At 41.9% G+C, this 72,089-nt stretch overlaps 1 long non-coding RNA gene across 1 annotated transcript; it reads left to right on the top strand.

Annotated features, from left to right (window-relative positions):
* The first annotated feature begins 15,318 nt into the window (after positions 1–15,318).
* LOC141980873 (uncharacterized) lies at positions 15,319–58,512 on the top strand. The gene is made up of 3 exons (XR_012637620.1): positions 15,319–15,491; positions 16,490–16,549; positions 58,398–58,512. It is a non-coding gene; the product is annotated as an uncharacterized LOC141980873 (long non-coding RNA).
* Positions 58,513–72,089: the final 13,577 nt, after the last annotated feature.

Here is a 72,089-nt window from a genome sequence, read left to right as displayed (position 1 = left end):
ATAGCACATGATCTAGTTGCTCTCTGGGTCTCACCCTCTGTCTATATTGGCACCCACTACATGACACCTGAGTGCCTTTTGTCCTCAGATCCACCTGCAAAACCCAGCAGCACCCTGGGCCCAGAGAGTTACACCTGAGGGCCATTTGTGGGCTCCAAAGGGAATGGAAAGCATTTAGCAACCCACATCTTTTCCACATCCTGTGACAGGGCTCCACAGCTCATGGTTTCCCTGAGCATAGATATGGACAGACTCATTTCCTGAGTAAATTAACTGGAAATACTAGAGAAGGGAAAGGCCACATTTAATAGGAGTTCCCTCAACAGCAAAGGCACTTACTGTACTGGAGAAGTAGGTCTGCAGTTCAAGTGTGTGGTTTTCAAATAAGAATGAAATAGGAACAGTAACAGTTATCAAAACAGTTAAGTGAGAAAACAAAGGTTGCATTCTTGTTTCATTTCTTTTATTCTCTGAAATATGATTTATGGCAACATTTCATGCGTTTCAGCTTGTAAAAACCAAAAGTCATTTATTTTACTAGAAAGCGCTTTATCCCTTCAAAACCCTGCATCCACTAACTCCCACAGCTCCTTTTCATTGCAATGTACCATTGCCCCAATAATGCGTACCACATAATAAGTTGCAGGAAACTGTCAGACTGTATCCTCCAACTTTTATGTTAAAACCACAAACATTTAGAATCAAAATCTGCATATGGATGTGAGGTTTCATTCCTGAGACATAGCTGAAGGCTGCTGGCAAGTACAACTTACAGCAGCCAGCCTTACAACCTGAGCATTTGGATCCAGCTCTTATGGATGACCATCCCTTAAATAGCCAAATGGAGGAGTGTATTTTTTCCCAGTAAGATGGGGAAATATGCATGCCACGTCTATGTGACAAGAAATACTGCATCAGCTTCTAAATGCCCACTGAAATAATCAACAAGTCCATTCCTCTTAATGATAATTTCTGAATTAATAAACTTTAGAATGCGGTCATTCACTATTCTGCCAGGAACATAAATCATGTGTGTGCATGTTTCTGTCAAGTGACTGAAGCTCTTGGTCAAGTGACCCATTAAGTTGGGTGTCTCACGAAGAAAAAGATTTTCAAAAATAGGAGCCTAAAATTAGGCTCCTAAATCTCTAGTCTGAATTTTAAAAGTGCTGAGCATCTTTGAAAGTAAGGCCATTTCTTTGGGTAGCTAAGAATGGAATTTAGAAGTCCGGCTTAAGGCTCCTATTTTTAAAATCTTAAAGCCTAAGTTAGAAATGTGACTGAAAATATGACTGCGATATTAAACAGACATCCTGAGCATACTTTTTTTACTGGAAACTTGCTTATAATAATAGGGATATAATTTTCAAAAGTGCCTAAGTACCATTTCCAAAAGTGACTTAGGAATCTATATCTCATTAAGTCATCTCAATGGTATTTAGACTTAAGTGCATGCTCACTTTTGAAAATGAGATTTAGGCTCCTAAATCAGCTAGGGGCAGATTTACTAAGGTATTAAATGTGCCTACAGATGTAGATAGGCGGTTCCCAGTATTATTTGCAAAAGCACTTAAGCAACTTAGGCACCTATCTCACTTAGGTGCTTTTGAAAATCCCACTAGGAACCTATCTGCATCTATAGACACCTAAATCTTTTTGCAAATCTAGCCTTTAAGTACTTTTGAAAATTTCACACCTACGTGCCCTTCTTTCATATCTTTAAAGTTCCTAGAACACTATTAGTATAATATAAATAAAGTAGTAATATTAACATTTCTTCATCACCCCATGTCATAGAATCATAGAATATCAGGGTTGGAAGGGACCTCAGGAGGTCATCTAGTCCAACCCCCTGCTCAAAGCAGGACCAATCCCCAACTAAATCATCCCAGCCAGGGCTTTGTCAAGCCTGACCTTAAAAATATCTAAGGAAGGGGGCACGGGTCACTTGCTGGAGGATTCTCTGCTCCTTGAAGTCTTAAAACTACGATTTGAGGACTTCAATAGCACAGATATAGGTGAGAGGTTTTTTGCAGGAGTGGTGGGTGAAATTCTGTGGCCTGCGTTGTGCAGGAGGTCAGACTAGATGATCATAATGGTCCCTTCTGACCTAAATATCTATGAATCTATGAAGGAGATTCCACCACCTCCCTAGGTAACGCATTCCAGCGTTTCACCACCCTCCTAGTGAAAAAGGTTTTCCTAATATCCAACCTAAACCTCCCCCACTGCAACTTGAGACCATTACTCCTTGTTCTGTCATCAGCTACCACTGAGAACAGTCTAGATCCATCCCCTTTGGAACCCCCTTTCAGGTAGCTGAAAGCAGCTATCAAATCCCCCCTCATTCTTCTCTTCTGTAGACTAAACATCCCCAATTCCCTCAGCCTCTCCTCATAAGTCATGTGTTCCAGTCCCCTAATCATTTTTGTTGCCCTCCGCTGGACTCTTTCCAATTTTTCCACATCCTTCTTGTAGTGTGGGGCCCAAAACTGGACACAGTACTCCAGATGAGGCCTCACCAATGTCGAATAGAGGGGAATGATCACGTCCCTCGATCTGCTGACAATGCCCCGACCTATACATCCCAAAATGCCACTGGCCTTCTTGGCAACAAAGGCACACTGTTGACTCATATCCAGCTTCTCATCCACTGTAACCCGTAGGTCCTTTTCTGCAGAACTGCTGCCGAGCCATTCGGTCCTAGTCTGTAGCGGTGCATGGGATTCTTCCGTCCTAAGTGCAGGACTCTGCACTTGTCCTTGTTGAACCTCATCAGATTTCTTTTGGCCCAATCCTCTAATTTGTCTAGGGCCCTCTGTATCCTATCCCTTCCCTCCAGCGTATCTACCTCTCCTCCCAGTTTAGTGTCATCTGCAAACTTGCTTAGGGTGCAATCCACACCATCCTCCAGATCATTAATGAAGATATTGAACAAAACCGGCCCCAGGACCGACCCTTGGGGCACTCCACTTGATACCGGCTGCCAACTAGACATGGAGCCATTGATCACTACCCGTTGAGCCCGACAATCTAGCCAGCTTTCTATCCACCTTATAGTCCATTCATCCAGCCCATACTTCTTTAACTTGCTGGCAAGTCTGAGAAGGCATTGTTGGGAAACGAGAAGTCTTTCTTCTTCCAGCCCAGCCCCACATCCATATAGAGTTCCAGTCCAGAAAGACCAAATTTTAGATGGTATGAAAGGCTTCACTTGGAAAAAGAACATGCTTATAGTGGGTAAAATTCACCCAATGCAGAGGATCTATGTAAAGCCTATGCATCATTTAAATCCCAGAAATGAAACTCCCATTGACTTCAATAGGAGCAGAGTTATGCCAAGGCTGAATATTTTTGAAAACTCCACCTTAGGACTCCTAGGTCATCTGCCCTTGACTTGCTAGCCTTCCGTATGTCACTTAACCTCTCTGTGAGACTTTTTACCCAAAGTATATATAACCTGTGAAACCTGTACATAACATTTCTCTACTTCACAGGGATGTTGTGAGGCTTAATTAATGTTTGCAAAGCCCTCCTGAGATCCTCAGATGAGAAGTACAATAGCACCGTATAGGATTGTTCGAACACCTGTGATGTCAAGCAGCAACATCAGAACTGACCTCCAATGCCAGGCAATGTCTAGTGTCTGCCACAATATCTGTGTTGTGTTAGTTTTGATAGCATAATTGGGCCCAGAGAGTCCAAGGTGTTAATATGACCCTGTCACTGTCCAACATTAAACAGTTAAACAAGGTCAGGGGGTTGAATACAGAGACCTGGGCCTGCTTAGTTCCTTGGTGACAACCACCACAAAAATCCTTCTAGCCTTTTATTAAAGATTCAGAAAACAGAGAAAACAGGTACAATATTTAAAATGTAAAGTATTAAGATAGGCTTTCAATTTAACAGTATTTCTTAATCCCTTTCCCTTTGACCGGAGAGAGGTTTTTGGGGGGATTTTTTGTTTTTTTAAGGAAACCCCGCTGATAATCTTTTTAGATGGCTTTAAATATCATAACAACAACTGTCCTTTTTAGGGAAAAGAGAAAAAGATAGTTGAGATGGGCTGCTGCGGTTGTTAGAGTCCAACCCTGCTTCCTTTAATACAAATCAAGAAACACACAAAACGGGAGAGAAAGGAACAGCAAAGATTGAAAATTAATTTCCAGTGTCTGGAGTCTAACTGGCATCCTCACTGCTGGAAAGACATGGACATAGCACATTCTCTGATCATTCACTCTGAGACTTGTCAAGCTTGTACCAGCATCGAGCTGTTTAGGGCATTGTTTTTAGCTGCCTCTCTGGTCATGGACCCACAGTAGTGTTGCAAAAGATGCATCCTTAAACATCTAAGGCAGACTCTTATTAAACAGAAGGAAAAAAGAGAGATAGAAAAGAGAAGAAATAACCTGGGGAAGCAAAAAGACACACAAGGGGGGGGGAATACAAGCAGGTAACCAAATCTCACATTCCAGGTGCTGTTCGGGATTTGCCCAACTCAAATTAGCTTTGGCTATGTCACTGGTTCCCTCTCTCTGATCTGGTCTAGCCAGTACACCTTTCAGGATCAGGACAAAGATCTAAAAGTGTCATGGTGGGATCCAAGATATTGTGGGGGTCGCAGCCAGGATGATTGAAGTTCACTTCTGCTAGTCCACGGGCCTCCAGACTGCATCACGCTTCCCCCCTCCAGGCTCTGATCCCAAAGGGAGTGATGGGTGGAATGGCCCCTCCTTATCTTGCCCAGCAATTTGGCCTAATATTCTTACACAACAATTTTGTTTTAATAAATTCCATTCTCATCTGTTTATCAGGCATGATCATAACATGGTCTTTAGGTGGTATCAGTACATCTTATTCTTGGATTAATATAGTCTATAAAAGTCAGCAAAATGTAGACCATTTTATGTACCAGGCTGAGTTGGACTTTTGTTACTTTGGTCAATGTAGAGTACGGGCGTTTTATTTATATTCCTTCTGTCTCCCTCTTCTGATTTGGAAAACCAATGTGTCAAAAGGGGAAAAGAAAAAAAAAACAAGTAGCATTTTAATATCAAGGAACACACCTTTCTCCAGAGTGAAAGTTTAGAAGCCAATAGGAAAATATTTTTGTGGAAGAGTTCTTAGAAAGTAATATTCCCATAGGAGATTTTGTTTTGTTATGTGTCTGTCCCTCAGTATTAAAAAAAAAAAAAAAAAGGCTAAAACCAGTGCATCACAGCAGGAATAGCACCAGTTAATGGTGGTGCAATAATATTCCTTCTTAACATATGGAAACAACATATTAAGCCAACTTTTTTTAATTGTAAAAAATGATTGAATCCCTTCCACCTCAATCTAATAGTCATTTTCCTTAACAGCGAGTATTAATGACTTCCCCGCCTAATGAAAATTAATTGCTAGCCCGCCTTGACAATTACATTGTGATCGATCAAGTTTAAAGGAGCTGCAAGGGTCATTTGCTGTAATTCTAATGCAATCCATTAAATCTGCAGCAGATGATAACCTTTAACTTAGTCGCATATTAGGGAATACTAATGGCAACTCTAGATGTCACTGTTTATACAAGAAGTGATACATCATATTGTCTCTTTTCCCTAAACTCTTTTACGGGGTTGTTGTTACTTTGCTGATATGGAATTTCCTCTACACATGGACCATGATATCTTCATAGTCCTGCTGCATTGCTATTAAAGTCTGATCGTACAAAGCCTCCTGCCAACGAGGTGAAAGTGCTGAGCACATAGCAGGATTGGACACTTAGTCCTTTTAAGCAAAAGAGCGTAAAATGAGAGTCAAATTTGCTCCGAGCTGATACAAAGAGCAGCAAAACGAAGTCATTTGCAGTGCACACCAAGTTTTTTTTGTTTTTACAAAACCCAGTAACTGTACTACATACTCTTGTGCACCATGAACTGGCACATAACCTATTAATTATTAACATATATACAAATATACTCGTGTAACGTCTCTCCTATACTTGAAAAGAGTCATTTCAATTTATTATATAGTCTGTTCAAATAGCTAGGTGACTTCACAACTATTTCACTTCACATGGTTCCATCTTCAGGAGATTTCTGTGCTGCTAAATATTCTGTCATCACCTTTGACAATTCCTGAGGGTCACCAGTAGATGAACTCTTTTACTCTGACATCATGTTGACAGACAATGTAAAGAGCAGACAGAGGAAGCAATTCATATTGTGCAACAGTCTGTTGGTCCTACAAACCCTAGCAACTCTGCTCCATATATTGAGAACCACCTACAAGCACCTTATCTGTTCATGAGCTATTTACATATACACAAATACAGAGCACTCCTGTAATGAAATTCACCCCACATGAGAAAAGGGATGTGCAATGTGCACCCTGTGTCAATGCGGTTAGTGGTATGAGAGAGGGGATGCACTCTCAGAGGAGGGCAACTTATAAATCCGTCAGAGCTCCCTAGGAGCAACACTAATGAAAACTGCCCAGAAGAGGTGCTGAATTGTCAAAGGAGGTAGGCACTGAAATCCCACTGGATTTCAAAAACTTGACAAGCCTAGCCTCAATGGATTTCCCAGCCTGCTTGCCCTAGCTATAGCCTGTAGCGTAGATGTAGCCTATGTAGATGAGAGGGGAGTTTCTACTGGGAAAGGGTGATGGGGAGTTTTTTAAGCTGTCACTGGTCACATGATCAAATGCTGTGTCAAAGGAGGACGAGCAGCTGCTTTGATCAGATACTGTCTCTCTCTGTACTCTTATGCTTTAAAATGTGTGGCAAGGATGCCTAGAGTTTTGGATTAGTGCCCTTCATTGGGGAGTCTGTACAACACCTAGGCAGTCTTAATCTAAATAAATACATGTATATGGTCTGTACCACTGTGCCATCTAAACACCTCTCTTTCCGAGGTGTCTAGTTGGTGGGTCTTCCCACATGCTCAGGGTCTAACTGATCACTATATTTGGAGTTGGGAATGAATTTTCCACCAGGTCAGATTGGCAGAGACTGTGGGGATGTTTTGCCTTCCTCTGCAGCATGGGTCTCTTGGACGTTTAAGCTAGTGTAAATGGTGGATTCTCTGTAACCTGAAGTCTTTATATCATGATTTGAGGACTTCAGTAACTCAGTCAGAGGTTAGGGGTCTATTACAGGAATGGGTAGGTGAGGTTCAGTGGCCTGCAATGTGCAGGAGGTCAGACTAGATGATCATGATGGTCCCTTTTGATGTTAAAGTCTATGCTGTAGGATCTCAGACTCAAAGACAAGACTTGCATCCAAATCTATAATAAATTATCCAAAGATTTATTAACTACGAATGCGAAATAAGAGAGTGATTTACCAGGTTAAAGCAGGTAAACAGACACACACAAATGACACACACAGCCTTAGGGCAAGTCTACACTTAAAACGCAGTATTGGCGCATCTGTGCCGCTGTAGCACTTTAACAGAGATTGCTCTAAACTGATGGGAGAGAGCTCCCCCCTTGGCACAGTTAATCCACCTCCCCAGGAGGCTATAGCTATGTCTGCGGGCGAAGCTCTCCCACCGACAAAACGCTGTCTACATCGGAGATTAGGTCAGTACTACTATGTCACTCATGGGTGTGAAAAATCCACAACCCTGAAACAGTTATACACATTCAAGTTGCTGACAGTTCTGATTTATACCCTTCCTCACTTATTTTAACCCAAACTCAACCTCTAAACATTAAGAGTTAGCCATCAGTTAAAAGGATTCACTGATTGAATCTAAACAAATAAGAGAATGAGATATTTGATTATTCAATTTTAAAATGGTAAATCAAGTGTTATATAACATGCAGTGTTTCTGTGGTATCTATTAAGGCAGCTTAAAGTGGTTTTTCATGTTCCTTTTAGAAATGCTAAATTAAACACTTCGAGGAAAACCCACACTTTGGAGAGGAAGAGAGAACACGTGAGAAGAGTGAAATATTACAGCTTTTCCCAGACCATTCAGAACAATAATAACTCTGCACAGATATAATACTTTTCCACAGAATATCTCAAAGTGCTTTGCAAAAGATACTGTTTCCTTAATTTTCCCGATGGAGAAATTGAGACACAAAGGCCAGATCCTCAGCTGGTGTAAACTAGCATAGCTCCATGGATGTCAGTGGAACTAAGCTTATTTACAGTAATTGAGTGTCTGGTAACAGAGTTTAAGTTACTTGTCTAATTCCCCACTAAAAGCCAGTGGTAAAAAACAGAATTCAGCTCTCTCTGTCATACAGTTTTAATGAATAAACAGGCTGTACTTATACCTTGCTCACACGGTGGATGAAAAATAGTTAACTGTGTTTAAGTAGACTGGCCGTTACAAGGGGTCCAGATTATGCTCTCAGTCACACCAGTATAAATCTGCAATAACTCCACTGACATCAGTTAAGTTACTGTGAATTTATAGGGGTATAACTGAGATTAGATGCTGACCCACGAGTAGAGATGTACCTGAAAGGGGGCGGTGGGGGGAACCATGAACATCTCCTGACTTTCAGAGATTCAACTATTAAAACAACAACAAAAGGGGAGGGTAAAGAGAGGGAAGAAATGAGCACCCATTTAGCACAAAATCAAGAAACCAAAGGACATGAAGAGAAGGAAGCCATTTTGAAGCACTTGGAGGAGAGGAAGGTGATCGGAAACAGTCAACATGGATTCACCAAGGGCAAGTCATGCCTGACCAACCTGATTGCCTTCTATGATGAGATAACTGGCTCTGTGGATATGGGGAAAGCAGTGGACATGATATATCTTGACTTTAGAAAAGCTTTTCATGCGGTCTCCCATGGTATTCTTGCCAGTAACTTAAAAAAGTATGGATTGGGTGAATGGACTATAAGGTGGATAGAAAGATGGCTAGATTGTCAGGCTCAATGGGTAGTGATCAACGGCTCGATATCTAGTCGGCAACCGGTATCAAGCGGAGTACCCCAAGGGTCAGTCCTGTGGCCGGTTTTGTTCAACATCTTTATGAATAATCTGGACGATGGGATGCGTTGCACCCTCAGCAAGTTTGCAGATGACACTAAACTGGGGGGAAAGGTAGATATGCTGGAGGGTAGGGATAGGGTCCAGAGTGACTTAGACAAATTGGAAGATCTGATGCGGTTCAACAAGGACAAGTGCAGAGTCCTGCACTTGGGAAGAAAGACTCCCATGCACCGCTACAGGCTGGGGACCGACTGCCTAAGCAGCTGTTCTGCAGAAAAGGACCTGTGGATTACAGTGGATGAGAATCTGGATATGAGTCAACAGTATGCCCCTGTTGCCAAGAAGGCTAACGGCATATTGGGCTGCATTAGTAGGAATATTGCCAGCAGATTGGGGGAAGTGATTATTCCCCTCTATTCGGCACTGGTGAAGCCAAATCTGGAGTATTGCATCCAGTTTGGGGGCCCCCCACGACAGAAAGGATGTGGGCAAATTGGGGAGAGTCCAGTGGAAGACAACGAAAAGGATCAGGGGGCTGGGCACATGACTTACGAGGAGAGGCTGAAGGAACTGGGCTTGTTTAGTCTGCAGAAGAGAAGAGTGAGGAGGGATTTGATAGCAGCCTTCAACTACCTGAAGGGGGGTTCCAAAGAGAATGGAGCTGGGCTGTTCTCAGTGGTGGCAGATGACAGAACAAGGAGCTATGGTCTCAAGTTGCAGTGGGGGAGGTCTAGGTTGGATATTAGGAAACACTATTTCACTAGGAGGTTGGTGAAGCACTGGAATGCGTTACCTAGGGAGGTAGTGGTGTCTCCATTCTTATAAGTTTTTAAGGCTCAGCTTGACAAAGCCCTGGCTGAGATGATTTAATTGGTGTTGGTCCTGCTTTGAGCAGGGGGTTAGTCTAGATGACCTCCTGTGGTCTCTTCCAACCCTAATCTTCTATGATTCTATAAGAATATCTTGAACTACTTATAACCGTGTAAGTAGCCTGAGTAATAAACAAGAGGAATTGGGTCTGCTCATTTATTAATATAAATTCAATCTAGTTGGTATTACTGAAACATGGTGGGGTGATTTGCACTACTGGAATGTTAAAATAAATGGTTATAACCTATTTAAGAAGGACCCAGTGGACAAAAGAGGAGGGAGAGTGGCACTACCTGTTTCAAGTCACAGATAATTCAAAAGAAAACAAACAAACAATCTTGACTGCTGAGTCATCAATGTTCTAACAAGTAAAGCAAAATAGGGTATTAATTGGTGTCTCCTACAGACCACCAAATCACACTAGGGAACTAGATGGCCACCTTCTTATCCACCTATCCATAACATGGGCGAGGGCGGGGGGAAGCTGCATGATCATGGGGGACTTCAGTTTTAGTGACACATGCTGGTGGTCTCATGCTGACAGTACTAAAACATCCTTGGAACTTCTAAACATTATAGATGACAATTTCCTAACTCAACGAAGTGTTGTAGCCAACAGAGAGGAATTCTTTATTTGACCTTGTCTTCATCACAGAGCTAAAAATTAATGGTAGCTTAGGTACAAGGAATCATGACTTGATCACATTTATAATGTGCAAGCAGAATAACGTCCAGACCAGTAACACACACACACACACACAGATGGATGCACAAATCAGCTAGGTGGAAGAATTTAACAGGAAAAAATGTGCATGATGATTGGGAATCATTTTAGAACATTTTATTAGATACCCCCAAAGCCACAATCAAGGAACGTCAACCTGATTCATAGGGGAAGTGAAGGAAGCTGTATATAACTGATAAGGGAAGCAAAGGGATACAAGGAGAAATCTGTGGCAAGCACCAATAAGGACAATAAGGAGTTTTAAAAAATATTAAGTACCAAAAGAATATTGACAATTATATTGGTCCATGACTGGATGGAAACAGAAGAATTATCAATAATAATGCAGAAAAGACAGAAATGTTCAATAAATTGTTCTGTTTTATATCTGGGAGGAAAAAAATACATGATGTAGTTTCATTATATGTTGATGTCAACAGCCAGAGACAGGACACTAGATGGGGAGGGCTCTGAGTTACTACAGTGAATTTTTCCCCAGATGTTTGACTGGTGGGTCTTGCCCTCATGCTCAGGGTCAAGCTGATCACCATATTTGGGGTGAGGAAGGTATTTTTACCTGGGTCAGACTGGCAGAGACCCTGAGGATTTTTCATCTTCCACCGAAGCATGGGACATGAGTCACTTGCTGGTTTAAACTAGAGTAAATGGTAGATTCTATGTAACTTGAAGTATTTATATCATGATTTGAGGACTTCAGAAACTCAGCCACTGTGGCTTGAGATGTGCAGGATGTCAGACTAGATGATCACAATAGTCCCTTCTGGCCTTAAAGTCTAGGAGTCACTCTTTCCATTCCACCAGTATCTCAAAGTCATTAAACAGTGGCTAATAAAGTTAGACATTTTCAAATCAGCAATTCCAGATAACTGGTACCCAAGAGTTTTAAAAGAGCTGGCTAACGATCTTTCTGGACTGTTAATATTGATTTTTCAATACGTCTTGGTACCTGGGGAAGTACCAGAAAACTGGAAAAAGCACTAATATTGTGTCAATTCTTAAAAAGGATAAACGGGATGATCTGGGTAATTATAGGCCTGTTAGACTGACATCTATCCAAGAAAAAGTAATGGAGCAGTTGATATGGGACTCGATTAATTAAGAATTAAAGAAGGGTAATGTAATTAATGAAAATCAACATGGGTTTATGGAAAATAGATCCTGTCAAGCTAACGTGATCTCTGAGATTACAAGTATAGTTGATAAAGGTAAGAGTGCTGATGTAATAGACTTCTGTAAGGCATTTGACTTAGTGCTGCAATGAAGTGCTATTTTGAATCAGACCTTAGTGTCTGTCCCTCAGCCAGGATATTTTTTCTCTTTTAATCACATTTCAGCTCAAGCCTCAACATATGCTCTGACATCTTAAACTAGATGATACTTAAAAATTAAACCTCTGAAATGTTATGGTTCTGAGGCATATTAGAAGCTGTGGCATGTAATGTAAATAGTCTAGCTTCATTCAATAAAGGTAAAAATCACACTGCTATCAAGTGTCACACTGCTGATGTGGAAAAAAATTTAGCATTGCAAAAAGTTATTAAATTGTTAATGGCCACATTCTATTCTTGGGTTTGTGGTTTGATGCATCCTGGGCACAATGTCAAACTGCATCAACATTGACAGCCTCTAACAAGCTCAGGGGAAAATAAAAGAAGGCTGAATGAATACACTGTTCTGTAAATAAAGAGACATTGTAACCATTTAAAGTGAGACGGGATTTAATTTAGAAAATTAACAGATTTCTGAGATGGCAAAATGCTGTAATTTTCTAAATCTCATCCTTGTTGGTCAGGGGAAGGTTATGTTCCTTGCTAATGAGAAACACTAAATGCCCCCTCCCTGGAGGAAAGCTCAGGATATCAACTGGATAAGGAGGGGAAGGGGAAGGGGGGAGAATGTCAAAATATTTTTTTACACAGGGGTTATTTCTTTATTTTTCATTTATAAAATTAAAACATACATTTCCCATCTCAGCAATTTATAAGAGAAAAGACAATGTTACACGGTGATATTTTCTTTTAACAACGTAGAAATAACAAACAAACAATAATAATAATTAATAATAAGCAGCAACATAAGATTTGGGCAAAACATTTTCAACAACTAGTTTTTTTCCTTAAAAAGGGTTTTTTTTTTATTTATTGAGGGGGGGTCCTGAAATCTATTTGTTGAATTCAGATTAGATTTGGTAAAAGGTTCTGGTTGAAAAAAAGCCCTTTTTGAATGAGTCAAAATGTTTCACTTCAACCATTTTCAAACTTTTCCTTTTGACTTTTCAATTCAAAACAGTGTTTCAAATTGACATTTGTTCAATTTAAAACCAATCAAATTGTATTTTTTTTTCAGTTTGCCCCCCAAAATTTAAAAATCCATTTTTTGCTCAACCCTACCAGGACATATTTCCTGTGCATCACCCCTTTTCTCCCCCTCACCAACTCCCAAACAATAGTCACTATTAAAATGGCATTAGTTCCCAATAGTTACCATGGTTATTTCCTAGTCTTTGTATAAGGAAAAGCTGTAGGATCTCATCTCACTAGGTGGTAACTGTTGTTAAATGCAGGAGGCGTGGGGGAGGGATGTAATTGCAGCCAGTATGCAGACTTCATTCTGCAATCGTTTATCAGGTACAACTTTCTTTATAGCTTCTGATATTAAATTCAATAGTTTTGCTGAGGACGAGGCCCACATACTGGGCACCATGACAAAAAATTAATTCTGTAGAAAAAGTTCCTATTTTTTTAATATAGACAGATTAGATGTGATTTTTAAAAGTGTAGCTTGTTTATTTGTTTCTATGAACAATTAATACATTCCCATTGTCGGGAGGATTCTTCCTGGTATTAAGTATCATCAACTTCAGTCTCCTAAAATGTTCTACACTATAGACAAGAAAAGGAGTACTTGTGGTTAGTCTCTAAGGTGCCACAAGTACTCCTTTTCTTTTTGCGAATACAGACTAACACGGCTGCTACTCTGACTACAGACAAGGTCTACAGTCAAATTAAAGAAAAAACGCTGCCAAGGAGACAGAGAAGGCAGACTTGGGGGAAAACTGCACAAGGTAGACTTCAAGCAAAGCAAAACAATGGTGTTCAAAAGAGATAATTATTTTTATCATTCTAATTCATAAAATGTACTCTGAAAATGGACAGAGATTTATGGTATTCACCAGGCAATAGGGAATGTATACGAATTCAACTGACTGCATGGGACTTCCATTTTTGTAGCAACACGATCTAGAAAGATAAGCTCAGTCAGTCAGTTCCAGAAAGAGTTCTTAGGGGCATTAAATAGGTTTAGCAAATGTTCCCCCACTCTGGAACCAGCCATTATTTATGTGCCACTACATGTACACAATTCTTTACAGCAAGCATACCCACAAATACACAATAACTACAGAGCCATAAACTACAACGCCTTTTTAAAACCAAGCCACAATATCTGACTATTGCTACCGGTGGTAGTGTATTCCATATAGTAGTAATATGATGTGGGAAACATGCAGAGGCCTGGATACAGACATAAGGGACATGGAAGCCTTATGTGACAACATAAACAAGCATGACCAATATTAAAGAGTATCGGACCCAGTACATTCAGGGAGGTGAGACACCTGCTCTGAGGACAGATGTACAGTCACTGGTGCAGTGAGCTGGGCAGCAATCTCACTTAAATGTTCCCTCCCCACCTTGAGAAAATTCATAGCGATCCTGCCCCCACTTTCTTCACCATATTGTGCCCATTATGTTAACTGCCATTCTGGGGTTTCCAATGTCTTCTGATAAAACAAAAAGATTAACATTAGAGGGGAGGTTCTCCATAAAGCCTGCTTCCCCATGACTGCCATGTGGATTTTCACCTTAGTAAGTACTGCTCAGCTCTCTAGGTGACATTTCTTTGTTTCAGAGCTGTCAGTCATGGGTGCTGGCTCCAGCCCAGGCTGATCAGCCTCCCTTCTCTGCTGAAAGACAGCTGGGGAGGAATCCCCATCTACCCAGTGAGAGTGTTAATGTAACGCCAACAGACCCCAGTCATCTGCGAGCAGGATCGAACCTGGGACCTCTGGAACTTAGTGCATGAGCCTCTGCTGCATGAGCTTAAAGCCAACTGGTGGTTAGCTAAGGCTGTAGAGCAGACCCATTTTATCTCTCTCTTTAAGTGGTCTCGTGCCACTAGATGGGACAGAACACCACACCCAGAAGGCATGTGGGCTACACTAACTGCCACCCAAATCTTCATCTCCTAATGCTTGAATCTCACATATGGCATTACCAGAGAAAAGTCTCCAGTCTCTACTTTGTATTTCTGATCTCCATTCTGAATAAGCAAAAAATCATTCCACCCTGAGATGGAGGCTGCGGACCTTGAGCATGCTCAGTAAGAACTAAGGATTTCTTAAGAAAAAATAGGGGAGGTGCCCTGGCAAAGAGCCAAGTGTGTGTGGGTATGGCTCGGCAGAATCACAGCTCTGAGATAAATGACAACAGTGAGCATGTGCAAGATTGGCAACTACTGAGCACGTGCAGTAAGGAGTGATAGAGAGGTCAGTCAGTTAAGCAGCTAGCTGGCCAGAACCCACTCATACCAGTCACAACTTGTTTTAAAGGTCAGAGCTGTCAATCAGAACTCTGAGGTAACGGTCAAGACTGAGCATGTGTGAGTGAGGTAACTGTTGCTACGATCAGGAAGGTATATAAAGAAACAGCTACGATGGACCATAAAAGGCCACCTGCCAGCAACAGTTTCAGAGTCTGGAGGCTGCGTCTGAGAAGGAGAGAAGCCTGCAGGAAGAGCCGGGGAGCCAGCAAGAGAAGCCAAAAGGAAAACTGCTGCAAAGAGAGAAAAGAAAGCTGGAGCAGAGCAGAGCAGAACTGACGGGGAGCTGAACAAGCAGTAGTAGTGATTTTTAAAAGAAAGCAGCAATGGATTTATAGAGTAAGCTTAGTATTCTTTTAATTATAGTTTAGTATATAGTTTAGGCTAATTTATAGTATTTAATGTGTGTGTTTGAAATGTGTGCATGTTTAATTATATTTTACTTTTGTAAAAACTTTAAAGCAATTTAGACTCTGCTGTCAGCAATTTATTGCAAACTGACCGCTTGCAACAAATTGCTTCACTTAGAATTATTTGAACTATATGCTATTACAGTTTAAGTGCTCTTTAACTTGCAATCAGGGCTGTGTGTCTCAGGATTTTGTGCCTGGTTTAGGATTTTTAGATCATATTGTAGTAGGGATTATTAGTTACTTTAATAAGAACAACAGTTTGTTTTGGAAAGAATACTGTCTGTGTCAATTACTTTATCGGAAGGTTATATCCAAGTCCTCTAGTGTTTCCTTAACAACCCTGGGAACTTTTCCCTTGGGAAGAACAGACTAAAGGGGCAATAGGCAAGTTATTGTAGTAGCACCCCAACATCTATTTCAGGGTAACAGTGGCAGCCACCAGAGACTGCAGACACGAGATCCACCTACGGAGGGAATCACATTTCGACTTCCAGTTAAGCTATGTGCAACCACCTCAGAGAAGTAGATCGTCCCTCATGATAGGTGCAGGTCTGTGTGTTTGTGAGGGAAGACTGATCTCCAAACCACAAGCTTGCTCGTCACCATGAAGCAGGAAAGGGTTAATGCTTGGCCCAGAGCAAAACAATAATACCTCTTATTCCTCCTAAATCCACCTGCCATTAGTTTCAGCATCTGACCATTTTCTCATTACAATGTAGTGTACAGATTAGTATGTTTAAGTTTGCATCTGCATGTCTCACACAAAAATAACAGCCTCCGTTAGTGTCTAATATGTGAATGTCCTTGTGTGCTAACTTCTCGAGAGTATATTGAACCTAAAGCCTTAATATAGACCATTTGTTATAGCCTTACACTCTGCTGCATGCAGAGATAGAACTTCTATGGAATTTTGTATCCTACCAGGTTTGTCAGAGTTATTTATTTGGGATCCAATCCTGCAAGATCGTAGTCATTTCCTGCAAGGTGAGTGCGTTCTCAACTCACTTTGATTGTGAGACCCCCCCCCCCCAGCACACTCTGCACGATCAAGTCAGATATGCAGCTGTGCTTTGAACTTTTTGACTTTTTGCACAGTCATATTTATGGCAGTTGTAAAATGCTTTGAGTCAGCTGAAACCTGGGCCAGCATACTTTCCAAGGAAGTAGTGTCTCAACAGCACCAAAGAAATTTGAGGACTGCAGATTTTCACTTCCTGTCATGAGTGCGGAGTTTATTTTTTGGATGATTGCTCTGAAAGATAATTTAGGCATGCCATTTGTTTCTTGACATTTTATAAGCAAAAAATATCTTTTTACTGGAAGCTCAAGCTTAGTCTGTGTGTTCAATTTGGCTGCAAAATTTCTGGCAGAAGGAACATCAGTATTTGTTTGCACTCAATCACTGCACTCATGATAAAAAACTTCTCAACCCCACTGGCATGCATTCAGAAATGCCACCAAACATATACAATTGAAAGAAAAGAAATGCCACTTATCCTTGACTCTAAAGCTGTGGAAAAATCATGGAAGTAGAACTTTAGGCATGAGGCATCATTTTAGTGCTTTTAATATACATTTAAAACATTAAAATGATGCCTCAAAGTTCCACTTTCATGATTTATTTATATATAGAGAGAGAGAGAGAGAGAGAACTACTTTCTTTTTGCTAAATCAGTGATCCTGTCAATACCAGAATGTTCACAAGATTAGAAGTCACTGGAGAGAAATGGCACTTTAAAGCATGCCTTGCATGTGTGAAATCAAGACACATGTTCTAGATTTTCTTGCAAACACTTGAACATGTCACCAAATTTAAGAGGCAGCGTTTTCCCTGTTTCATTTCTGAGAGAGAGAGAGACTGACTGAGACTTTAGCACACAGTTAGCAAGGGCCAAATCCTGATATCAGTGCACAGCCTCAGTAGGCAGGCTGTGCACTGATGAATTACATGAAGACAGATCTAGAAGAACTCCTCTTTCCCTCCCCAGCCACAGCATGGCAACAAGAGAGCTGTAAGTGTTTTTATTACACCTTCAGAGCTGAAGTAGCCCGAAGTGCATTTCTGGAAGAAGGTAAACTTACCAATATTTGAACATCTGCCAAGTGGTAGCAGATGTCAGAATGCAACAGTTGTTTTCCCACTAGAGGAGAAATCAGGGACTGGGTATTTTCCTTAGGGAAACTTGTTTATTTACATACATCAGTCCTGGAACAGAAGTGATCACTAATGGCATGCAAGCAACCCAGTCTTTTAGCACAAACACTGAGGAGCATCTCTGCCTCACAAACTAATTCTAGTTACAGGGACTAAGCAGAGAGTAAACTCCCTTGCTGTTTGCCACAGCTCCCACAAATGATCAGACACCAAATGATACAGCTCCTCTGATTTTGGCAAGTATTTAAATTACATTTGCAAAACTTCAGCAAGCCCCAGGCAAACAAGGATTGTTGTCACCTATGAAAACAAAGATGGATCTCCACAGCCGACTGATCCTACTCTCTTCCATCTCCTAATCCCCCCTGTGGCTCAACAACAACGTATTTAGCATAGATAGGGTAAAGAAAGGAGAAGCAAGATGGTCTGGATACCACCCGGAAACCCACATTAGTATTATCCCAGGACTGGAATATCAAATGAATGGCTTTAAATTAGTAGTCCATTTTGGATTCTGAGGTTCGATGCCTCTTCTCCACCTTTGTCAGAGATCATGAGACTCTTTCATTGCAACACTGTCCCCACACCAGGTCTAAAGGTTCATCCACCTAGACCTGCTCATCAGTGACTTCAGCTCTAGTGGTAATGGAGCAGAAACAAGGACCCTAAAGGTACACGTACAGTTGTGGTGACGTGTGAAGTACAGACACTGCAGGCCCAACTAGCATGGGTATAAACAGCATTGCAGATGGTGAGGCACAGCTTAGGAGAGTAGAGTGCCCTTCATGCATACAATATATGGCATTTACCCTACATAGCTCCTTACGTGCCCATGCAGTGCCTCCCACATCTATACAGCTGCTTTTAACGGTGTAGTATCCTGCTCCCTCACTCTTGCCGGAGCCTTTCAATGCCACATGCATCTACACACTGAAGTGACAAGTTGACACAGCCTGTGTTCACTGTGGCGCAAACCTATACGTGTAGTGCGTGTACTCTACATGCTGCCGTAAGTGTAGGCAAGGCATAAAGTGAGTATGATCAGTTCTGTATTTAAACACTAAAGCAAGAAGGTCAAATGGTATCTAAGATTCTTAACACTACTAGGTAGGAACACCTGTCCCCACTTACTCTGACTCTCACTTGGATTTGGCATCACTGCCTAGCTAGTGAAGTTACATTTCAGGTGACCCTTTCAGTTATGTCACATTGGTTACAGTTCCGCTGCCCTTTAGTCATACAATAATAAGGATAACATTTTAGTACCCCTGTGTTCAAAACTAAAGTGAATTTTAACCCAAAACTGCCAAAATTGCTCACTTTGGCAAAGCAGGTTTATCTACTGATCACCTAGGCAAAATAGGTGTGCCTATGCAAATACACTCTGCTCCTGAGGTCTTTTCTACTATTTCATCAATAGGTGGCAGGGAAAAGCTCATTCGGAGCTTGGCTTAAATATGGAAGGTAGTCTGTAGCTAGTTTTTGACTCAGCCAAAATCCTTTTGTTTGAAAGCCAGTCACCAAATTCCTCCAAATTCTAATTAACATTATTTGGCTCCCACTCCAGGACAGACCCACTGTTGTGAAATACGCTGATTTTTGTGTTGGTGCATGAGAAACATGGAAAAGTTGTCCCTCAGTTGCATACAAAAGATACCCCTTAACTGTTCCTATTCCAAGTAAATGCAAATACAGTAAAAACAGGTGATAATTCATATAAGTCAAAAGCTATTTAAACAATTTACTCATCTCTGCATGTAAGGCCAAAATGATACTGCAGTGCAAGTTTTCCATGCCCAACATCAATTAACAAATTTAGGAAATGTACAGGTATGGTGACTTCTCATTCATTATGATGAAATTTCAGCCCCAATTCTTGGATACACATTATCATCAAAAAATGCCACCCTAACTAAACAACAAAGTAAAAGAAGCAGGAACAGGCAAAAAGGCATCCTTTAAAAAGTGGAAGTTAAATCCTATTGAGGAAAATAGAAAGGAGCATAAACTCTGGCAAGTGAAGTGAAAGCATCCACTCAGTGTGTAGTGGCAGTCAACAAAGAGAACAGAATGTTGGGAATCATTCATAAAGGGATGATAATAAGACAGAAAATATCATATTGCCTCTATATAAATCTATGGTACGCCAACATCTCGAGTACTGCGTGCAGATGTGGTCACCCCATCTCAAAAAAGATATATTGAAATTGGAAAAGGTTCAGAAAAGGGCAAAAAAAATTATTAGGGGTATGGAACAACTTCCATATAAGGAGAGATTAATAAGAGTGGGACTTTTCAGTTTGGAAAAGACGACTAAGGGGGGATATGATAGGGGTCTATAAAATTATGACTGGTGTGGATAAAGTAAATAAAGTAGTAATTTACTCCTCATAACATGAGAACTAGGGTCACTCAAATAATTTAATAGACAATAGGTTTAAAACAAAGAAAAGAAAGTATTTCTTAACACAATGCACAGTCAACCTGTGGAACTCATTGCCACAGGTTGACTGTTGTGAAGACTAAGACTATAACAGGGTTCAAAAAAAGAACTAGATAAATTCATGGAGGATAGGTACATCAATGGCTATTAGTCAGGATGAGAAGAGATGGTGTCCCTCGCCTTTGTTTGCCAGAAGTTGGGAATGGGTAACAAGGGATGGCTAACTTGATGATTACCTGTTCTTTTCATTCCCTCTGGGGCACCTCGTATTGGCCACTGTCGGAAGACAGGATACTGGGCTAGATGGATCTTTGGTCTGACCCAGTATAGCTGTTCTTATGTTCTTAACTGGATCTCTTTGTGAGTGCTTTGGGAATACATTTTTGTCATAGTCACCGTTCTTCAAAAGATGTAAGGCCGGCAACAAACCAAAATAATTCTTGGACTACTTTGCTTTAAAGTGAGAATCAAGCATGTGATTGTTTTTCTAACTGGTCTTCATTACTGCCTGAATTATTTTGTTCACAAACCAATTAATCCTTTTACTTCAATAAATCTCTATGTGTGAACTGAAATTATTTGTCAGTGCTCTAAAAGAATGAGGGCCAGATATTGATTCCACTTACATGGTCGTAAATGAGGAGTAACTCCTCTGAGGTCAATGGACTTGCACTGATGCAAGTCAGATTTGAATGAAACCTAAAGAACATAAAACTATTTTGAACTTTAATGGCCCATTATACAGTTAGGTCCATCTGTTTAGAATAATCTACTCTTTATGGTCTAAAGAAAGGTTCTGATATCCCTGAAACCAAGAGAACTTGTCAGACATTGAGAGGTCAGCAACATATCGAGAAAACTATCAGGATGTCAACCTCTTCTTTAATGATCTTGAAGACCGTGGCATATTTGAAATGTGCTTTGCCAAATAAAAGGATGGCTTTCTACATCATGACAGCTATCAAGAAGAATGTTGAATGCTTAAGAGGCTCGCTGAGGCATGAATTTTCAACTATGCAATCTTAATACATAGGAAATGGGAGTGAGCTAACCATTCCAGCTCAAAAAATTTCCCAGACACACAATGATTTATTTGCCATAACTAGTGAAAAAACAATGATAAAGGATACACCTGAGAAAGTTAATAGGTAGGGCCCTAATAGTGAAATACAGCTTTCAGCACAGTTTAAATTTAAAGGGATTGTCAGAGCTTCAGATATGCTGTATTCCTAAATTTCACGCTGGCAATAAACATTTGCTCTGGTGTCTTGGTTGGAATTTTTTATCTTCAGGAGTATCTGAGTAATAGATCTACCCATAAATCAAATGGACAATTTTTGTTGAGAGTTATTTTAAAAGCCAAAAGACTGATGGGCCAAATCTTCAGTTGGTGCATATTAGGTGGTATAGATCCCTTTAAGGTGTTGAGGACCTGGCCAGGAGTTTTCAACAGTGGAAAGTTTCTAAAAGCTTCCTTGTTATAAACAATTTGGAGGGCTCACAATAATCAGGTCTTCTGGGGGTTCCTAAAAACAAATAATAAATGTGAGCAGGATTCTTTCCTGACTCACACATCATCAACAGCTGACTTCGTTTTAATTGCAGAAACTTTATTACTGCATATGACACAAGAAACAGAAAGACCACAACTTGACTTGCACATACCAGATTGTTGTTTTTATTTTAAGCTGCCAATGCAAAAACTCCCAGGCCATCCTTTTACTTGTAATCTGAGCAAATTTGATTTGGAGCCATTGAGAAACAATGAGCATGGAACCTCATGAGGTCATTGACAGAGAGGAACAATTTTCAAGCCTGCTTTCTATTCCTTTTGCACTTGCTAAGCAGTGCAAAGAAAGTAGGCATTCACCTTAAATTTCCTACTTAGGATATTACCAATGAGGGGTTCCCAGCAGGTATAGAGCTGCCATAGCCTGCTCCTAAACTTTCTTTCCCAGTGGCCTCCAGCCACAATGCACCCTGGCTATGTTGAGCTGTCAAACTGTACTTAGGACCATTACCAGATGGTAGAAATTAGAGGAGCCCCCGGCCACTCTAACCCTTCCTGGAGCTGGGGCAGCAGCAGAGAATCAGAGAGCTGTAACACTGACAGCTCCTCTGAACACAGCAGAGAAGCTGACCTAAAGTAACATTAATTAAGCATGTTGATAAAGTGACTAATTCCCACATATGTACGTTCAAACTGACATTCCAGTACCCAGATACTCATTCGAGGTTCCTAAATGCTTATCTAAGCATTCATAAATGGTATTAGACATCTCTTAAAATGCCTGTGTTTGGAAATTGAGCTTTCAATTCGCCAAGACAACAAAAAAAATGCACTCTCATTCTTTTGTATGAAATTTGCTGTCAATCGAGCTCACACGCATTTTACATTATTAGCCCCGAGTAGCTACAACTAGCCATTGTAACCTACCACTCCACATGTGCAATACTATCAATTCTATTATTTTGCTTTGGATACTATTATAACTGGAAATTAGACTGTATTACTGAACGATTAGTACAATAATGGAAAATAAACCTAATACTCCTACTGGAGCGATGTTTGTTGACGAATATTCAGTCCCATCTTGGCTCCATGCATCAGTATTTGGACAACACCATCTGTAAAGTGTCAGTCACAAATACAAAACAGTCATCAACAGGAAGATAAGAACATAATTGGTTACAAACCTTTTGCTACTCGGCCAGAATCTTTGGGAACACCTTTGATTTCAGGTTGAAGCAACACCAAACCTTTTAAACACAGAGCACACCTAAGCAAGAGGCATCTGTGAATGATTTGCTCTACCCCGACCATAAAACCCAACATGATGTGCCAAGAATCTGAATTATGAGACTGGGGGGGGGGGAGAGAAAAGAAGCAGACTTCAAGTAATGAAGTGTCACCCACAAAAGGTGGGGGGGGGGATAATGGAAAAAACTATGGTTATCTCAAGCCTGGGATAATTTGCAGTAACCTAGGATGACAATTATTAGTACATGAACCCCATACAAAACCATGTGTTTATTCTCGCTTCAGCATTGCAAAATGAAACCCATTTTAAAGTAGAAAGCATCCTGCTGAAACAGAAAAGTCACTTCATTTCTAAAGTTCTGTTATTTTGCATTTTATATAAATCACATTTTCTCACTAATGTAATAATATCTCTCACTTGATGAAAAATAGCCCAGTTATATGGACAGTAGTTTCCCCTCATGCTGTTCCTAGAAACAGCCATAAAAGGTTTAAGCTGCAATATTTGGGGAGTGAGGAAGAATGAATTAGTTAAGGGGCACAATTAGTTAAGAATAAAAACTAGATTTTCAAAAAGAAATGTGTTTTGTTTTTGCATGTCCTCCTAAAGCCATCGATTTGGCAGTTTGATGATCCTATAATAATAATAATAATAAAACACCCCCATTTTGGCTCCAATGCTGAGCTAACCAGGAGAATCATTTTAAGACCAATTGACTTTATTGTCTCCATACAGATTTCATATGATTGCTTAGGTAATGAAGCAGAAGAGGACTGCTGAGAAAGCACAGTAGGGCTCGAACCATAAAGAAATTAAGGTGAACTGAATTCTGTCACCTTGCGAAATGGGAGCTCAGGAGGAGGAACAACAGTGACAGGGGATACTTACCATTTCTGTAGGAAGCTCACTAGGATGTAGAGCAAAACATCATTGAATTTACTGTGTTGTTTGTATTACAATAGTACCTAGCAATGCCAGTCAAGATCAGGGCTTCATTGTCCCAGGAGATATATAAACAAAGGGTAACAGACAGTCCCTGTTCTGAAGAATTTACAATGTAAACAGACAAGACTGACAAAGGATAAGAGAAAGGAATTATTATTTAGAGCTGATTGGGAATTTTTTTTACTTTTGGGGGGTGAGGGTATTTCTTAAATTAAAATTTTTTAGTTGCTGAAAACTTGATTTCCAGTTTGGGGTTTTTATTGATGAAAACCTAATTTACTTTTTTGTCTTGTCAGAACAGGTATTTCCCGTTTTTTTAAAAAAAATGGAAAAATTTTGACCATCTCTCTTAGAATATTCCAAAGGAAGTATTATTATTCCCATTTCACATATCAGCAACTGAGTCACAGAGAGACTACGGTTATTTCTGCAGCACAGCTATAGCATCATAGAGTAGACCAGGGGTCTCAAACATGCAGCCCGCAGGGTTATTTTCTGCGGCCTGCCAGCTCTCCGCGGCCCTCCCCCCGCGTCCCTCCCCCCAGCATTTACCTAGAACGGCAGGGAGGGTGCGGAGTTGGGGTGGGGATTTCAGGGAAGGGGCGGGGCCTCACAGGAGGAGTGGAGTGGGGGTGGGGCCAGGGCAGCGGGGGGGGGGGTGGTCAGTGGTGCGGCCCTCGGCCAATGCACTAGTCCTCATGTGGCCCTCATGGTCACTTGAGTTTGAGGCCCCTGGAGTAGATGCTTCCTACATTGACAGAAGGGCTTTTGCCATTGATGTAGTTAATCCAGTTCTCTGAGAGGCAGTAGCTAGGTCAATGGAAGAATTGTTCTATCAACCTAGCCATGTCTAAAGTGGGGGTTAGTTTGACTTAATTATGGCACAGAAAGCGTGAAATTTTTCATAGCCCTGAGCAGTGTGACTAGACCTAACTAATTTGGGGACAATGTATACCTTCAAATCAGCGGCACTGCTATGGGTACCCGCATGGCCCCCCGGTATGCCAACATTTTTATGGCTGACTTAGAACAACACTTCCTCAGCTCTCGTCCCCTAATGCCTCTACTCTACTTGCGCTACATTGATGACATCTTCATCATCTGGACCCATAGAAAAGAAGCCCTTGAGGAATTCCACCATGATTTCAACAATTTCCATCCCACCATCAACCTCAGCCTGGACCAGTCCACACAAGAGATGTTAAGAATAACAAGAAGGGTTTCTTCGAGTATGTTAGCAACAAGAAGAAAGTCAAGGAAAGTGTGGGCCCCTTACTGAATGAGGGAGGCAACCTGGTGACAGAGGATGTGGAAAAAGCTAATGTACTCAATGCTTTTGTTGCCTCTGTCTTCACAAACAAGGTCAGCTCCCAGACTACTGCACTGGGCAGCACAGCATGGGGAGGAGGTGACCAGCCCTCTGTGGAGAAAGAAGTGGTTCGGGACTATTTAGAAAAGCAGGACGAGCACAAGTCCATGGGGCCGGATGCGCTGCATCCGAGAGTTCAAAAGTAGTTGGCGGATGTGATTGCAGAGCCATTGGCCATTATCTTTGAAAACTCATGGCGATTGGGGGGAAGTCCCGGAGGACTGGAAAAAGGCTAATGTAGTTCCCATCTTTAAAAACGGGAAGAAGGAGGATCCTGGGAACTACAGGTCAGTCAGCCTCACCTCAGTCCCTGGAAAAATCTTGGAGCAGGTCCTCAAGGAATCAATTCTGAAGCACTTAGAGGAGAGGAAAGTGATCAGGAACAGTCAGCATGGATTCACCCAGGGCAAGTCATGCCTGACTAATCTAATTGCCTTCCGTGATGAGATAACTGGCTCTGTGGATGAGGGGACAGCGGTGGACGTGTTGTTCCTTGACTTTAGCAAAGCTTTTGACCCGGTCTCCCACAATATTCTTGCCAGCAAGTTAAAGAAGTATGGGCTGGATGAATGGATTATAAGGTGGATAGAAAGCTGGCTAGATTGTCAGGCTCAACAGGTAGTGATCAATGGCTTCATGTCTAATTGGCAGCCGGTATCAAGTGGAGTGTCCCAAGGGTCGGTCCTCGGGCCGGTTTTGTTCAATAATCATTAATGATCTGAAGGATGGTGTGCATTGCACCCTAAGCAAGTTTGCAGATGACACTAAACTGGGAGGAGAGGTAGATACGCTGGAGGGTAGGGATAGGACACAAAGGGCCCTAGACAAATTAGAGGATTGGGCCAAAAGAAATCTGATGAGGTTCAACAAGGACAAGTGCAGAGTCCTGTACTTAGGACGGAAGAATCCAATGCACCGCTACAGACTAGGGACCGAATGGCTCGGCAGCAGTTCTGCAGAGAAGGACCTAGGGGTTACAGTGGACGAGCAGCTGGATATGAGTCAACAGCATGCCCTTGTTGCCAAGAAGGCCAATGGCATTTTGGGATGTATATGTAGGGGCACTGCCAGCAGATTGACGGACGTGATCGTTCCCCTCTATTCGACATTGGTGAGGCCTCATCTGGAGTACTGTGTCCAGTTTTGGGCCCCACACTAAAAAAAGGATGTGGAAAAATTGGAAAACGTCCAGCGGAGGGCAACGGAACACATGACTTATGAGGAGAGGCTGAGGGAACTGGGATTGTTTAGTCTGAGGAAGAGAAGAATGAGGGGGGATTTGATAGCTGCTTTCAACTACCTGAAAGGGGTTTCCAAAGAGGATGGATCTAGACTGTTCTCAGTGGTAGCAGATGACAGAACAAGGAGTAATGGTCTCAAGTTGCAGTGGGGGAGGTTTACGTTGGATATTAGGAAAAGCTTTTTCACTAGGAGGGTGGTGAAACACTGGAATGCGTTACCTAGGGAGGTGGTGGAATCTCCTTCCTTAGAAATTTTTAAGGTCAGGCTTGACAAAGCCCTGGCTGGGATGATTTAGTTGGGGATTGGTCCTGCTTTGAGCAGGGGGTTGGACTAGATGACCTCCTGAGGTCCCTTCCAACCCTGATATTCTATGATTCTATGAAGAGATCCACTTCCTGGACACTACGGTGCTAATAAACGATGGTCACATAAACACCACCCTATATCGGAAACCTACTGACCGCTATTCCTACCTACATGCCTCCAGCTTTCATCCAGACCACACCACACGATCCATTGTCTACAGCCAAGCTCTATGATACAACTGCATTTGCTCCAACCCCTCAGACAGAGACAAACACCTACAAGATCTCTATCAAGCATTCTTAGAACTACAGTACCCACCTGCTGAAGTGAAGAAACAGATTGACAGAGCCCGAAGAGTAGCCAGAAGTTACCTACTACAGGACAGGCCCAACAAAGAAAATAACAGAACACCACTAGCCATCACCTTCATCAGCCACTAGACATCAGCCCCCAACTAAAACCTCTCCAGCGCATCATCAAGGATCTACAACCTATCCTGAAGGACGACCCATCACTCTCACAGATCTTGGGAGACAGCCCAGTCCTTGCTTACAGACAGCCCCCCAACCTGAAGCAAATACTCACCAGCTACCACATACCACACAACAAAACCACTAATCCAGGAACCTATCCTTGCAACAAAGCCCGTTGTCCACTATGTCCACATATCTATTCAGGTGACACCATCATAGGGCCTAATCACATCAGCCACACTATCAGAGGCTCGTTCACCTGCACATCTACCAATGTGATATATGCCATCATGTGCCAGCAATGCCCCTCTGCCATGTACATTGGCCAAACTGGACAGTCTCTATGTAAAAGAATAAATGGACACAAATCAGACGTCAAGAATTATAACATTCAAAAACCAGTTAGAGAACTCTTCAATCTCTTTGGTCATTCGATTACAGACCTAAAAGTGGCAATTCAACAAAAAAACTTCAAAAACAGACTCCAATGAGAGACTGCTGAATTGGAATTAATTTGCAAACTGGATACAATTAACTTAGGCTTGAATAAAGACTGGGAGTGGATGTGTCATTACACAAAGTCAAACTATTTCCCCATGTTTATTTCCTCCTCCCCCCGCTCCCCCACTGTTCCTCAGACGTTCCTGTTAACTGCTGGAAATGGTCCACCTTGATTATCACTACAAAAGGTTTTTTCCCCCCCGCTCTCCTGCTGGTAATAGCTCACCTTACCTGATCACTCTCATTACAGTGTGTATGTTGTTTCATGTTCTCTGTGTATATAAATCTCCCCATTGTATTTTCCACTGAATGCATCTGATGAAGTGAGCTGTAGCTCACGAAAGCTTATGCTCAAATAAATGTGTTAGTCTCTAAGGTGCCACAAGTCCTCCTTTTCTTTTTGCGGATATAGACTAACACAGCTGCTACTCTGAAACCTAATTTTTAAGGGTAGACCAGGCCTAAGTGATTTTTCTAAGGCCACACAAGAAATCCCTGGTGCATCTCAAGACCCAGTCTAGTGTTTTAACCACAAGACCATTCTAACACACAACAGCAGATTCCCCCGCACCCCTAATGATCATAAAACAGCAGATTATGTGTACTGATTAACCAGTTTAAACCTTAGTTTAAATTATCTGAACTTTAAGGCCTGATTCTAACAGCTGCTGAGATCTTGGTTTCCCATTGGCTTCTTTAGGACCAACAGTCACTCACTGGCCCTTTTTTATTCAGCAAGTCTCTTTAAATACAAACCTAAATATCTCGCTCAACTGGATCTATAGTTTGGAATTTAGGGGGGCATATCAGAGGAATAGACTAAAAGTTCAATTCTGGGACCCGAGTTCAGATCTCAATTTAAGTTACATCGGGATGGCTGAAAATGTGGACTTTTCCTCAAAAAATTAAATACCCTGAATCTGAACATTTTATTTGGAAGTGATACCACAGTATCTCATAGGAGTTGTTTGGGTGCCTCAGATGCCCTTTCTCCTCTGTGGGCCAGGCTTCCCGCAGGACTACATCTTCCAGGAAGTCACAGTCACAGGGACTCTTATGATACCCAGCAGGGGTCAGCAAAAGGGGAGACTGTGATGTATAGGGAAGACAGTGCAGCCAGGGAGCCCACCTGAGAGAAGAGAAGGAGGGTGCAAGCCACCACAATAGCATTTCTGAAAGGAAATTTCTTGGATTTTGTCCAAAATTGTTGGCTTACAACTTTTTGTCAAAAAAGTCAAAATTTTCCATGGACATTTGGCAAATACCATTTTTTGGTTTGTTTTCATTGAAGTGTTCTGCAGAAAGAAGAAAAACATTCTCTGACCAGCTTGAGTCACACGTTAAGGAGCTTTTTTGGCTCATTCAAGTCCACATTTGTGAACAAGTTCATCCATCCTTTCACCTGGTTGCTAAGGGAGGTGCACAACTAATAAAAAGCCTCTGATATTCACTCAAATAAAATATGGTCTTCACTTAGTCTTTATTAGAGTCCTTTTGTGCTCACTTTCAGTTAATATTGTAACAGATAGTAAGATATACAGAGAGAGACCGGTCATTTTGCACTTAGAGATGCACTGGCAATCTGACTTTAAACGAGTTACACCATCTGGTCAGGAAACAAAGAAATAACTTGTGACCTGTGTGCCCAATCAATACTAAGCGGCACAGTTAAAATTAAAACATTTCAGGTTTCAAATAGTCAGAAATATCTAAAAGATCAAGAATTGTTCAGTGAATAATTATGACCAACAGAATTTGCTTATCTGCAAACAGAAAGAGTGGCTAAATTCCTCAGACAAATTATTTGCTCACAAGAGATTCAGGACTAGAATAATAAGGGTGCTGCAGGTCAGTACTGAGGTGAATTGACAGCTCTGTATAGGGAAGGTTGTGCAACTCTTGTTGGGCTCAAGCTTTCTCATTAAGAAGTATTAAACTCCTCACTGGTTAATTTCTCTCTCTCTCTCTGGCTCTCTCTAACTAAACAAAAATACTTCAGTAATTAGAGGAAAATATAATGTCCAAAAATGTTTCAAGCAGCTCCAATAATATTTGTAAAGCTGAATTTTCTTACTATGTGCTGCAAACCAAGTTCACAAATATTTTGTATTACTAACTTCAGTTTTCCTACAACTCCAAGCTAAGCAGCGTTGGGGCAACTGAAAAATAATAATTATAATCATACCTTTATATAGCATATTGCAGCTAAAAGGATTCCAAAGGGATTACTTCAATGCAAAGGTCATTTATTTCCAAATGACAGTTTCTTTATATTCTCCTTCCTTTGATGCATACACATAGAAATGAAAGATTCAATACAATTTCAGGATAAGTTGTACTGTTCACACTTTTAAGATTTGAGAATGCTCATTTTCAGCGAAGGTGGTGATGTAAAAACGGCATTCTGGTACCTAGCGTCTAGAGCCACATTTGATTAAAAATGCAACAAAAAACATTCTGCTGGCTTACTGTGGTCTCAGCCTATAGTTTATTATCCAGTTTATAAGAAACATGTTATTCATATAAGTGGCATTATTGGAAACATAAATTAAGATATAAACATAGATCCCCATTTGCAATTGTTGTGGATTTCATTAGCATGGTTGAAAAATACTCTCCAGCCAGTTGCCTTAGGAATGGTCTGTTTTAATTTGCTTAGTCTTCTGTCTCTCATCAGCCGTTCTCTGGCTTGGCAGTGAGAAGTCAAGTAATGCATGGAGAGAGAAATGGAAACAGAGAATACAGGCTATGAAGGAAACTGATCTCCTTGAGTTCTCTTTGGCGTTCTAATACAGTTTTGGAATTTGTACACTGATGTGAGATTTATATTTTTCCTCATTTGTTTTAAATTGCACAGCTTCTTGTTTTCCTTTGTTTCTCACCAATGTTGTAATTTTATGGATTTGCACAAAGTGCCGAAAGACATCTCATGCACAGTTAAAACTGTTGGACTAAATCAGAAAAGATACACTGCTAAGATATATAGAGAGATATCACTGATCTGTATTTTGTGCAGCAGCTGTGGAATTTTTTGGCTTTTCTTTAAAATAAAATAATTTTACTTGGTTGTGGTTAAGGTGCTTTAGGAAAAAAGCCTAAGAGAGTGAGGCACCCATTTCTCATTGAATTTCAAAGAGGAGTTGAGAACCCAATTTCTTTATGCCTGTTTAAAGACACCAGTTTAAAGACCAAGGGACAGATCCTCAGTGGGTGTAAGTACATGTAGCTCTACTGATGTCAATGGAGCTATATCCATTGACAACAGCTGAGATTTTGTCCCCAGATGCTTCATCCAAATGCCATTCCCTTTTGTTTGAGTCTCGTCTCCCAGTTTTTAATGCTCATAGAAAGAGAAAAGACATTTTAAATGTTATAGCATTGTGTATTGGAGGGACACCATCCACTTGAAATCTAGTTAGTCTGAAAAAAGATAAGATTAAAGCAGCATTAAAAAGGATCATAAGGACAGGCCTCATCTTCTCATCTGTCTACAGCATGTTGAACTTTAATACATGAAACTCAAATAAGCTGGCAGCTACCGCATTAAGTATTGCTTTAAGGGAAGTCAAAAAGACCTCACAAAACAATTTTTAAAAAAGTCTGCTTATAAGAGTTTAGTGCATACTCTACTTTCTAACAACATAAATTAGTTTAACTTCCAGATCTCCTGCCCATTCTCTCTCTGTCTCTCTCTCTCTCACACACACACACACACGTGCACAAGCTCGCAATGGGCAATTGCTTAGGGCTACATCATTCTGCACTAGTGCATGGTTTTTCAAAAAAAAAGTAATCACAATAATAGAGCCCCAGGTCCCTGACCTGACCTCATTCCCGTTATTTTCTTAAATGTCTTTCCACAGCGGAAGCCTTTCATCAATACTTTCTTTTTGGCTTCCTAAATCCAGGCTTACTTACAGTAGTCTGTTTCAGCATTATGAATTAGGTTTTCAAAGAGTTTTAGCCACATCTCTTCCACTTACCTTAATGGGAGCTGAGCGGTTAAAACCCCACACACAATGCTTTGAAAACAAAGGTGCATAAGTCAGTTCAGGGGCTCAAGCAGACTGGAAAGGACAAAGACGACAGGCAATGAGGTGTTCCCAGTTTAAGCAGTAGCTTCCAAGGAAAAGGAGCGTGGTGGGTGACTTGTGTGCTTCCTGCTATGCAGATGGCCAGGCCACAGACTAGCATGCACAAAAGATGGCACAGCTGCTTTCAATGAAGGAGTGATGCATCAAGAATCTTGTCTTTAAGGAGACAGAAGGATTAAGTTGTGATAGACTGGGTCTTGTGTGAAGGCCAAAAGAGAGAGAGAGAAACTGCTGTGAGACTCAGATGTGTCGTAACCTTTTAAACATATTTATGGAATCCATAAAAGAGTATGCACCAGGTATATTAGACAGGCACCTAATATTACTGGTGACCTTGACAGCACTGACACTGCGTGTGTGCGTGCGTGCGGGGGGGGGAGGGTGTCCCTTCATGGATCACAATTCCTCTTTTACTTACATCCCCATAATTCAGAATGATTCCATTAACTTCAGAGGAGTTACTTCAGATTCATACTGTTGGAACCAAAAGAAAGTTTGGTCTCATCTCTATGTCACCTTTCTCAACTGGTTGACAGGGTGAAGTTGCCCCTTTAAGATACCAGGTAAAGGCCCATTCATGATTGTAAGGGCCAAAGATCAGGAGCAGAGCTGTGGCCATGTCTACAGTACATAATTACGTCAACCTCAGTTAGTGGCAAGAGGCTGTCGACCACCAGGGACTGACAGCCAGAACAGTCAATGCAGTGCCTACACTGACACTGCATCAACCTAAGTGCTATGCCTCTCACGGAGGTGGAGTTATTAGGTCCGTGCAGTTGGCAACTTACATTGACAGGAACAACGTTGTAGTGTAGACATAGGCACAGACTTTCATTTTCCTCCTGGGGTGCTCCATCCTTGCTTCGCCCTGAGGCCTCACTCCCATTCCGCCCCTCCCCCCACCCTCACGTGAAGCCACAATGGGTTAAGTTTCAATGAGTTTAGTACCAAACTGAGGTACTGGGGTGGAGTTGTTTGTTTATCACAGTTTGCGGCCAGTTACTAGTGCAGTTATGAGAATAAAAAGAATGGTTCCCAGAGGTAAAAGACCTGGTATTTTGCTGATAGGCCTTGGTCTCATGTGATAGGGCGAGAATATGTGGCCTTCACAGGCTGAGGTCAGACCTTGTGGTCCTCATGGGCAGAGGTCCCCAACCTGCTGTACCCTATATCCCCCTTGTGGGGAGCAGGTTGCTAGGACTCAGAGAGAGATGAGTCCTGGGGGATACGCAGAGAAGAGCCTACCCCGCATTATGAGTTATATGGCAAGAATCCCTGTAACCCCCGCACTGGAACCATTTAAATGCCTGGTACAGGAGAGTATGGGTGATGGGTGGATAGCGCCCCTCCCCGTGGTAAAGTTTAATAAAAGTAGTGGCCTGCTGCTTAATTCAATGTATGTGCCTGTCCTCATTTTGCCTCTATATCTACTTCAAGGTATATGAATTAAGCAGCATAGGCCCATAGCAAATAATGGTGGAGACACATGACTGATTTCATTTCACTAAAGTTGAGCTAAACATTCCAAAGTTTGTGAAATCCTGCTTTAAATCTTTTCTCCGCATTTATTTTCATCTATCATATCCCCCGACTGCCTCTGATTTTCTCTTTTTCTAACACACCCTAGAAGAAATTTGATATTTTCTAGGACAAAAAGAAAGCCCATAGCACCAGTACTGATTTTCAGAATTTATAATAGGCTATTTGGGGTATTTTCTGCTGTATGAAGATTTCTCTCTCCTTTCAAGCTCAACCATTGTAAGGCCATTTCTGCTGTTGAAGGAGTATGTGGAACTTCAATAGAAGTCAGTGGGATCTCATGCATACATCCTAGGGCAGAATTTACTCTTCCTTATGATTTTGAGCAGTGCTAATTACTTTACTAACAACTAGACCCTCAGTTCCCTTTTGCAGTGTAAGGTGTAGGTGATGCACATTGCAGTATTACATAATTGCTGTTTGCAGTGTGGCTTATAACATGCCTCTTCAAAGCAGATTCTGACCCTAAAAAGTCTTCCATAAATAACAGTTAGTTAATGCTGTTGCTTTTCCTATGGAAATACCACAATGGAGAGAAGTACTTCCTATAAGGATCATGGGAGCCGAAATCACTGATGAGCAGATCTAAGGTCTGAACCTTAAAGCTGGTGGGGGACAGTGTTGTGATCAAAGACAACACATAGGATACAGAAGCAGTGAGGTTCCCCACTAACCAAAATCATTAAGAGCTGAAATCACTAGAAATAAGAACTGGGCTAAGTGGTAGAACCAGGCAGCTAGAGGCAGTGGTGGCAGTGAGCCCAGGAAGTCGCAGATTCAGCGGTGAACAGAAAAGGTGGGAGGAACAGCAGTAAAGAACAGCAATGGTGAGCAGCCCCATTACCCAACATCTCTCAACAGGACTGGGAGTGAACCCATGAATTCAGGACTTTGCTGACTTTTGACAACCTACTGTGAGTGGGGTGCAGTGGAGGGAAAGGGAAGTGGCTTGTTAAAGGGACATTCATCCACCAGACTTTCACATGGCTACGGGGGAAACTGAGGCAAAGGACACTGCCCAAGATACTGTGGGATGGCATTTTACTTATGGTTTGCACCTGTCACGGGGTCGACTCACTACGAGTGGCGTCTCCTGCTTGCTGTCCTGGGGATTAGCTCTGCTAGCTAGCACTCTCTCCCTTAGGGTTGCCAGCCCTCCCGGTTTCACCAGGAGTCTCCCGGAAACGGGCTCTTTCTCTCAGAGACGACTGAAGCCAAACCGGGAGATTTTAGGCTGCTAAAAGTCCAGTGGCACAGCGGGGCTAAGGCAGGCTCCCTGCCTGCCCTGGACCCACACTGCTCCTGGAAGCAGCCAGCACATCTCTGCAGCCCCTGGGGGCTGCAGGGGGTCTCCGCTCATTGCCCCCGACCCAAGCACCAACTCCACATCTCCCATTGGCTGCCTCAGGTAAGCGCCACTTAGCCAGAGCCCACACCCCTCCCACCCTCCTGCACCCCAACCCCCTGTGCCAGCCCTGAGCCCCGTCCCAGAGCCAGCACCCCAAACCCCATCTTGCAGCCAAACCCTCTGCCCCAGCCTGGAGTCCCTTCCTGCACCCAAACTCCATCCCAGAGCCTGCATCCCTCACCCACTCCCACATCCCAACTCCCAACCCCAGGCTCAGCCCAGAGCCCCCTCCCACAGTCCAAACCGGCCCAGAGCCCACACCCCAACCGCCTGCCCTCGCCCGGTGAAAGTGAGCAAGGGTGGGGGAGAGCAAGCGATGGAGAAAGAAGAGATAAAGTGAACAGGGTGGGGCCTTAAAGAAGGGGTAAGGCAGGGCCTCAAGGAAGGGGTGAGGGGCAACGGTGTTTGGGTTTGTGTGATTAGACAGTTGGCAACCCTGTAATCTCCCTTCAGTGTTGTCTTCTCCTGACTTGTCTCGCTCTGCTATCCCACTCGCTCCCACGTCTGCAGTTTCCACACTGTGACTTGGCCCTCCAGCCAGGTCACTAAAGTCCTCCCCTTCCAGGGATTTCACAGTCTTTCCAGTCATGCTGTCTGGCTGTTGCCTCCAACATCCTTGCCACTCCCCATCCTCTACACTAAATTCTAGCCCAGGGACCCTATAATAAGCAGCCACGGTCCCTGTACAGGCCTATTTCTTGTTGTTTTCCTGGGCTTCTTCCTACACACCTGACTTTCCTCCCTCTGGGTTTCCCAGCCTCCAATTCCCCGCAGCCAGCTCTTCCCAGCAGCCGCAGCCACTACTTCCCCCTTTGCTCCTGAGTACCTGGCTTTATACTGGCCCTGCCTGTTCCTACACAGGTGAGCCTATCCTTAATTAGCTACCTCCATCCTAAATCTCTCCCACTTGCAGCCTAATTAGCTGATTGGGTCCACTTGGCCTAATTCAGCTCTTGCAGGGCTAGCATGGGGAGTCCACCCCATCACAGCATCCCTTTGAATCATTGCTGCAGTCTTTCCCCAACTTAATGCTGAGATCCCTCTCCCTTTTAATAAGAGTTTTCTTCTGTCATATACAGATTGAGTACTTGCGAGTGGTGAAGTGTTGCCTTTTAGGGTATGTCTATACTGCAATTAGACACCTGCGGCTGGCCCATGCCAGCTGACTCAGGCTCATGGGGATTGGGCTAAGAGCTGTTTAATGACAATGTAGACATTAGGCTCAACTCCAGCATGAGCTCTGGGCCCTTCTCACCACACAGGGTCCCAGCGCCCTGGGCTGTAGCCTGAGTCTCTACAATGCAATTAAATAGTCAGCTGGCACAGGACAGCAGCAGGTTTTTAATTGCACTGTAGACACCCCCACAGAGGCACTGAGGGATGGTGGTTACTTGTCCCTGATTTCGGGATGGGGGCTTGAGCCTGTTCTGTTTTGGAACGTTAAGAGAAACCCCTCAATATTGAACCTGGCCCTTACTGCTGCTGACACTGTCAGGCAGCAGGGTTACACTTGCTTTTATGGTGCACTATAAAAAGGAAATAGTGGGAGGCCCCATTATCTCCTTCATTTCCATGGGCAGATGGGATGACATTCAGCTAGATCATTGTTGCAGGGGATATGGAAGAAGGAAGTGTAACTTCCATGGCACTGTCGTTCACCCTGCAAAAGCACCTCTGTGGTAGCAGCTTTACAGAGCTTAGCCTCTGCACTGTAGTAGAGGGTGGAGCCAGTGAGGCAGCAATTCTCTATGGAATTGTTCCCACAAGCCCGGGGAATACAGCCGGTAAATTAAACGGACCTATTTGCCTACTCTCTCCGGAGTGGAACTTCCCCTGAGAGGGCTGGCAGGGAGATCCTTGGAAGCAAGTTCTTCCAAGCAAGCTCTTCCAGGAACCAGGCTGGACTGGGGAGACTCAGGGCCATATTTGGCAAGCTATTGAAGCGTGAGAGGAGGCTAATTCCCTGATCATTCAACGGGACAGGAGAAAACATCTATCAGCAAGGAAACCACGTAATGAAAACTCAGATTGTTAACAGAATTGTATCTCTTATACAGATGTAGCCAATATGGGCCATGTTAGGGACAAAAAAATATTAACTGCCAAAGTATGCCAAATAGCCATTTTGTGCCACACTCAAGAAGCAGTGGCTACAGCTAGAAGAGCATTAAAAAATTAACAAGCTATAACCATGATGATATGAAACTGAACTGAATCACAACGCAAGCACAGGATGAATTGCTAGATACATTGTATGGATATTTAGTATTTACATTAACAGAATCTTAAATATTCCCTGTTATGATCTAATTTTATCTTCACACACACAAGGAATACTGAACAATTACATTTATCTCAGCAGTTACTTTTCATATTAGTGAGTACAGCTGATATCTAATTCTGCCATGATCACTGCATTTAAATTCACATCATCCAATATTCACACATAGTTTGAGGGAGAAGGCCTCACTACCGCAAAAGTAACATCAAGCGGAAATAGCGTTTACAGGAAACAATAATCATGTTCCTACCTTGAAGCTTTAAAGAGAAGGGATGAAACTCAGGCAAATGTCTCTGGAGCCTCAGTCAGGCAGTACCAGTCAGCAATCCGAAGGAGGGGTATTGAACACAGAGAGCGCAACAATAGTATAACTGTTATGCTAGGTTATTCTCCTTGGCTGACCTCTGAACTCCTTTTTCTTGCCCAAGTGCTTCTCTGAGACACATGAAACTTAGCAGCCTAAACCCACAGAGACCAAGTTCAACAGGCTGCAAGGAGCTTTGCTCGGGGAATCACAGGGAGAAGCAGCAGTTCCCACACAGCCTGTTAGGAAAGGCGGTGAGACACTAACGAGGCCATCTGATGGGGCTCAAGGAAAAGCATTTCTCTAACAAGGAGGAGAAGTGGGGGGCGGGGAGTGGAGGTTATTATCCACCAGTATCATATTAACAAAATAAAAAATGTTTAAATGAAGACTTGTTTTAATAACAGCCATTATTGATTATAGCAATCTGTATTAGTTAGCTGCTGATTGCACTGCTACTGTGTTCACGTGGAAATAGCAACCCCCTACCACAGTTTGACAACAGTTGTGTTTCTATGGGCACCTCAACAGAAAAAAAGGAGGGGGGGAGAAATGATCTTGTTCCCAGCTGATTATGAAGGTTAACATGAAAAATATGTTTGTTAGAGAATAGGCTTTTACAGCCTGATCCCAAGCTCACTGAAATCATACAGTGCTACTCAGAGTCGTATCAGCTATAACAAATGATACCAAAGACAGTGAAGGGGTGATCCAAAGCCCACTGAAGTCCATGAATCTCTCACTGACTCCAGAGTGGGCTTTAGATAAGGCCCTTACACAATAAATAGTACCCACTAGTATACTCAAAGGCAGCAGATGATGATAATATTCAGATTACAGAATGCCACCTTAACAAAATTTATGTTTCCTTGCATTGCTTTGTAAAGTTATTTTATTATTTTGAAAATCATGCACTCACAGAACACCAAAAGCCAGATTCTGCTCTCACTAGCACTGGTTTAAATCTAGCATGACTCTCTTTGAGGTCAATGGCCCCTCTGTATCATACCCAGCACTATCTGAGCACCCAGTGAGCTAAGGTCCACCAACTATCTTCCAAACCCAATTCACACACTGAACTTTACTGTCTTTATTACTCCCTTCTGCAGGATTTGGAGCCTTTTTCTGAGCAGTGCTATGGTAAGAAAAGCAGACATGGCATCGTGAAACTCATTTCTTTTGCAACCAAGTCCAACAAGTGGTCCTCTAAGATCCAGGCCTGAGCCTTATACACTTTAGCCACACATTCCCCTTCTGTTTCTCGTCATCATATCTGGGTAACTAAGCTTCAGTTGCTGACAAAAGGACTTTACAGTCAGGACTATCACAAATGAGCTACTTTACCAAGCATTAATGCAGGAGATAAAATTGGAGACACACAAAAACATGTCACAGAGACACTTTTTCTTTAATTTTTTTTAAAAAAAATACCAGTATTTAATGTAATTATAATTGTTTTCAACTAGCATAACTGAAATTAAGTCCAAGACAATAACAATCTCCAAACAAAAACATCATTGTTCAAACTAATATCCTAACGCACATACACACACAAGCTTTCAATTTAGGTGGTAAACACACTATTGGAGGTTTGGGGAAAACAGCACTGACTAATATAACTACTTGTTTTCTGAGCATTGCAGAATGAAAGACCTGGTACTTGTTTTGTGCTTCAAATGTGTTACGAATTTTAGGTATTTTGCCGAAAGTCAACACCACAAAATGCCAGTAAGCTCAGGTGTTTCCCATCATGGCCTTAAAACAGCCATAGATGGGTCTCTGTGTGGCCTCAGTGAAATTATACCTGATTTGGGCCTTGTCCATATGAGAATAAATGTACCATTTTAAATCATTTTTAAACATACCTTGTTAAATCTCATATGAAGATTGTATTTAAACTGGTTTAACTTCATGTAAATTAGTTTAGTTTAATTAGGTAATTGACGGATCCAAGCTGAACCAATTGAAGCCACAGTTAAACCAGCTGAAGTGCATCTGTATAGGGTGTTTGCACCAGTTTTAAAAAATCAATTTAAAATAGAGTTAGTTTAAACTGGTACAGTTTTTCTTTCATACCAACATCTTACAACAGTGAAAGTGAAATCAGAATTAGGCCCAGCACAGGTCATGTAAAAAATACTCAGCCCAAAAGTTCTTTGTTCACAGTTACCAGATTCCCATCTTTGTTCTTGCTTAGTTGTGGGAATGTTACAGATTAGAAATCAGTTGAACAAACACAAATAGGTATTTCAAACACACGTCGATGATTCTGGAGAAAAGACAATTATACAAAATAAACCCCACTTCACACAGAAAGTACTCTTTGCTCTCACATCACCCTGCAGTTTGTCATGCCAAGACAAAAGTCAACAGGTTAGGGGAGAACTCTTTATCATTAGCTGATCCTGGCACCAGAACACAGGAAGAACTGTTTAAACTTTGTTTTTTTAAAGTTAATTAGAAAAATGCATGTTTAGTGGGGTTTCCCCTTCCCCCCATCTTATCTGAAGTGACACTTCGTTTAAGGTGTGAAGAACTAACACACTACAAAATGCAATGAAGTAAAAAATGGCGGGTTATATCTTACAAACAAAGGACCAAATCCTGTGCCCTTATTCAGGCTTCCCATTCAGGCCAATGAGCTACCTGCTACATTCTCATGACTAAAACACCTCTCCCCAAACTAAGTGGGGCCTGTCTCTCTTCTGTTTTGTAAAATACTACCAAAGTCACAACAGGTTCTACATCCATTTTGCATTCACATGTCAATGAACAAGCTTGAACTTGCTGAGTGCAGGAAGAACCCTTCCCCTCTAACTGAGGGAGTGGGGGCCAGTGGCTTTGTGAAGAAGGGAGAGTATGCAACCTGTAGGGTAACTTTAATTTTGGGTCACCTTCCCCTTAAGGAGGATAATTATTGCGCAGAAAATTTCAACTTTACTTGTTTTTAACGTAGCTCCATTTATACACATATATAGCCAGATTTTTTTCTTTATGCAATAGTCAAAGTGTTTTTTTCTTTCACCCTGTCAGTGCAAAAATAGCTGAAGATAATATGCACCACGTTTCAAAGCCTCTCAAGTTATGGCCCAGAAAGTGAAAAATTGATCATCTGAAAACAGCAGGTCATAGTAAACATAGTTTTGTGCCTTACATTATAGCTAATGTTATTTGTGCCTGTTTTAATATACATTATCTATAGTCACACACAGACATGCACACTTTAAACTACCCTGTCTGCAGCAAAGAACATAGATATATCTACTAATGAACACCATAATGTTCTGAGCGTGCAAGTCTATAGCGGATTCTGCACAAAATAACTAGACCTCGACTGTCATTGACAATTTGGGGTCAGAGTTCATTACCTAGAGACCCAACTGAGGTTTATTACTAGTGAGCTAATCCTTGCAACCAAAATGCAGATCAACAGTAACAAGGGAAGTTTCCAAAGCCCTCCTTTGCCATTTAACTTACCAAACACTAACCTGAATCAATTAAAGCAACATTTTAAGGCCAAAGCTTGTTGCCTTACTTATGTGAGTAGTCTCACTGAAATCAGTGGAAGTACTTACATGAGTAAAGCAAGCAGAATTTGGTCCATAATAGCTCTTCATGTCTGTTTTGATTCAGATAAAATATAACCATAAAACCATTTCATTTTCATTGGAACAAAACAACACTTTTCACATCTAAAACCTGGCACAATCAAAAATAATCAAAGACTTTTACTCTAATTGTTTTACTTAATGAGGGTGTTCTGCATTTTATCATAAAAACAATTTTTATTTAAAAGAACCCTCTTACCTATTAGCATATACTTATCTTATGCATGGAGAGTTAAATCTCTGTATACTACGGTGATATTGTGCCCCTCAATTTACCCCCAAAGGACCTGATTCTGCCACCCTTACTCTGAACCTGGTTTCAGTGGCACTATTTTCAGAGTAAATTATTATTCAGATGATGTTAGTGTGGCAGAAGTGAGGCCAAACGAATCCAACGGAAATGTTGCCTGAGTAAGGACTATGGGCTTGATTATTCCCTAAACAGGAAAAACGTATGTGAGGCGCCAGGAAACGTCATAAGCAGAGAATTCCAGAGCTCCTTTTAAATAGTCACATAGGGATGGTAAGATTTGCTCCTCATGGATCCTGTCCTCTAAATACGTGGAAGTCCTGAGACTGGGAGATATTCAGGGCTCCAGGAGTATTCATGAGGGGACTTTGTGGTCCACAAAGATTCCTGTCCCCCGATTCCATTGACACCATGATTACTAAAGAAACCTTGCCCATATACCATCCTCTACTGTGGCTACTCCTAACACCTCCTTTTAGCAGGGCTCACTGTGCAAGTAGACACAGATTATGTACATCTGCATACCCGCATGTGCCGCCTCCCAAACCCATGGAGCCAAATCTGCATGGTGCATGCACATAGAAGCTTACACAGGGTCAGGAAAAGGGTAAGCAATCACAGAACCTACTTTCCTCTCCCTCATCCCACACATCCAGCCTGGATCTGTTAGCTCGTGGTTAACTTAGCTCAGGGATGTAGGGGCAATGATCTAGCCCTCAGCAAGCACTGTAGTATTTGCCCCATAGTTTGGCAGAGTTAGAATAGTGTGCAGCACTTACCAGTTTACAGCGAAGCAGTCTTTTGGTTCTTTTGCTCATCAGCAAGCTCAGCCTTCCCTTAGGACAGGACACTATGCTGAGTTTTATTCCTAAAAGCAGAGTAGCTGTGGATATTTATTGTAAATGACTTCAGAGGAAAAGAAATAGAAGAAGAGACTGTTCTGGTTTTTGAACCAAAAAGGGCTATGGAGTTTGCCACTGTTTTTCCAATCAGACTAAATGGTCCCGCAGGGATAGCATTTCAGGCAAGACAGCTTATCTGAAGGAACAGTTCCTTGATTAAAGGAGCAATGATAAATCACAGTATTCTCCAGTGCAGTGTACTGTTTTAGCCATACACAGCAAATGAAAAGGATATGAGACACTAGACATTAGAGAGTCTATATGGTGAAGGGGAGTTTCGGAGTCTACACAGAGTTATTCATGTGTGAAAATATTTTATTCCGCTTTTTCCCCCCGGGCTGCTTGTATTTTTCTTCCAGTAAGTTTTGATTCAGCTCCCAGAAATGAAAAATGACTCTAGAAGAAAACAGCTCTGAGTGTGATGAAGATTAAATCATGCCAAGAAGACAATAACATATTTCCCAATCTATGCTTAATATATATAATAATTCCATACAAAAAGCTACATTAAAAAAGCATTGAGGTTGCAAAGTCAAGCAATCAAGTTAGGAAATAGTTAGAAATGGTTGCCAGTGCTACCTTAACTTGGCCTCCTTGTGCATATGCATCTTTAATTACATGATCACATATTTTTTTCTCCACAGGACTCCTGTCTGAGTCAGTGCACAGGATGGACAGTGATCACTTAATGATCAGCTATTCAATATTTCATTTTATGCTTATTGTTCACTGTATGGCCCCAGCTCTTATTTAATTCACAATATTCATACCATGTCCTGAATACAGAATTATTAATTTCCTCATGGGCTTTTCTATGGAATAAATCACTAGTATTGAGTTCTTCACAAATATGAATAAATTTATCTTTACACCGTCACTGTGAAAACAGGTGGTATTATCCCATTTTACAGGTGTGGAACTGAGGCACAGGAAAATTCATAGCAAAAATGTACACTAGTTTTGCGAGCCCTATGTGAGATGCTAGGCCTATTTGAGACACGTAGCCTGATTTTTCAGGTAATGTAGCATTTTATTGAACTTAATTTGTTCAGAATACAGCTCCCTTTGACTTCAGTGGCCGCTGGGAGTGCTCAACACTTCCACAAAGCTTGCCCCAAGTTTCTCAAGTTGGGCACTCAGTTGGTGACCACTTGTGAAAAGTTTGGCTTAAGTGACTTGCCCAGCATCACACAGGAATTCTGAGGCAAAGGCAGAGATAGAATCCAATTCTCCAGGGCAGCCTTCAATTGCCCTGACATTAGACCATCCTGCCTTTTCCTGCCTTATTCACTGTATACATTCCAGCTTCTGCAACAAAAGATGCAGAGGCCCTCCAAGGACAACAGACTCCTTCACTACAGAAGCCTAGTTTGTCCAATGCACTGAACAAGGCAGAGGTCTTGAGTACTAAATAGCACTTGACCCCAAAGTTCAAAGTACCAAAGCGTTGCAGTTCTACAGATTCTCAAGCTAATGGTTGTAATAATATATTAACATGGGCAAAAGAATATACTTATCCCAAATAGAGCTGGTCAGAAAAACAGCGATGGAACCATTTTTTGTTGAAAAAAACCAGTTCCATCAAAAACAAGGCAATGAAGCTGAAATTTTGTTTTGGAAAATCCTTCTCTCCCCCCACTGAAATTTTGCATTGTATTGTATGTTACAATATAAAAATAATTAAGAAGTCAAAATCAAACTGACACAAAAATAAAATTTGGACTTTTCCTTCATGGAAAATTTCAAAATCCTTCACAAAATGGCATTTCCATCCTCTGCACAGCTCTAATCCTTAACTTCACTCTGAGAAAACACTGAACAAATTCTACTGACAAGGACTGACAAAAAATTCAACCCGAGGCAGACACCCAACATGGAAAGTTTCATAGAATTGTAGAGTTTAACACCAGAAGGGACCACCAGATCATCTAGTTTGACTTACTGTATATCACAGGCCATCCACACCACCCAGCATCCGCACACTAAACCCAACAACTGAAATTAGACCAAAGTATTGTAGCCCACAGGAGACGACTATTATGTGCCACAGGTAGAGAACAGAAGGGACCGATGCGCACCAGTGCCCGAGGCCCCCACAGTTGCAGGGAAGTGATTAAGTGATATATATCTGGATAATCCTGGAAAGAGACCTGCACCCACATGCTTCAGAGGAAGGCTATTCCCCCAAGGCCCAGCAAAGTCACTGCCAATCTGACTATGGGGAGAATTCCTGCATGGCCCCACACATGGCACATGTGGCCCCACATCCTCCTCCTATGATAAAAGGACTTCATCTTGCTTCTTTCCAAATACAAAAGAGAAATATTTATTGAATTGCTCTGCCTTTTCCAAATCAGAACCACCTAGGAATGATCCTATACTATTGCTAGGATTTATTTTGTTCCTAATATATTAAAAAATAAAAATTTGTTGTTATTTTGTTACAGTTATTTTGAAGCCCCATTGTAGAGTACGATATAGACATGGAACAAGACAGTTCCAGAGCTTATAATCTAAACAGTCAATACAAACAAAAACAACATAAAAGCAAAATGTCAACAGGCACAGATACAGCTCTGGGACTTAAGTACCCTACATGGAATGGTTCCATGGGCTGGTGAAGAAGGAGGAGGAAGACACCTTTTCTAATTTGTTCCTCCATCCCCACAGAGATACTTGGACCCCTATTCAGGCTCATATTGTGTTCCTGGCACACAATGCATACAGAAAGGTTTCCATGTGCTAGAGTTTATTTTCTTTTCTAAACAGTACAATATAAACTAGAGCATATGTTATTTCATGGATGGCATGACTCCCGAGTCATGAAAGTTTAGCAGTATCCTGAGCCCTTAGTTACCACACATTCCAAGCCTTTTTCACTTTTCCACAACTGTCATCAAAAGCAACTACAGATTTCTGATGGGCTGGTGGAGAAATAGGAAACAAATATGTATTATATTTTTATACACTAAATTGTGCTGGATATCTGTTAGGATATTTATCTGTAGCTGTGTTGAGAAGTCAGGTTTTCAGACAAGCAGTTTGCAGTGGTTACAATTTAAAAAACAAACAAACATTTATTACACTTCTGAAGGCATTAAATGTGAAAGAGAAATCCTCTTCATCCGCTATCATTTTCCTGCCTTCAGCTGCACTGACCCTGTAGCTCAGCCCTCACCCCACAATGTACGATGCATCAACTCTTTATTTGTATGCTTCCTTACAACTCACCTCTTTGGCATGGCTCATGAGTATTAGCCCAGAGGTGCTGGAACTAGGGTGCTGGGGGTGCTAAAGTGGTTTCCATCATATACAGGGTTTACAGTTTGGTTCAATGGCTCTCAGAACCCCACTAGAAAAATTGTTCCAGCACGCCTGCATTAGCCCATACAAGTGTTATCAAGACCTTATCATTTAAAAAAAAGTTAGCCTAAAACTTCAAGAACCCCCCAAAAAACCCTTTCAACACCCATGACAGCAAAGGAATGTAATTCACCCATGGTGCAGAAGATTGGTGTGCAAGATCCTCCTAATTAAGCCTTCCGCAGGGCCTGAGGGGATGAATACCATCAGCGGTACAGGGGCAGATGAACAACCCCTTTGCGCTTCAGAAACTGTCTCCATGGCAGCAATACATAGCCCATTGTGGAAACTACAAGAGAGATTGATTGGCTTATGCATGGGTTTCTGTACCCCACAAAAATGGCACAGGGAGACTGATGTATGGAAGGGAAGAGCTAGGAAAAGTGTCCTCAATGGCAAAAACAAAAAATCTTTAGGATTTGATCCAACAAATATCATGGGTGAAATCCTGGTCCCACTGAAGTCAATGACAAAACTCTCACGGACTTCAATGGGAACAAGAATTCACCCTGCGGGCTTAATGTTATTCATGTGATTAAGTAAAGTTAAGCACGTTTGCAGGCTTGGGCCCTTATTTTCCATATGCAGAACTGCCATTTAAACCCTTCATTGATTAATTCATAGCTACCACATGCAATATGAATGTGAGTCCCATATGTGGAACAATTATATTCTACCCTTAGGGTGAAATCCTAGCTGCACTGAAGTCAATGGAAAAATCCTCCATTGACTTAATGGAGCTAGGACTTTGCCTTCAGTGTTTATCCAAGACTTCTATGTGAAGCCAAGAGTTTCATTTAAGGGTAGTAAATACAGGGTGTAATCTTGCTGTCATTCCAAGAGAGAAATTCCTACTGGAGACTTGAAACACAGAGGTCCTTAAGTTATGATAAAATAGAAAGTCACTGAAAATGGTTAGGGTAAAACTGAGTATGCTTGCCCTCCCCACAGGAGAAAGTGAAGTTTTTTCAGAGATAATCCGCTGATCAAGTGCTGATCAATCTCCCTGATATACAAGATACTTCAGAGAAAAAGGCAAATAGCTCTAGTAAAGTTTACAAATAAATTAAATGCAAGGGTCAAATTCTGCTCCCAGTTCAGAAGAATCCAGTGGAGTTACACTGGATTTAGAATCAGTGTGAATAAGCGTGGAATTCAGTTCCCTGTTGGAGAGAGCACCACTCAAAGCCTTACAAAACTGAAATGAATAGGGTGTACTATTAAAAAGAAGCTACTGTTTTCCATTTTGATAGGGGGAAGAAACAAAAAAATGCATTGTGCATAGAATCCAACCTACATTAATATTATGGCAAATATTTCTAAATGCACAGACCACCAGCGTATGTCTGCTCTCTTCCTGGGCTTCGGTCAACAGAGTAAAGTACAATAAATCCTTCAGGCCTAAAGTATGATGGGTTAATCCATAGCTATACTGTATGTCACCATAGACTCTGAGTTTGCTAAAATATTATGGGCCCCTTCTGAGGTTTAGAAAAATTGGATTCCTTTAAACTGTCATCCAAAGGCAGATTTATTCTTGAAGTTTGTGTGGAGTAACTTATATATAACTGGGCTTTTTGTTCTAATCATGAACATTCAAGGCTTAACTGTTATCATTTTGTGTTTGCAGAGTTTAAAAGAACTTTAATGGTAAGCTGAGAAAGATAATTTCTCTTTCTACCCTGCCTTATGCATTTTTTTGAAAATGGTTTTTCCTGCTTCCACAATAACCTATTCAAGTTTAGCATCCCATTTCAAAGCACATAAATAACCAAAAGCCAGTTAATGATCCTGGAGTCAGTCACCCATACCCCTTTCTCCTACAAGTAACCCAATAAGGATTACTCATGTGAATAAAGACTATTTGCATTAATAAGCTTTTTCAGCACTATCTGAATTCTATTTTAATAATAAAGAGCCTGATCCTGCAATCAGTCTGAAGTCAAAACTTCTGTAGGAGGCAATAATAATTTATTTCTTCTTGTCGCTGTTCACTGTATTTAGGAGTCTATTTTTTTTTAACTTTGAGTAATATTATGGTCAAATCCTGTTTGCCTCACTTGTACAAATAGCCCCACTGAAGTCATAATGCTGGTTTAGATCAGCAAACTTAATTTGAAGTCAAAGAGTTGTACTCATTTACACCAGAGAATTTGGCCCAGTGGATCTACCTGTGCGAGTAAAGTGAGCAGGATTAAGCACTATGGACCAAATCCTGCAAACTCTTAGCCTCAAGAGCAGTCGAAATGAAATCAGTAGGACTACTTATAAAATACAAATTTGGAGGACTGAGCCCTCCCATATGTGCCATTTAATTGTTAAACCAGAAAATAAATTGCCTCATCACGAGCTTCAGATATTTTTCATGTTTTCATAACAAAACTTATTAAAGGGCATTGTCAACCACATAGGCTCATTTAAATTTTGTAAAATAAAGTGTTGTCATGAGAGAGTTGGAAGGTTGGAGGTGTGGGGGGGGATGAAATTTACAAAGCCTGATCTGAATATAAATGCAAAAGAAGTCAATGAAAGCAATTTTGCGTTGCTTATTTTAACATATGTAATGAACTGCCTGAGCCTAGGATGTGTGCTTACAGAGGCTTTTATAAGTCTTCAGAGAGAAAGAAATATATCTGACCCATAATGTACATACTATAAATAGCATACTATATACATTAAGGATTACAAACACAGTGTTGCTGCTAAAAGCCAGATTTTCAAAGAGAAGATTTTAATGCATCAGTAAATTCATTCTGCTTTGTCCTTTTAATTGAGGACCACACAGATCCTAATTCTTCAACTACAATTTAATTATTGTTTGCCTAAACCTTATCCAAGCTGATACTATATTCTCTGCATTTCCAAAACACCATTTGAATTTTAGATGCACAGAGTTTCAGGATGGGGCCCATAGTATATAGTGTATATATTATAGTCATTTATTATTTGAAACAATTTACAGTAAACATTTATTATAATGTAAACATTACAGTTAATTCCTAGAATAGCATTGCTGCTCCACTGGAACATATAATGGGATTTGGAGCTGATCACATCTACACAGCCAATTCTTCGAGGTGCTGAGAAGCCTTCAACTCTCATTGAAATGTAATGGGGAGCTGTGGACATTCAGCACATTGCAGCAGGGGCTCAGCAACTAGTAGTATTAAGCTTTTGGGGAATATTTTCAAAATGGCAGTTTGGCACACAACTGCCATTGAAAAAACAATAGCAGCTGGACGCTAAACTGCCACTTGTGCCTTTGAAAATATCTCCATATATCAGCAGCCTGGTTCAATCCAGGTCAATAGTGACTGGCCCAGTGAGAGAAATTTGGGACCCCACTACCTCACATTCACTGCGATGCCACACCCCTAGTATTTAACCCCCATTTCACCCCAGTTGCCAACAGTTGGGGAGGGCTGAGCTTGAGACCCTGGTATCTGTCTCCTCTTCCCCCCCTATTTCCCCGCACAAGATCATTACCGTCACACAGCTGTTCAGCAGCCTTAACAAAATGAGTTGTTGCTCTCATTTATCTTTCTAGTGAACAACTGTCCACATTGCAATTACCTTCCTTGGCAGCCTTAGCAGAGATGCAAAGGATTGAACAAGCCATGAAGACTGAATGACCCCCTCATCCTTAGAAAGCTCGCACTATGAGAACGTCTGCTCTGCTTATGATCAGGTGGTACCAGGCCAGTGAATATACCCAGGAGTTAAATCCTCAAGGTTGTCAGGCTTCTACAGCTCCTGTTCAGGGTTCAGATACATGGGCAGTGCAGTACAAGGGAAGCCACAGCTCCTGCTGTTGCTGAACTGTTGTTAAACTGAAGAAGACATCAGCGTCCATCATGGTCAATCTCCAGTCTTTCATAAACTCTAAGGGCCCAATCCAACTGGTAGTAACATCAATGGAAAGACTCCCATGGACTTTAATGGGCTCTTAAACTGACAAAAGAAAAAACAGTGAGAACTGAGTCTCTTGAACCAAGACACCGAGATTCTATAGTGATGGGCATGGCATAAAAGCCTAAAAAGGCCAAAGTAGAAATAGTCACATAAGTGCTGAAATTATTGAAGGAGGGAAAACTGCCAGTATATTAAAATTCACATTTTGCCCTTCAATGCTTATCATCCTAAATGGCTTACCAATATGAATTTTCTCAAAGCTTCCCTCAATCTCTCTCATTGAGAGAGCTACACCTGAGTTTGGGGCAGGTCAGTCTATGAATAAGATTCACAGAGAACTTTGAAAACAAGATAAATAGAAGACTAAAAGAGTGAAAGACATTCCCACAAGTAATGTGGTACTGTCATTCCTCAGACAAAGGGTTCTGCCAGACAGTGTCATCTATTCAAACCACAAAATCATTACACATCCCTGTTTGTCATGCTTTTCTGAATTATGTTTATAGTAGTCTTCTTTTCTGTGTCCCTGTTCATATTCTTTAAATCAACTAAGCATTGATGTTTCATTCCAAACTACAGAAAGGGCATAAAATGACTGAACTAAAAGAGTTACACACGGTTGAACTCACCACTTCATATATTTTAAAACATGCTCATAATACATGATAAAAATAAATGTACATAAATGTACATCATAATAGTACAATATCTTAACTCTTTAATAATATAGACTATGACCCAAGTCAGCCATGCCTTGGTCTCATGATTAGCACACTAGAGTGGGAGTCAGGAGTCCTGGTTCTTTTTCTGGCTCTGCTACTGACCTACTGTGTGACCTAGGGCAAGTCACTTCACCTTTCTGTTTTCTCTCCCATCCTTTTTCTCTCTGGTCTATTTAGATGTTAGGCTCTTCAAGGCAGGGACTCTCTTTCAATATGCATTTGTAGAGTGCCCAACACAAGAGGGCCCCAGTCTCAGCTGGTCCTCTGGGGGCTACTGAATCATAAATATTAAAATAAATATAATACAAATTTGGGGCATCATGGAGGTGCCAGAGCATGTCTGTGCAGATCTGACTGTAGAAGTGGGACCTATGTACAGTAATTAAATTTCCTAATCAGAGCCAGATTTTAAGAGGACCAGAGAAGCCTCGGCTCACAGTGAAGTCAGTGGATATTGTGGGGACTCAGTCTCTTGTGAGATTGGTCCTTTAATTCTGCAAAGAATGGCCAAAAATGCTCCCCAGTTTATGTGCCCTGAGAGGCTCTCTGATAATTTGGGACCATTTCAGGAAATCCAATATTTCATTTAAAACATGCTTTCAATACCCAGTACTTGAATTGCTTTAAATACCCTTACATTCATTTTCTGTTTCCCCTAGAGATATTTTAATCTGCACTCTCCATTCAAATGTGACCTTTCTCCTTAATTGATCCCAGTTTCATATCTACACAATTTAGATTTTGGCAAAAATCTGTAGCCTTTATCGTAAGATTAAATCTCCAATCTCCAGGATCAACGTTTTTGTAACCTCCTTGTATGCAATAATGCCTTCTACTTACCTGTGATATCCATCAGGAGATTCTATTGTCCTGTTTGTGGTATGAAATGTTCCCATTTTCTTTCTCTTTTTATATCAGTGAGTTTTTTTCCTTTCAATGGTGAAGATTTTTTGTGTGTTTTGTTTTTTTTACAGTTATATGGCTCAATATCTATGTCTTTTAAGAGACTGTACAATTAGGGTGACCAGATAGCAAGTGTGAAAAATGGGGACACTTTTTTTTCGGGGGCATACAAGTATGGTTGTGTATATAAGACAAAGCCACTAATATCAGGATGGTTCCAATAGTATTGGGACATCTGGTCATCCTATGTTCAATATAGGTGTAAGCTCTACAAACTAGTAAGGTGTTGTGGTAATAAAAAATGTCACAGTGAAAGGAGATGGGAGAATATGAAAAGCTCAAAAGGATACGGTCAAAGAAACACCCTCCTATATTAAAAACCTCCATATGAAACCTGTTTTATAATCATTTAGAACCGCATAGCCTTGATATGGATAAAAGAACCTAAAGAACCCACTGGACTTGCTAGTTCTGTCAACACATGATCACTGTCCTAAAAGAAAAAGGAACCCAACTGACATCCAGAGAGGGAGTCCAAGTAGCTGTTCGTGTCCAATCTAAGATATTACTTCACCCACCTTGTCTCTCTAATATCCTGGGACCAGCATGTCTACAACAATACAATACTGCATATAAGTCTGTCATATACACTTATACCTTGAATATAGCACTCCCATAACAGTAAATGGCTCAAATGAGCACTAATGCTTTTGTGAGTGGCTATGTACAGTAAAAGTCACCATCTGGCAATTGTTACCACACAGTTACCCCAAATACATTCTATTAAATATTGGGGGTGTTAGGGAGGGTATGTTACCGCTTGGCAAATGATGGCTTTTTGATGGCAACTTTTGTACTTGTGTTTGCAATCTCACTGAACAAGTGAAAGACTCATGGATTTAACACAGATACAAGACTGCAGATGCAATACACAGGAGTGTGTTACAATGTATTTAATTATAAGCAGATGATCATTTCTACAGCAACAACTACCATCCCTGCCATCCAGTTTCATATATCATAGCCTGCCGTTACAACAAGCAATTGTGCAGTGCTTATTCCGCTGGTGAGTCTGATATTTTTTCATATCATTACATGATGAAAAATGGATTGGTACTTATTGCCAAAAATGGTAGTGTTCTGAAAAAAAAAGACAGGAGCTGAAATGGCTAAAGTCGATACAGAGAAAAAAAATCTACAGAAGCAAGAAGATATGATGACACATATTTGGATTTTGGTTTCACTTCCATTGCAGTTAACGGAAAAATTAGACCTCAATGTGTAGTGTATGCAGTAACTTTAGCAAACTATAGCCTGAAGCCAACAAAATTAAGATGCCATTTAAAAACAAAACAAGGTGATCTGGCAGATTTTTTTTTGATTTTTGAGATTTTTTTTGAAAGAAAGCGACAAAAAATTAACAAACAAACAAAAAAAACACAATGAAAAATGTGGTATCCACTCCTTCAAGTGCTTTAAAAGCATCATATCAAGTTGTGTACCACCCTGCGTAGAATAAAAAGCCTTATACGACTAGGGAAAAACTGATTCTTCTCAGCAGCAAGTGACATTTGCAGGCCAATGGCTGGTGACAGTGCGGCAGAGAAATGAAAAATGACTGTTGTCAGACAACACAGTCAGCCACTGACTCTCTGACATGTCAGAAAATATCAATGCACAGCTGATCTCTCGATTGCTATCCAGTTTATATGCAATCCAGTTGGATGAAGCAATGGATATATCAAAAGAAGCTCATTTAATTGCTTACATTGGGTACTGTCACAAAACATCAGTATTGGAAGATGTTTTGTTCTGCAAGCCAGTTAAGATGCATGCAACTGGATCTGAACTGGTTAACATTTTAAACAACTTCCTAACTTCTCACGAGATGAAGTGGGAAGCCTGTACTGGAATCTGCACACATGGAGCTCTTTCTATGGCTAGTAGATTTGAAATTGCTCCACATATATCGTGGACTCATTGTATGATACACTGTGAAGCATGTGAAACATGGATCAGGAACTTACTGATGTTCTGAGTTCTGCAATTAAAATTGTAAACTTTATCAAGATGCAGCCCACAAGGGCACGTCTCTTTGCAATGCGTTATGCAGAAATGGGAGTGGAGCATGATTCTTTGTTGTTTCACATGGAAGTCAGGTTTAAAACAAACAGAAAGTAATGATAGTTTTCCTTAGAGCCCCAGCTCCTGGGGTCAAGCGGACATATGACTACTTCAGCCTTTATTCTTAAAGAAAAAGTAAGTTTCTAGCCCTTGTGGCTGTGGAGAAAGCTTGAAAATGTGATCCCAGTGCACCCTAAGGGCTCAAAAGACAGAAGGCAAATAAAAAACACAAAATCAATTATTTTTACATCATCTTATGATTTTAAAGAAAAACTAATGACTTTTGGTGACCCTGACACATGATTTTTGAACATTTGGGGTTGGCAATACTGCTTTCAGAGCCAGTTTGGATAAATATTTTCCCAAAGGAAATGCACTCCTGAATGACAGGATTATCCAACCTTTTGTAAGTGAGGTAGTGACCTTGTCCTGTCTCTCAAATGACATTCAGGAGAAGCTGATTGAATGTCAGAGTGATAGGACACTGGACATTCAATTAAAAAAAAACAGTCTTTGGGGGGTTTTTGGTTGAAAGATGGCTCAGAATATCCAGCTTTGTCAAAGTGTGAGATCAAAGCTCTTTTGCTGTATGTTGCATCTTATTTGGGTGAGTTCGGATTCTGTGCACTGGCTGTGCTAAAGACAAAGTACTGTTCGAGGCTGGAAGTGGAGGACATCCTCAGAGTGTTGAAACAGGCACCCCCTTCACATTAATTAATAAGTATCTGTGTACGTGAAACATACTGGTGTAGGTCATTCAATTAAAGTTGTGTTAAAGGTCTCCGTTAGGTTTATTAGTAGGCTATCAAGCATATTTTTACATGTGTCTATTTTTGTCTGGGTTGGGGGGGTGGGGAGGCGCAACCAAAAATTGTAACTCAAAGGAGGCGGGGGGTCAGCTCAAAAGTTTGAAAACTGCTGTCTTAACATCAAACAAGGTGCGTTTAGAATACACTGTGAACCACCTTATGATGCAATTTATTATCTAGTAAAATACGGTGAAGCATTCCAATACCACGCTTGCTTTCTTTTCAAAAAGCTGACATGTTAACTGGCTTCAGTGTCATGAGAGGAGGGACATGTTGGGAGGGACTTGTTAAGTTAGGTCCTCCAGAGAGACTGCTGCAAAGGAGAGGAGAGGAGAAGAGAGGAATGCTCCAGAAAACCCATAAGAGGTGAGGGAAGCTTCAGCCTTAAGTGTAATTTTTCCCCAGTACACATTTCACCTCCTCGAGTAAGCATGAAATGTCAGTTGAACCACATAAAACAGGGCAGTTATGCATCAGGAAGATATGCCTGCAGACTTTAGTAAGGAAGCTCAGAGAAATACGTGTCTATTTTATCCCAAGTTAACCCAAGACAACTAAAGGGACGGAAACACAACACAAAGCGATACGTGCACAGCTCTTGTCCCTCCAGATGAGTCACATTAGAAATTTTGCTGTTGTGTCCATAAAAGGAAGATCATGCTGCTAACGAGATGTCCCATTGCACACATTGTTGCTATTTATGCTAGGGTGCTGAAAATACTGGAGCAGCAGACAACAACGTTCGGCTTTGTCTAAAGCTTCTACAATTTGTAGAATGTAAAACTCAAGCCAAAACCTATAAACTCTTGGATGTTTCTTCTGGATTAACACAAAATTGTTTATGCTAGGTGCAATTAAAGAGTGGTACAGTACTCTGCGATATAAATAGCTCTTCAATAATAAATAATCTCTGCATTTTAGGAATTTTGCAAACCTGTGCTAAACGTGGAGTGCTCCTGGCGAGTGAAGTGCTGAGACAATATTGACAATATTTGCTTATTTTATTTTCTTATTAGTTTTGGGATTATTTTGGTATGTTTTTTTTCCTATGGGGGAAAAAAAGTGATAGTTCACCAATGAAATTGGCCAGCTATGGATAGTTTAAATGTTGACTGTTTTCTATTGTTAGGCCAATTTAAAACTATTTGTCTTTGGAGCCAAGATTTAGTTAGCACAGAAATGTCAAACTATAGCTTTCATTCCTTAAGTGCTTTCCTTTATCTGTGAAAGACTGAAAAATGGCTTTTCAGCTGGCACCAGTGGCTTTGGGGAGTACTACAGAGCACATTTTTGTAAACTGCTTATTCCATGTTTATTGGCCTCACTGCAAGGATTACAGAAGACCACACAATTGGGTTGATCATTTTCCTTCACATTAACAGACTGAGTTTAGAATGGCAGCAGCTAACCTTAAGGAAACCCAGGCTAGTGAATGATACTTCATGGAAAACTTTTCAACATTAAGGAGGATTCTTGCTTATGGAGGGAACTTTAGAAGTTGAGGATCCCAAGTGCCATTGAAAGTCAATGGAATTTGTGCTCCTAAATCCCTGAGACATTTTTCAAAATCTCCCCCATAGCCACAATGTCTTTCCTCAAGACACATCCAGTTTCAACAAGCTGTGCACTTGGATAGTTCATGGAGAGAGAGTTCTCTCATTGGAGATTATGAAGCCAATAAAATAGAGCATCTCTATAGCCTCTGTACGTTTCCTGTGCAGTAGTGACAGATTTAACACGGAGTGGGGTAATACCAGGGGAGCAGCTCAAACATCCAAAGGGGCTGGCCAGAGGCAGGACATTAGCATGGCAGGTGTGGGTGTGACAGTGATATCACACGTGCCTTTTGTAGGACCTCAGCTTATTGGTCAAAGGAGGTCAGCAGGCAATGACCCCACAGAGAAACCCTGACAATGGCCAGGCAGGACAGGCTGCAGGACAGGGGCACACTCAGAGACCCCCGTGGCTTTGTTGCAGCGAGTCTCCTTCTTGAGGTCTCTCCTTGGGGACTGAGAGAGAATTCAGGTTCACGTACGTGAGTGTGACAAAGAGCCTCTTTGGAGTTTCTCCTTTCCTACAACTAATTTTGTTAGAAAATAGATGTCCCTGTTGAGAAGGTAAGAATCTCAGAAAGTTTTGGTACCTATTCAGCCTGATCCATCTGGTGCCAGCCAAACTCGAGGCACGGAAAACACTAGGTTAAGGTGGGAGCATTTTTTTCCCCACCTAGGCCTTTGTCCCTTAGAATCACTGGGCACATTGGGGTTTGTCATTTTTGGTTTCCCTTTTCCATGCTTCCCTCCCTCCACTGGCGAGGAGGGGGTTGCTCTGAAACTCTCATTGTGGGAGGCCCTCAGAAAGAGGTGGGAATGGAAGAGTGCTCTGACCATGGTCCCCACTCATGACTTGACCTATCCTTTGGATCATCTGGTGAGAACCCTCAGCTTCCTGCCCCTCAGAGTCTCTGTGCTGATTGGCTGAGCTAAGGTTCTTGTAACATGGAGGAGACTCTGGACATTGTTGTTCTCTTTTAAGACCAAGCAAATAAGCCATAAACAATCATATGCTTGATGAATTTTGCTGCATCTCTCCATTAATTTTCCCTGAGCATTTCATGATTCTCTCTAATGTTCTAGTTCTTCTAAAATACTTGCTGAATAATTACAGTAACAGTTGTTGGTCTGTAGCTCATTTGAGATCACTTTATTCTGATCACTCAGTATATGAAAGTCAAGATTCATGGTTAGTTTGAAAATCAGGAATCCTGGATCCTATTCCCAACTCTGGCACTGATTGGCTGTGTGATGTTAGATAAGTCCCTTTACCTTTATCAGCCTTAGTTTCTCCCTCTGTCAATTAGAGATAACAATCCTCTCATTGCTATGGTGGGTGGAGGTTGGAGGGGCTGTGAAGATCCATTTGAGTCTGTCACTGGTGTCACTAATAGGAGGTGACCTATCACATTAAGTCATGGCAAATTATGATGTAATGAAGTAGATCCTCCTTTATCCAAACCTCCATTATCTCAGCTCCGAAATATTAACTGAACAACCAGCGCACACAGGTCCAGAAGCGGGCGATTTCTCAGGTGGCCGCTAGATGGGTCTGCAATCTCACACTTTCCCATTCTCCAGATTATCCAAATTTTTGATCATCCCATCTGGCCCTGGTCCCACTTAAGTGGGATTATGCTGTATAAGAGCTCAAATAGTCTATTTTATTTATATTTTATTATTTTTAAATCATTCAGAGGTGCAACTACTTAGCACAGACTGAAACATCTTACCTGGTTTTCGAGATGAAAATGTCACCTCTGTGTGTGTGATGGGACAATTTAACACTGTTACAAACATGAGATGTTTTCTTTTGCAAAAAATATTTTTGCAAAGAATTTTCATCCAAATCAATTTATGATTTCAAAAAACAAACTTGTTTAATCTTAATGAGATTTTCCCCACAGAAAACTGCATCAATGAAAATTTTCCCACCATCTCAATTCCTGGGCTCTATCCCTGCCTCAGGGGGGTTTGTCGTCTGTTGGTTATAGCAAGAATGAGAACTGCTGGCTTTTCTCTCTGGCTCTGCCATTGCCTTGCTGTGTGACCTCGGGTAGGTCATTTCCCTTCTCTGTACCTCAGAATCCCAATATGTCCAATGGGAAAAGGGACACTTCTCTAACTCCTGGCAGTAGTGAGCCTGGGTGAAATAATGTACATTAAATCACTTTGTGGAGGAGAAAGCGTTCTTGTTTGAGTCCTTGTTCATGTCAATTCCAATCAGGTGTGTGTGCGCACACACATGCCCAGTAGCTGGAAGATTTTTCCCCTAGCAACAACTGTAGGATCGGCCTCCCATCTTCATGGCATCCAATAGAGAGCCCTGCCAACCCTGCACCCCCTCAGTTCCTTCTTACCGCCAGTGACAGTAGCTGGAACTTTCCCTTGCTCTTCTCTTGCTTCGGCAAGTGGATTAGCAGTACTCTATATGCTGTGCATAGTTAGTTTCCACTAGTTAGTATAGTAATTTAGTAGTTTCCTTGTAAGTTTTAGTTACAGGGGGGTTCCCCCCACCTGTTTCCTCCCCCATTTGTTGCCAGGGAATGCCGCGATTATCAGGCTTTAAGACTTGCCAGATCTGCGCTAAGAGCATGTCGAAAAGTGACCCCTCCACAGCTCTTGCTTAAGGTGCCTTAGTGAGGGTCACCAGAAAGACTGCTGCAAGATCTGTCGGGAGTTCCCACGACGCTTTCATTTTATAGGCCTGGAGCGCCTTTAAGACCATGACCTGGTCATGGGAAAGGCCATTCACGGTCCAAGAGTGCCTGGGAGTTGTTAATTATCTCATAGCATTCCCCACCTCAAACCAAGAGCCTAAGGTATACCATATTAATTCTCCAAAGCCCTTTTATTCCTGTCAGTTTACAGCCCAGGGAGGAGATGACGCTGAGTGGCCTGAAGGTGTCTACTACAAAGGAAAAAGTGATGGTGGCGTGGAAGAGGTGAACCTCTCCATAACCCTTAGTCATATGCAGCAACAGCAGATCAAGGAGCTGTGCACTAGCTACACGCCGACATTCTCAGCCACCCCAGGACTGACTGAATGGGCATACCACTCCATTGACACAGGTAATGCTCACCCAATTAGAGCCCAACCTTACCGGGTGTCTCCTCAAGCTAAAACTGCTATAGAATGGGAAATCCAAGATATGCTACAGATGGGTATAATCTGCCCCTCTGGCGGTGCATGGGCATCTCCAGTGTTTCTAGTTCCCAAACCACATGTTTTTGTGTGGCCTACCGTAAGCTAAATACTGTAACTAGCCCAGACAACTATCCAATGCCATGCACAAATAAACTATTAGAGAAACTGGGATGGGCCCAGTTCATCTCTACCTTGGACTTAACCAAGCGGTACTGGTAGGTACCGCTAGATGAATCCACCAAGGAAAGGTCAGCCTTCATCACACGTCAGGCTGTATGAATTTAATGTGCTCCCTTTCAGGCTGCAGAATGCACCCACCACCATCCACAAACTTGTAAATGGTCTCCTTGCGCGATTGGGAGAGTATGCAATTGCCTACCTTGACGATGTGGCCATATTTTTGGATTCCTGGGCAAAACACCTGGAACATCTACAAAAAGTCTTCGAGCGCATAACAGAATCAGGACTAACTGTTAAAGCTAAGAAGTGTCAAATAGGCTTAAACAAAGTAACTTACCTTGGACACCAGGTGGTCAAGGAACTATCAACCCTCTACAGGCCAAAGTGGATTCTATCCAAAAGTGGCCTGTCCCAAAGTCAAAAAAGCAGGTCCAATCCTTCTTAGGCTTGGCCGGATATTACAGGCAATTTGTACCGAAATACAGCCAAATCGCTGCCCCACTGACAGACCTAACCAAAAAGAAACAGCCAAATGCAGTTCAGTGGACTGAAGAGTGTCAGAAGGCCTTTAACCAGCTTAAAGCAACACTCATGTCTGACCCTGTGCTAAGGGCCCTAAACTTTAACAAACCATTCCTAGTACCCACAGATGCGTCTGAGCGTGGTGTGGGAGCAGTCTTAATGCAGGAAGGACCAAATTAAGAGTTCCATCCTGTTGTGTTTCTCAGCAAGAAGCTGTCTAAGAGGGAAAGCCACTAGTCAACCAATAAAAAAGAATGTTAAGCCATTGTCTATGCTCTGGAAAAGCTACGGCCATACGTTTGGGGATGGTGTTTCCACCTGCAAACCAACCATGCTGCACTACAGTGGCTTCATACCGCCAGGGGAAATAACAAAAAACTTATTCAGTGAAGTTTAGCTCTCCAAGATTTTAATTTCGACATAGAAGCTCCTGAAATGTGTTGTAACAAAGTGGCTGATGCACTTTCCTGTGAAAGTTTCCCACAATCAACTGGTCCAAATTGTCCTTAAGATGTGGGAAACATTTTTAGTCTTTATAGAGTTAGTAGTATATTTAAGAGATGCATGTGTCTTATTAACTATGTTTTATCCTAGAGCTCCAGAAAAAAAATCAGAGCAAGTGATTTGGGGGGGCGTGTCATAAATATAAAGGGAAGGGTAACCACCTTTCTGTATACAGTGCTATAAAATCCCTCCTGGCCAGAGGCAACATCCTGTTACCTGTAAAGGGTTAAGAAGCTCAGCTAACCTGGCTGGCACCTGACCCAAAGGACCAATAAGGGAAGCAGGACTAACCACTAAGCATTTTAAACAAAGAACAGGGAAAGAGACCACTTGGAGAAGTCTTTCCCCAAAAGTGATTCTTTTACCTTACAGAAGTGATTCTTTTACCTTTTCTTTAATTAAAATTCTTCTTTTAAGAACCTGATTGATTTTTCATTGTTCTTAAGATCCAAGAGTTTGGGTCTGTGTTCAGCTGTACCAATTGGTGAGGATTATTATCAAGCCTTCTCCAGGAAACGGGGTGTAGGGCTTGGGGGGTTATTTTGGGGAAAGACGTCTCCAAGTCTTTCCCTGTTCTTTGTTTAAAACCCTTAGTGGTGGCAGTATACTGTTCAAGGACAAGGCAAAGTTTGTACCTTGGAAAAGTTTTTAACCTAAGATAGTAAAAATAAGCTTAGGGGGTCTTTCATGCGGGTCCCCACATCTCTACCCGAGAGTTCAGACTGGGGAAGAAACCTTAACAGCTCCTCAGTGGCAAAATCCACAGCAGTGGCCTTTTCGGACTCCGTGGGCCTTCCATCAAGCCTAGTCGGAGCCAGGGATCCTGGTTGGGTGCAGCGTCAGTGGCCTACACAATGCCCGTACCACCACGGTTGGCACCGGAGCCAGAGCCTCAGGTGTTAACGCTGGCACCTGCAGCACCGTTCTCAGCACCGACACCGACCGCGGCACCACAACCGACCGCTTTGGCATGGGAGGTATCAGCAGCCCCCATCGCAGCCTCAGTGCAAGACACACCCACAGCTCCGATGACGGCATCGGCACCGCCTCTGTCATTGACGCCAGCTGCCACAGCGCCTAGAGGAACCCCGGCGCTCGCACCACATCAGACGCCGGCACCAGCGGGGGGTGCAACACCAGCACTGACATCCGCTTTTTCACCTCCAGAATTAGGCAGGCCTTCCGCTTTTCCCACTGGGTTAAGAGATCCCTCGGGTGGGGACAGTAGGGAGCAACCACAGACCCTGGTGGTCTCTTCCTCCTCACCAGATAAGACCCTAGTGTAGCGATGCCGAAGACTCACCGACACAGCCCTCCTGCTGGCTGTCTGGGAATTAGCTCTTTCCAGCCTTCAGAGCACCCTCTGCAGGCTGGTGTCTCACCTGCCGCTGGCTCCATGTCCCTCCCATTTCGGCCTTTCACCCAGGCGAGGAGGGCCACTCTGTGTTTGCTAACCAGATGGTCAGCCGGTTCTTAAAAGGACTTGACAGACTATACCCTAACGTCTGTCAGCCTATCCCTGCCTAGAACCTCAACCTGGTCCTTTCTAGGCTCATGGGCCCCCCCTTTGAACCGTTAGCAACGTGCTCCCTGCTCTACCTCTCTTACAAGGTGGTGTTCCTTATAGCGATAACCCTGGCCAGGAGGGTGTCTGAGCTCAAGGCCCTACCATCAGAGCCTCCTTACACCGTGTTCTATAAGGACAAGGCTCAGCTCAGGCCCCATCCTGCGTTCCTCTGAAAGGTTGTTTTGCAATTTCACATCAACTAGGACATCTTTCTCCCATATTCTACCCTAAACCAAATTCTCGCAGCAGGGAGCAGAAACTCCACTCACTAGATGTTTGCACGGCACTAGCTTTCTACATCAAAAGAACAAAGCCATTGAGAACATTGGTCCACCTGTTCATGGCAGTGGCAGACAGAATGAAGGGCCTGGATCATGGATCCCGTCCTGCATATGCAAGTGCTACAACCTGAGGGGAGGGTTCCGCACCCCTGACCCACCAGGGCACAGGCCTCATCAACAGTGTTCCTGGCCCTGATCCCTACTCAGGAAATCTGCAGAGCAGCAACATGGTCCTCCATCCACACCTTTGTGGATGTGAGGATGCACATCACTGGCTCCAGCCCAGGAGCTGCTGAAGCCCCAGATTGCAGAAGCCAGGCCTGCCAAGACCCAGGCAGATCCCTGGCTACCTGAAGATGCCCAAGTGAGGTCAGAGCCACTGAGAGCTGCCCAGGCCAAGGAACCTGGAGACCCCAGAAATGCCTGGACCGCCGCATCAGGAGACAGGGTAGGAAGTAGCCCAGTGGGACTGTATGTTGATACTGTTATAGAACTGAAGGCTAAGTCAGCGAATTTCATTAGGATCCCTATTGATCCAGTGATGAGTGTACTCGTCACTAACAGCGCCACGGGCTGGGACCCATTGGAGTAGGGAGGGCCTGGGTCCCCTTACCCCAGCCATCACACCCCTGGATGGTGTCCCATCCTCCTACAGCCATTAAACCACATCTATAGTGACTCTGGTCATTAGGCCACACAGTGCCAATGGAGAGGGCAGCTATATTTACTCTGGCCATTGGGCCAGACAGTCTTGAGGAACAGGACAGCTCTATTGACTCTGGCCACTAGGCCAGGCTGCACTGAAGTTAAGGGTGGTCAGATGGACTTAGTTGCGGGGCTACAAAGCCCTTGTCCCTCCGAAGAGGGGAGGCAGGCTGTACTTGCCCTGTAATACCTTCTTACAACTTCAGTGGTCAAATGTGAACCCTGAAGCAAGACCTTCAAACACCAGTCCAGCTAGAAGCATTCTGATAAAACTCACAAAGAAGAGGAATGAAGACGACCCAGAAGACATCCTCATCACCTTGGACAAGGATGTCATGGCAGCACTATAGCTACCCAAACACTGGGCTGTTTTACTGGCAGGGCCATAACCAGGGCAGGGCGAGCCTGGCAGCAGTTCAGAGCATAAACCCCGGATGAGGGGGCAGAAAAATTGAGAGGAAAAATATCTTCGGGACTAGGGCCCTGCAGCAGGATGGAGATCCTGAGGGTCCCACAGGACCCACTGCCATAATAGCAGGAGAGGGATTAAAACTCAAGAAACAATGTGGAAGCAGGTGGGCGTGTAAGTGGGAGTGAGCACTGTGGGGTGGGGTGGGAACAGTATTAAAAAAACAGTCCTCTTGTGAAGCAAGCAACATGAACCTCCCAGCCAGCACCCACCACACTCCGGCTCTGAAGGCCGTGCCACCGCCATCAGCAGCAGCGCAGAGCGAAGGGTGGCAATGCCACAGCATGCCAACCTTCTGTGCTACAACTGGTGGCAACGCTGCCTTTAGAGCTGGAGGCCTGGACAGCGACCTCTGCTTTCCCGTCACCCAGCACTGAAGGTAGTACCACCGCCAGCAGCAGCGCAGAAGTAAGAGTGGCTGGCAAGGCAGCGAGGAGCCGCGGCCGGTGGGGAGGCCAGGCAGCGAGGAACAGCGGCTGGCGGGTCAGCCAGCCAGAGCAAGTGCTCAGATGGCAGAGCACGCAAGGTGCCTTCTTCCCTGGGTGTCAGGTGAACTCACATAGATGCACCTCTGAACCCTGGGTCTTCATTGACCAAGGACAAACATTGTGAGTGGGGTATGGTGAGGGAGCAGAGAGGGGCACAGAAAAGGAACTTTTGGTTGTAAGACTCAAGAACCTGAGGTGGAAGAGGCAGCCCCAAGCACTCTGGGCTGGATGTCCTGCTCACAGTTTTATGTTTATGAATCATGCTTGTGGCATTTTCCCTAATTAATGTCTGGGTGACTTCACTCCTCTCATTAAGTTTCTTTTCTACATTCTTTTCTGTTCTTGTAAGTGGGGAAGTATTACCTCTCAGAGGCGCCCAGGGGTGGTGTGTAATTTTACCAGGTTACTGGGTGGGGGCTCAAGCCAGTTCTGTGTTGTATTGTTGAAAAGGAACCCCTAGATATTGAACCCAGTCCTGGTTACTGCCAGCTACACCTGGCAGAAGGGTAACATAGATCATCCAATTAATCCCCTTTCCAGGGCACTAAATACGTCCAACAGACAACTGGTTGCTATGGACATGATATGAAAATATAGGCTTGTGGGCCAAACTCATCCATATTCTCTGGCTTCCTTAAGACCTCTTGGACCAGGAGAGCATGAGGAGAAATAAATAGTAGAAATAAATGCTTAAAACCGAGCTTAAGATACTGTTTTTATTAAATGTCTGAAATAGTAAAAAAATAGGGGAATGGAAATGCATGGTATATTGCTATATTTTGTAACCAGAACTAGCTATTACTATAATAGTTTCCAAAGTTTTCCATGTGTTGTCAGCCAGTCTCTTATAAATGATAGCTACTGTTAGAGCATAACACAGGATATGTTTTCAATAAATAAACTATTCTAGGGATGGTTTTTGTGCATCTTGGACACACAAGGAGAAAAGATCAAAAGCCAAATTATTACAATCACCCAAATGTATGAAATAGTCCCCCCCTGGAAATATGGGCCTAAATTTTCCAAATGAATTTCGAGTACAGTACATCAGTTTTTGGCTGCCTGACATATGACACCAGAAGATGGCTTGAGTTTCAGTGTGCATGAACCTGCTTCCATGCTCAGCCTTTTCTGAGGATCAGGCCCCATTAAAGGTGTCTAAAGAAATGAGATAAGTATGTTTGTTGAAATTGGAACCTCTGGACCTGAGAGTTTTTATAAGGTTCACAAATAATTGACATCTTTGCTCAACAACTCTAACCAAATAGGTTGGATGATCACAAACATTTCTCAAAGTACTCCTGTAAAAATGGCATCTTTCATGACACTTCTAATTGAAGCCATGATGCTCCTCAATAAATAGGGAATTTAATATCTCCCCACCACCACCCCTGCCCACTGATGTCCTCTTCGTGTTTACATAAAAGATATAATGATAATACTAATTAGACCACAGTGATCCATATGCCTCAACCCCAACCAGGAGAGACCACCTCTTGCGAGCAAAGGATAGCTTAATCTCCATGCCAATTCAATCCCTGTCTTCTCGCTGAGTCTGGCCGGATGATACCAATTAGTGCCTCCTTTCAAGGTTTTTTTTTTTTTTTTTTTTTTTGGTACATTTGGAACAGAGCTCTGACCAGTGAAAAGATGTCAAATGATACCTTTTGGAATCTAGAGACATGGGGTAGATAGAAAACAGAAACCTAGGAGTTAAAAATAACTATATCTCATTACTAATCCTCAGAACCATCCATTCCCTGCTAATCTTTAGAGACATTTTAAAACCACATGAAAGCACTCCAGAGCAAACATTATCCTTACGATCCTGAAAATATTCAACTTTAAATCATATCTAGCAAATGAATTAAATGTATAACATCATCACACTACAACACTTCCTTACATGTCTTAGCAATTAGGAGCTTGCTAGTTCTTTTGCTAGAATTGTTTCACTAAGTCAATGTTTATACAGTACATAAAATGCTATTTGATTACGCAGACATCCAACACACACACACACACACGCACAAAAGTCATGACAGATTTCAAAACATGCTGAAAGATGGAAAAAGAAAGAACCATATCTAGATTGTGATGACATTTCTGAGGACATGCTCAGCATTACTCAAGGCCATTGATATTATGTATGGTTCATTTGACTGGCAGGAGTCCAGATAGCAAACCAGAATTTGCAGACATCTTTGTTCTCAATGTAATATGGAACCTGCACCACATTTTAAAACTTCACTTTGTCAGAGAAATGTGGCTGAACTCATGACTGGCGTAATTCCACTGACTTTAGTAGAGATAATTCAACAATGAATTTGGCCCAATTAGTCGAAAAATATAAATCAGATTATAAATACCAACTTTGAAAAATTTCCTTTCCTTTTGTTTTAGGAAAGTGAGAATTTATTAAATGAATGAACGTATGTGAATTCCTTTTAGTCCCAAATATACAGAGCCAACAAAAGCCTTTTATTTATACACAAAAAGAGCAGTAAAATCCTTCCATATTTCTCATAAAAATAGTAAATCTCTCAGTTTCTAAAATCGATGTTTTCTCTAATGTTGAAATGTGCAGGCAAGTACAAGTCTGAATTCTACACCCTTCTCTGCATTGGCTGCAGGAATTATATCCTGATCTCTTTCCTGATGCAAAATATTAACCTTTGCCAAGTACATTATACAGTAATTAAAAACAGGTCTAGATCCTTTATCAATCAAGATTTCAAAGACATTATAGTGGGCAGATGCTATTTCAAGCTAAGATGAAAGATTCACATCATCATGATCACAATTTATGCACTATATGGTTCTATAACCACAGCTAAACTCAGGGAAGATTTTAAAATTGTGGCTTTGTTTGAAAAAGGAGAACTAGTTCCCTGCTTGCAATTAGTAGGTGAAAAGCCAGCAGAAGAATTTCACTGATACATGCCTCTTTGAAAAGGGATCTTACATGTGTACTTGATAGGCTGAAAGTGAACCAAGGAGTCTCCAGAGAAAATGAACGAACAGTGGTTGTAACTGAAAAATCATCATTATACCTCAAGGGAATAAATCATTCCAAAATACAATTTCAGAGTAGGATGACCAATAGGCTACAGCAGCCAGGAACACAGATTTTTTTAAACTTGGGCTGTCTGACCTTTTAATTTAAACTACAAATAAGGAGAAGATGAAGAGTGTCCTTTAACTCCGGAAAGCAACATTAAAAACAACTAAAGTGAATGCAGCTCAGTACGTTATATTAAGTCCTTTGAAGTGAATACATTTCTGATTATTGTGCTTATAAATGATGTGTCTAAATGCTAGCATTACAGCCAAAGCTAATCCAGTGATGATATGTTCATTTAATTATCAGTTCTTCTGATAATTTGATTTAAAATAGGATCTGTATTTTTCCCCATTTGCTGCGGTGATTCCTTATGCACTTAAGAGACAGTTGAAACAAAATCTGTCAGAGGAAACATTCCAAAATGGCAGGGTAGCCTTACAAAACTGCCATGAAAATTTGCCACCCTAGATGCAAAACCAACTTACTCATCCTTATTATGATAACGACAATAACAATATTTCATTCACCTGCCAAAATAAACCCTTTAGCTTGGATGAGAAGGTGAGCAGAACTTTACAAGCTTGTGGTACAGAACAGATGTTGTTGAATGAATCTTTATTGTACTATTTATAAATCCTAATCTGATGACAAATCCAAGACAAAGCCATTTTATATGATGTCACTTCACCTCCCAATTGTATTTGTTTCATTTTCAAAATCCACTATACCTATCATTACCACGAACATGATACAGTTCTGTGGTGACCTAGAATCCTATTTTCGACGTTTCCGACTCAAGGAATATTTCCAACACACCTCTGAACAACATACTAATCCACAGAGACCTCCCTACCAACACTACAAAAAGAAGGATTCTAGGTGGACTCCTCCTGAAGGTCGAGACAGCAGACTGGACCTCTACATAGAGTGCTTCCTCCGACGTGCACGGGCTGAAATTGTGGAAAAGCAGCATCACTTGCCCCACAACCTCAGCCGTGCAGAACACAATGCCATCCACAGCCTCAGAAACAACTCTGACATCATAATCAAAAAGGCTGACAAAGGAGGTGCTGTTGTCATCATGAATAGGTCGGAATATGAACAAGGGATCTGCTCGGCAGCTCTCCAACACCACTTTCTACAAGCCATTACCCTCTGATCCCACTGAGAGTTACCAAAAGAAACTACAGCATTTGCTCAAGAAACTCCCTGAAAAAGCGCAAGATCAAATCCGCACAGACACACCCCTCGAACCCCGACCTGGGATATTCTATCTATTACCCAAGATCCATAAACCTGGAAATCCTGGACGCCCCATCATCTCAGGCATTGGCACCCTGACAGCAGGATTGTCTGGCTATGTAGACTCCCTCCTCAGGCCCTACGCTACCAGCACTCCCAGCTACCTTCGAGACACCACTGACTTCCTGAGGAAACTACAATCCATTGGTGATCTTCCTGATAACACCATCCTGGCCACTATGGATGTAGAAGCCCTCTACACCAACATTCCACACAAAGATGGACTACAAGTCATCAGGAACAGTATCCCCGATAATGTCACGGCAAACCTGGTGGCTGAACTTTGTGACTTTGTCCTTACCCATTACTATTTTACATTTGGGGACAATGTATACCTTCAGATCAGTGGCACTGCTATGGGTACCCGCATGGCCCCACTGTATGCCAACATTTTTATGACTGACTTAGAACAACGCTTCCTCAGCTCTCGTCCCCTAACGCCCCTACTCTACTTGCGCTATATTGATGACATCTTCATCATCTGGACCCATGGAAAAGAAGCCCTTGAGGAATTCCACCATGATTTCAACAATTTCCATCCCACCATCAACCTCAGCCTGGTCCAGTCCACACAAGAGATCCACTTCCTGGACACTACAGTGCTAATAAACGATGGTCACATAAACACCACCTTATACCGGAAACCTACTGACCGCTATTCCTACCTACATGCCTCCAGCTTTCACCCTGACCACACCACACAATCCATTGTCTACAGCCAAGCTCTGTGATACAACCGCATTTGCTCCAACCCCTCAGACAGAGACAAACACCTACAAGATCTCTATCAAGCATTCTTACAAGTACAATACCCATCTGCGGAAGTGAAGAAACAGATTGATAGAGCCAGAAGAGTTCCCAGAAGCCATCTACTACAGGACAGGCCTAACAAAGAAAATAACAGAATGCCACCAGCCGTCACCTTCAGCACCCAACTAAAAACCCTCCAACGCATTATCAAGGATCTACAAGCTATCCTGAAGGATGACCCAACACTCTCACAAATCTTGGGAGACAGGCCAGTCCTTGTCTACAGACAGCCCCCCAACCTGAAGCGAATACTCACCAGCTACCACATACCACACAACAGAACCACTAACCCAGGAACCTATCCTTGCAACAAAGCCCGTTGCCAACTGTGCTCACATATCTATTCAGGGGACATCATCACAGGGCCTAATAACATCAGCCACACTACCAGAGGCTCGTTCACCTGCACATCTACCAATGTGATATATGCCATCATGTGCCAGCAATGCCCCTCTGCCATGTACATTGGTCAAACTGGACAGTCTCTACGTTAAAGAATAAATGAACACAAATCAGATGTCAAGAATTATAACATTCATAAACCAGTCGGAGAACACTTCAATCTCTCTGGTCACACGATTACAGACATGAAAGTTGCGATATTACAACAGAAAAACTTCAAAACCAGACTCCAGCAAGAGACTGCTGAATTGGAATTAATTTGCAAACTGGATACAATTAACTTAGGCTTGAATAGAGACTGGGAATGGCTAAGTCATTATTCAAGGTAACCTACTTCCCCTTGTTTTTTCCTACCCTTCCCCCTCCCACCCTGTTCCTCAGACGTTCTTGTTAAACCCTGGATTTGTGCTGGAAATGGCCCACCTTGATTATCATACACATTGTAAGGAGAGTGATCACTTTACATAAGCTATTACCAGCAGGAGAGTGGGGTGGGGGGAGAGAAAACCTTTTGTAGTGATAAACACCCATTTTTTCATGGTTTGTGTATATAAAAACATCTTCTGTATTTTCCACAGTATGCATCCGATGAAGTGAGCTGTAGCTCACGAAAGCTTATGCTCAAATAAATTGGTTAGTCTCTAAGGTGCCACAAGTACTCCTTTTCTTTTATCATTACCATGCCATTGTTTTTCCTGTCTTTCTCTCTGGCCCAGTGAATAATTAGTTATACAAAATGGAACAACTCCAGAGAGATACTGAATACCTTACCCCACAATAACCATTGGCTCAGTTGTTAGAGAACTTGGCTGCAATGTGGGAGGCCAAGATTCAAGTCTCTGCTCTGATTCCTCATTAGATTAACTCAAATTTTATCTGGGGAGTCTGTCATTCCAGAAATGATTTCTAACTCGACATGAACATAGCTTTGTCATAAATATAAAGGGAAGGGTAACCACCTTTCTGTCCACAGTGCTATAAAATCCTCTTTCCCTGTTCTTTGTTTAACACGCTTGGTGGTGGCAGCATAGGGTTCAAGGCCAAGGTAAAGTTTGTATCTTGAGGAAGTTTTTAACCTAAGCTGGTAAGAATAAGCTTAGGGGGTCTTTCATGCAGGTCCCCACATCCGTACCCTAGAGTTCAGAGTGGGGAAGGAACCTTGACAAGCTTTCAATATGATTGTTTTAGAATATTAAACTGTACATTTGACCTTACCCATCAGTGATTTTTCCTCTAGGGCCATGGGACACTTTATAGTATTTACACACCACAGGAAATCTTCCCTTCCTATAGGTCACCAAAATTCTTAATGAAAGTCAATGAGAGTTACGCCATATATATGGTGCACCACCTGAAGACATAAACTGATACTATTAATTCATTCAAAGAGGACAGTCTGTTTATGATATCACAGATGTTCAGTTTTTTCAAGGTGGCCCATGTTTCTTTGGTTTGCGATGTATTCCATTTCTACTGGACAAACACACAACCAACCTGTTGTCACTAGGGATGCGAGAGCCTGGAAAAAAGCCCTGCTCCCACAAGCTTCTCCAAAAAGCTCTACTCTAAGCTCATGACAAATTTCAGGCACACAGTTTGGGCTTCACTGAAGTAATGCGGTTGATGGCTGGTGCAGAATCAGGTGTACAATGGAGAGTTAATTACACCAACTACAGGTTATTTTATTTAAGGCACCTAATTAAGTATTATTTGTCCACAGTATACACTTTTACACTTCCTACAACCTTCTGAACTTAACAGGACATTAAAATGTTTAATGTATTTGGTATTTTAAAACTCAGGAAGTTCAGACTTACTAAAATTATGGCTTCTTGCTCCTTCCTCCTCTAGCTGTTACCATGTTGCCCATGAACCTGTTACTCAGTAGAGACCCAGAAGAGCCACCCCTCCAGAAACTATATGGCCAAACAAGGAAATGCTGAGTTAAATCCTGACTGGGGTCTTTCACCCCCACTGTGTATCTGACATTTCCATCAAGTTACAGGGTTGAGTGACAAGAGATTTAATGTTTTGTAATGAGAGGCTAATTTTTCAAAAATTATATTGAGGGCAAGGGGTCTATGTAACAGGGCTGTGTCAATGAAAATGCCACAATGGTGATATCACATCCAGGTCACTAAGATTACCACCTACATATGTCCCAAAGGTGGAGACTAAAGAATGAAGTTCATACATCTAGTTATGAGTTCATGTTACAGAATGCAACCATATGTTGGCACTCGGGTTGTGAAACCAGAATCCTTAGAAATGTCAGAGAAAAAGAAAGACAGACAACCAGACAAATACACATAAATGTCCATTTTACATTTTCAAAGAATAGTAAACAAATATCTTGCCTTCATGAAAGCAAAATAGTTGTCCACCTGCATCTAATAAAACACCCTCTTATATACTGGTGCATGAGCATATCTGTATTTATGTATACTTTTATAATGTCTTACACGAACACATTTTGAGATCAGTGGGTGGAGACTCAAAAGAGAATTGTAATTCCCCTTAATGGCTTTAGCCTTAGTACAAGGCTAGTTTTTTTTCCTACAGGTTTCAGGTAAACATATTGGTGGTTGCTAACGGTAAATTAAATTCATGCATATGCCTAAGGGTAGAAAGAATGCCAACTGCCTAAGGGTAGAAAGAATTATTCTATTCTCACACACAAAAATATTGACCCAGGGATTACATTCAAAAATTGGGGTCAAATGTGCACCAGCTGAGTTAATTTATAAAGGCCTAAGCTGTCAAAAGAAAAACCAAGAAAAGTATGACAAAAAAGAAAGTCCAGGAACAATCCCAGATTTTTACAATAGCTTCAGGTGAAAATAACAGCTGCGACAGCAAATTAAAACAATATAGCCAAGGAACACAGCTCAGACTAGGATAGTATAAACATATGTGAGATAATTTTCAAGTTCACTTGAACACTTCAGTATGAAATTTCTTAATCACAGAATCATAGAATGTCAGGGTTGGAAGGGACCTCAGGTGGTCATCTAGTCCAACCCCCGGCTCAAAACAGGACCAATCCCCAACTAAATCATCCCAGCCAGGGCTTTGTCAAGTCTGATCTTAAAAACCTCAAAGGAAGGAAATTCC

Source organism: Natator depressus, chromosome 1 (assembly GCF_965152275.1).
Source record: "Natator depressus isolate rNatDep1 chromosome 1, rNatDep2.hap1, whole genome shotgun sequence".
NCBI classification, from domain to species: Eukaryota; Metazoa; Chordata; order Testudines; family Cheloniidae; genus Natator; species Natator depressus.
This window is presented reverse-complemented; position numbering and strand designations above follow the sequence as displayed.